Source organism: Bombina bombina, chromosome 2 (assembly GCF_027579735.1).
Source record: "Bombina bombina isolate aBomBom1 chromosome 2, aBomBom1.pri, whole genome shotgun sequence".
NCBI classification, from domain to species: domain Eukaryota; kingdom Metazoa; phylum Chordata; class Amphibia; order Anura; family Bombinatoridae; genus Bombina; species Bombina bombina.
This window is the reverse complement of record NC_069500.1, coordinates 516,571,576-516,643,664: the sequence shown is the minus strand read 5'-3', so window position 1 is coordinate 516,643,664 and position 72,089 is coordinate 516,571,576. Positions and strand designations below refer to the sequence as shown.

At 40.0% G+C, this 72,089-nt stretch overlaps 1 protein-coding gene across 3 annotated transcripts; it reads right to left on the bottom strand.

Annotated features, from left to right (window-relative positions):
* Positions 1–28,450: 28,450 nt before the first annotated feature.
* ABHD4 (abhydrolase domain containing 4, N-acyl phospholipase B) lies at positions 28,451–54,858 on the bottom strand. Of its 3 annotated transcripts, none has more exons than XM_053702287.1 (7): positions 54,763–54,858; positions 51,441–51,529; positions 50,760–51,132; positions 49,398–49,552; positions 37,627–37,738; positions 37,272–37,458; positions 28,451–29,720 (listed from the first exon to the last, which is right to left on the bottom strand). In XM_053702287.1, exons 2-7 carry the CDS (start codon positions 51,478–51,480, stop codon positions 29,631–29,633), a joined length of 957 nt encoding a protein of 318 aa, XP_053558262.1. In that variant the 5' UTR covers positions 51,481–51,529; positions 54,763–54,858; the 3' UTR covers positions 28,451–29,630. The 3 variants fall into 3 exon arrangements, with proteins under 3 accessions (XP_053558262.1, XP_053558261.1, XP_053558260.1); XM_053702286.1 differs by having other exon boundaries at positions 54,742–54,838; XM_053702285.1 differs by lacking the exon at positions 54,763–54,858 and adding an exon at positions 54,159–54,301.
* Positions 54,859–72,089: the final 17,231 nt, after the last annotated feature.

Sequence of the window (72,089 nt, the reverse complement as noted above, 5' to 3'; positions counted from 1 at the left end):
TAAAGCCCTTAAATAAGAGGATGACTCTCGTTGGCAGAGGATTGAAATCAGAGGTGTGGTTTAGGTGATAAACACACGTAGACGCCGGACCGCGTCACCTTTCGAAAAAGCCGCCACTCAGATGGCGAAACATGTCAAGGGAGGGTGTTGATCCTCTTTCAACCCCAAACTTTTTTTAAACGTTGCAATTTAGATTTTGACTTTTACAAGTTATTAACTTTAATGTATTAATTAACTTAAAATCAGGAGGTTCTAGATCACTATTTCAGATTAATATTGGGTAAATCCAAAGTCTGGTTAACCGCGCAGTCTACAGCTAGCTAGCACCGAATAGACACTTGCAGTCGATTGCACTACTAATATAATTAAAATACATCTGTTTATAAGTATTACTAATTCAAATATATTGATGTCTATATATATTACAATATGTAACACTATTCAAAAGTTATAGATCGACACAGGGCAAACTTACCCGCAGGGTAAAACGTATGAATGTGTAACTATTAGCTAATTAAGCCTTTTGTAGCACGTACGAGCTGTATTGAATAGACTCGGGTAGCAAAATAAAGTACAATTATAATCGAAATATGGTGGTTTACAAGATTCTGAATATTTAAAAACAAACATTTATAGTTACATAGCGCTGACTAGAATACTACCATATCACATCTATAAATTAACTACTGGTCAATTGTATAGTACACAGTGGGTATGATTAACCTATGAAATGCTGAAACAGCTAATACTGATATACATATACCAGTGTCCACAATAACCAGATGCCGAAATAAAGGCAGAGTGCACAGAAAAACAAATATATATAGGTGAACAAGTGGTTAAATGCTTACAGATACAAATCGTTCACTAGAATACCACTATATCACTTTTGTATAAAAGTCATATCAGTTATTGGTCTAGTGCATATTATATAGTGGGCAGTACCAGCCAGTTATGAAATACCGAGATAGTAAATATTGATATATGTCCACTAATGTCTACAAAAAGGCAGAACGCACAGAAAACAGAATTTATGCTGATAAATTACTTTCTCTTGTGGTGTATCCAGTCCACGGATTCATCCATTACTTGTGGGATATTCTCCTTACTAACAGGAAGTGGCAAAGAGAGCACACAGCAGAGCTGTCCATATAGCTCCCCCTCTAGCTCCACCCCCAGTCATTTGACCGAAGGTTAGGAAGAAAAAGGAGAAACCATAGGGTGCAGTGGTGACTGTAGTTTAAACAAAAAAATCTACCTGACTTAATAGCCAGGGCGGGCCGTGGACTGGATACACCACAAGAGAAAGTAATTTATCAGGTAAGCATAAATTCTGTTTTCTCTTGTAAGGTGTATCCAGTCCACAATATTCATCCATTACTTGTGGGATACCAATACCAAAGCTTTAGGACACGGATGAAGGGAGGGAACAAGACAGGTACCTTAAACGGAAGGCACCACTGCTTGTAAAACCTTTCTCCCAAAAATAGCCTCCGAAGAAGCAAAAGTATCGAATTTGTAAAATTTGGAAAAAGTATGCAGCGAAGACCAAGTCGCTGCCTTACAAATCTGTTCAACAGAAGCCTAATTTTTAAAAGCCCATGTGGAAGCCACTGCTCTGGTAGAATGAGCAGTAATTGTTTCAGGAGGCTGCTGGCCAGCAGTCTCATAGGCCAGACGGATGATGCTTTTCAGCCAAAAGGAAAGAGAGGAAGCAGTCGCCTTTTGACCTCTCTTCTTACCAGAATAGATAACAAACAATTAAGTTTGTTTGTCTGAAATCCTTAGTTGCTTGTAAATAGAACTTTAAAGCACGAACCGCATCAAGATTGTGTAAAAAACGTTCCTTCTTCGAAGAAGGATTAGGACACAGAGTGTCACAGCTTTGTAATCACTTTCTGTAAATCCCTATAGAAGAGGGAATATAAATATTCATGTCCTGAACCCCAACTGTGGGTAAATAACAAATATGACTATAGATAGGATTGTTGTAATACTGATAATTAAAAGGATGCAACCGTTGTTAGCATAGATTCTTAGCAAGCAACAATAAATACCAGCACTACAGTTTATGTAGGGTGTGCCTCATCAGGAGGCTCTGATGGTCTAACCGCAGAATAGCAAGTGTCAGAGATACTGAGAGATATACACCATAGATTTAAAGTACAATGAAGTAATCTTAAGTATACTTAGTCAAAATAACGTTATGGAAAGATAGGTAAGCTTACTGTAAAATATAGAAGTTTGGAATCTGTAGGAGAATTTGAAACAGCACTGACAGGTCTATCGCAAGGCGAGCGGTTGTGAGGAACAGTCCGTATTCGGCATGTGACGTCACCGCGGATGAATCTGAGAGATCCTGCAGAGGAGAGGAACTGCAGGCAAGAATAAGTCCGTCAAAGGAACAAGTGGATTCCGGAACAAGGCACAGTAGCTTGAGAAGGGGGAATACCAAGCAAAGAGTGTTATGCTTAGCTAGTTTTAAATAGCGGGAGCGCTGTATGGCTAACCGCCCCTTAAAGGTATACGCACACCTCACAGACCTACATGTGACAACAGAGAATGAACAACAATTTCCTGGTTAATATTCTTATTAGACACACCCTTAGGAAGAAAACCGGGTTGGTACGCAAAACTACCTTATATGCATGGAACACCAAGTAAGGTTAGTCCACACTGTAAAGCAGATAACTCTGAAACTCTTTGAGCAGAAGAGATAGCTACCAAAAACAAACTTTCCAAGATAAAAGCTTAATATCTATGGAATGTAAAGGGTTCAAATGGGAACCCCCCTTGCAGAACTGAAAGAACTAAATTCAAACTCCATGGCGGAGCCACAGGTCTATAAACAGGCTTGATTCTGACTAAAGCCTGAAGTAAAAGCTTGAATGTCTGGTACCTCCCGCCAGACATTTGTGTAAAAGAATAGACAAAGCAGATATCTGTCCCTTTAAGGAACTAGCTGACAATCCTTTCTCCAATCCTTCTTGGAGAAAAGACAATATCCTGGGAATCCTAATCTTACTCCATGAGTAACCCTTGGATTCGCACCAACAAAGATATTTTCGCCAAATCTTATGGTAGATTTTTCTGGCGACGGCTTTCTAGCCTGAATCAGGGTATCAATAAACGACTCAGAGAAACCACGCTTAGATAGAATTAGGCGTTCTCCAAGCAGTCAGACGCAGAGAAATTAGATTTGGATGTTTGAAAGGACCTTGAAGTAGAAGGTCCTGCCGCATTGGCAGAGTCCATGTGGAATGGATGACATGTCCACTAGGTCTGCATACCATGTCCTGCGTGCCACTATTAGAATCACCGACGCCCTCTCCTGCTTGATTCTGGCCACCAGACGAGGAAGGAGGGGGAAACGGTGGAAACACATAGGCCAGATTGAAGGACCAAGGCGCTGATAGAGCATCTATCAACACCGCCTGGGGATCCCAGGACCTGGACCCATAAAGAGGAAGTTTGGCATTCTGATGGGACACCATCAGATCCAATTCCGGAGTGCCCCATAGCTGAGTCAGCTGGGCAAATACCTCCGGGTGGAGTTCCCACTCCCCCGGATGAAAAGTCTGACGGCTTAAAAAATCCGCCTCCCAGTTGTCTACTCCTGGGATGTGAATTGCTGAGAGGTGACAAGAGTGATCCTCCGCCCACCTGATTATTTTGGTTACTTCCATCATTGCTAGGGGGGCTGCTTGTTCCCCCTTGATGGTTGATGTAAGCTACAGTCGTGATGTTGTCCGACTGAAATCTGATGGATTTGGCCGCAGCTAGCTGAGGCCATGCCTGAAGAGCATTGAATATCGCCCTCAGTTCCAGAATGTTTATCGGGAGAAGAGCTTCTTCCCGAGACCATAAGCCCTGAGCGTCGGTCCCCCCCCAATACGATGATCCACTCTGGTCTGCGGAAACACATTCCCTGAGACAGGTGATCCTGAGACAACCACCAGAGAAGAGAATCTCTGGCCTCCTGGTCCAACTGTATTTGAGGAGACAAATCTGCATAATCCCCATTCCACTGTTTGAGCATGCATAGTTGCAGTGTCTGAGGTGTATCCGTGCAAAAGGGACTATGTCCATTGCCCGCTACCAATAGTCCGATTGTCTCCATGCACTGAGCTACAGACGGCCGAGGAATGGAATGAAGAGCTCGGCAAGTAGTTAAGAGTTTTAAATTTCTGACCTCCTGAAATATTTTCATTTCTACCGAGTTTATTAGGGTTCCTAGGAGATGGAACTCTTGTGAGGGGGAAGAGAGAACTAATTTTGATGTTCACTTTCCACCCGTGAGACCTCAGAAGGCCAATACAATTTTCGTGTGAGACTTGGCTCTTTGGAAAGTCGACGCCTGAATTAAGATGTCGTCTAGGTAAGGTGCCACCGCTATGCCCCGCGGGTCTTAGCACCTTTGTGAAAAATTCTGGGAGCAGTGGCCAACCTGAAAGGAAGAGCCACAAACTGATAATGCTTGTCCAGAAAGGCGAACCTGAGAAACTGGTGATGATCTCTGTGGATAGGAATGTGCAGATACGCATCCTTTAGAGTCCATGGTAGTCATATATTGACCCCCCTGGATCAATGGTAAGATTGTCCGAATGGTCTCCATCTTGAATGATGGGACTCTGAGGAATTTGTTTAGAATTTTGAGATCCAGGATTGGTCTGAAAGTTCCTCTTTTTTGGGAACCACAAAACAGGTTTGAGTAAAAACCCAGCCCTTGTTCACAATTGGAACTGGGTGGATCACTCCCATTGGATGTAGGTCTTCTACACAGCGTAAGAACGCCTCTTCTTTGTCTGGTCTGTAGACAAACGAGAAATGTGGAACCTTCCCCTTGGAGGGGAGTCCTTGAATTCTAGAAGATATCCTTGGACACAATCTCTAAGGCCCAGGGATAGTGTACGTCTCTTGCCCAGGCCTGAGCAAAGAGAGAGAGTCTGCCCCCCACTAGATCCGGTCCCGGATCGGGGGCTACCCCTTCATGCTGTCTTGGAGGCAGCTGCAGGCTTCTTGGCCTGTTTACACTTGTTCCAGCCATGGTAAGATTTCCAGGCTGCCCCTGGGTTGTGAAGTGTTACCCTCTTGCTTTTGCAGCAGGGGAGGATGAAGCGAGATCGCTCCTGAAATTTCGAAAGGAACAAAAATTATTTTGTTTGTTCTTAGTCCTTAAAGGACTTGTCCTGAGGGAGAGCATGTCCTTTTCCCCAGTGATTTTCTGAGATAATCTCTTTCAATTCAGGCCCGAAAAAGGGTCTTTCCTTTGAAAGGGATGTTCAGTAGTTTGGATTTTGACGACACATCGGCCGACCAGGACTTTAGCCATAGCGCCCTGCGCGCCAGAATGGCGAAACCTGAATTCTTTGCCGCTAACTTAGCTAGTTGGAAAGCGGCATCTGTGATAAAAGAATTAGCCAGTTTAAGAGCCTTAATTCTGTCCATAATGTCTTCATATGAGGTCTCCGTCTGAAGCTCATATTCCAGCGCCTCGAACCAGAAAGCAGCTGCAGTAGTTACAGGAACAATGCACGCTATAGGTTTGGAGAAGAAAACCTTGATGAACAAAGATTTTCTTAAGTAGACCCTCTAATTTTTTATCATAGGGTCTTTAAAAGCACAACTGTCCTCAATAGGTATGGTTGTGCGTTTAGCCAGTGAAGAAACAGCCCCCTCCCACCTTAGGGACCGTCTGCCATGAGTCCCGCATGGGTGTCAGATATGGGGAACATTTTCTTAAAAACAGGAGGGGGACAAACGGAATACCTGTCTATCCACTTCCTTGTTACTATATTCGCCATCCTCTTAGGGACCGGGAACATATCAGTGTAAACAGGAACTTCTAGGTACTTGTCCATTTTACACAATTTCTCTGGAACCACCAAAGGGTCACAGTCATCCAGAGTAACTAATACCTCCCTGAGCAATAAACGGAGGTGTTCTAGTTTAAATTTAAAAGCTAACGTATCAGAGTCTGTCTGAGGAGCAACCTTTCCTGAATCGGAAATTTCTCCCTCAGACAGCACATTCCTCGCCCCCATTTCAGAGCGTTGTGAGTGTAGTATCGGATACGGCTACTAAAGCGTCAGAATGCTCATAATCTGTTCTTAAAACAGAGCTATCATGCTTTGCAGGTAACACGGGCAGCTTAGATAAAAATACTGAAAGGGTATTTTCCATAACTGCCGCCAAATCTTGTAAGGTAAAAGAGTTAGACGCGCTAGAGGTGCTAGGCGTCGCTTGAGCGGGCGTAACTGGTTGTGACACTTGGGGAGAGGTCAACGGGCTAAACCTCATTACCATCTGTCTGAGAATCATCTTGGGGCACATTTTTAAGTGCAACAATATGATCTTTAAAGTGTATAGACATATCAATACAAGTGGGACACATTTTGAGGAGGGGGTTCCACCATGGCTTCTAAACCATTAAACAAGGATTTTCCTTGGTGTCAGACATGTTTAACAGACTAGTAGTAAGACAAACAGGCTTAGAAATCACTTTAATGAAGTAAAAACACACTTTGCAAAAAACGTTACTGTGCCTTTAAGAGATAAAAAAAGGCACACAATTTTCCAAAACAGTGAAAAATGGCACCAAACTTTATGAAATTTTCACAGTATGTACCTAAAGCATTGGTAAGATTGCACAACTAGCAACCACATTCACTTTACCCTTCCGAGAGAGACCCTATTGCTTAGAGCCGGGCAAAGAGAATGACTGGGGGGTGGAGCTAGAGGGGGAGCTATATGGACAGCTCTGCTGTGTGCTCTCTTTGCCACTTCCTGTTTAGGAGGAGAAATATCCCCCAAGTAATGGATGAATCCGTGGACTGGATACACCTTACAAGAGAAATACAAATTTATATAAGTGGACACCACACTATCTATGGGACAGTATACCAACAAATATTTATAAACAACATAAAAAATAAACATTATATATTTAACTGAATACACAGGATAAAGTTAAAGTGATATTATCTGATACTCAATGTTACCTTATCAGGCACAACAATCCAACTGCATTATATAGAATCATCCTTTGTTTCATAACTAGAGATACATTTGCCATCCAGGCAATACTCCAAAATAATATCATTTCAAGTGAAGATTGCTTAGCAGTTGGGTAAAACAATATACCAACACATGAATGTAAACAAAGAATAAACAATACAACTTATCTTTTATATCCATAAAAATATTAATACCTGTTAAATTGATTATCTGCATTGAACATATACTGTATATATGTCCAGTACAAAATTACAATACCAAGAGTCGACACAAAGATTCAGTGTTCAATGCTAATTACCACATTTCAAGGAAACTGTATTCTTTCAGATTACCCACACTAGAACCTCAGACACAGTGACAATCTGTAATCCCATTAAGTCAATGATCTAATTGTATTTTTAAATATATATATTTTATTTGTGTTGTGTTGTTTTAACATTCTAATAAAAGTTAAATTTGAAACAAATTACTTTATCACACCCAAGATTATGATGTAACCAATTATAAATACATATGGAGTGAGAAGTGCTATTTAGATGCATCTTTTGGTCAAATTTCTCTTTTTGACAAATCCACACTAATTACCAATGGGATTCAATACCCAAGCTAGGAGTACACAGATGATACGGAAGGTACAAGACAGGGGAACCTAAATGGAAGGCACCACTGCTTGAAGAACCTTTCTCCCAAAAGCTGCCTCAGCCAAGGCAAAAGTGTCAAATTTGTAATAAAACATTGAAAAAAGTGTGAAGAGAGGACCAAGTTGCAGCCTTGCAAATCTGTTACACAGAAGCTTAATTTTTGAAAGCCCATGTGGAAGCCACAGCCCTCGTGGAATGAGCCATAATCCTCTATGGAGGCTGCTGTCCAGCAGTCTCATATGCAAAACGTATGATACTCTTCAGCCAAAAAGAAAGAGAAGTGGCCATAGCTTTCTGTCTCCCTTACGTTTTCCTGAGAAAACCACAAACAAAGCAGAAGACTGACAAAAGTCCTTAGTCCGCCTGCAGGTAAAACTTTAAAGTGCGGACCACGTCCAAATTGTGCAGAAGTCTTTCCTTCTGAAAACCACTTCTGAGAAGGATTAGGACACAAGGAAGGAACAACAATCTCCGGATTAATGTTCATATCAGAAACAACCTTAGGAAGAAATCCAATTTAGTACGTAGAACTACCTTATCTGAATGGAAAATAAGATAGGAGATTCATACTGTAATGCCGAGAGTTCTGACACCCTCCAAGAAGAAGAAATAGCAACAAGAAATAAACTTTCCAAGATAACAACTTAATATCTAAGGAATGCATAGGCTCAAATGGAGCCCCTTGAAGAACTTTGAGCACTAAATTAAGACTCCATGGAGGAGTAACTGGTTTGAACACAGGCCTGATCCTGACTAAGGCCTGACAGAACGATTGGACATCTGGAATAATCCGCCAGACGTTTATGCAACAAAATAAAGCTGAAATTTGCCCCATTAGAGAACTCGTCGATAAACCTTTCTCCAAACCCTCTTGGAGAAAAGACAAGACTAGGAATCCTTACTCTACTCCATGATTAGCCCTTGGATTCACACCAAAAGAGATATTTACGCCAAATCTTATGGTAGATCCTCCTGGTAACAAGCTTACAAGCCTGAATCATGGTCTCTATAACAGATTCAGAAAACCCACGCTTAGATAAAATTAAGCGTTTCAATCTCAATCAGTCAGCTTCAGAGAAACTAAATTTGGATGAAGGAAGGTCCTCTGAATTTCCTCAACGGAAGCTTCCAAGGTGGTAGAGATGTCATCTCCACCATATCTGTATACCAAATCCTGCGAGGCCAGGCCGGTGCTATGAGGATCATCGAGGCCCATTCCTGTTTGATTCGAGCAATTACTTGAGGAAGAAGAGCAAACGGAGGAAACAGGTATGCTAGATTTAAGGTCCAAGGGGCCGACAGAGCATCTATCAGTAACGCCTGAGGGTCCCTGGATCTCGACCCGTATCTCTGGAGCTTGGCATTCTGCTGTGATGCCATGAGGTCTAATTCCGGTTGACCCCACCTGAGAATCAGGTTGGAGAACACTTCCGGATGGAGTTCCCACTCCCCTGGATGAAAGGTCTGCCTGCTCAGAAAAATCCACCTCCCAGTTGTCCACCCCTGGGATGTGGATCGCCAACAGACAGCAAGCATCGGCCTCCATTATGATTGATGTAGGCCACTGACGTTATGTTGTCCGACTGAACTTGATAAACTGTACCGAGCTAACTGGGGCCAGGCCAAAAGATCGCTCTCAGTTCCAGAAGTTTTATGGGTAGAACAGACTCTGCCTGAGTCCATATTCTCTGAGCCTTTAGAGAGCCCCAGACTGCTCCCCTCCCTAGAAGGCTGGCATCTGTTGTCACAATCACCCAAGTTGGTCTGCGAAAACATGTTCCCTGGGAAAAATGATCCGGAGACAACCACCATTGTAGGGAGGTCTTGTCTCCTTCTCCAGAAGAAGTCGAGGAGACAAGTCCAAATAATCTCCGTTCCATTGCCTCAGCATGTTCAACTGCAGAGCTCTGAGATGGAAGTGAGCAAACGGGATATGTCCATTGTAGCCACCATCAGCCCGATCAACTCCATACACTGAGCCACTGATGGACGAGGAGTGTACTGAAGTATCGATAATCTTTAATTTCCTGACTTCTATCAGAAAAATCTTCATAGACAATCTATTATGGTCCCTAGGAAAGTTACCCTTGTGTTCGGAACTATGGAACTTTTTTCTAAATGTACCTTCCATCCGTGGGTTCTTAGGAAGGACAACACCAAGTCTGTGTGTGACCTTGCTAGCTGAAAGGATGGTGCCTGAACTAGAATGTCGTTCAGATAAGGCACCACTGCAATGCCCCTTGATCAAAGGCACCGCCAACAGAGATCCCAGAACCTTTGTGAAAACTCTGGGAGCTGCGGCAGGACCAAACGGAAAAGCCACAAAACTGGAAGTATTTGTCCAGAAAGGCAAACCTTAGGAACTTGTGATGATCCCTGTGAATGGGAACATGTAGATATGTGTCCTTTAAATCCACTGTTGTCATGAATTGACCCTCCTGGATCAATGGAAGAATGGAACGAATTGTTTCTATCTTGAAGACGGTACCTGAGAAACTTGTTTAGACTCTTGAGAATTTGCCTGAAGGTTCTCTCTTTTTTTGGGCACCACAAACAGATTGGAATAAAACCCCAGACCCTAGTTTCCCCAAGTTTGGGGCCTAATTCACTCAAAGGCTCTTACTATTACTTATTCTAAATATGTTACCAAGTTTGTAATTATTTCTGATTTTGTTGAACATGTGTTGTTAATGCAGGTAATTGTCTGCATTTAGCTAGTATTTACATCTCTATGATTTGAGGTAACTGATATGATATTACAATTGCTTTACTGAAGAAGAATATACCTCAAGCATATTGTTTTATTTGAACTTTAATGACAGGGACTGAATTTATTAATGGACAAATGGCAAATTCAGCAAATACTGAACTTTGAAAGACTGTTCTCTAACACTCATGCCAACTTTTGAAATGCATGTCTTGTCTCTGTCACCGAGTTTTTTTTTACATGATGTTGTAAACTTTGAAACTATTAATAAAAACTAAAATATAAAAAAAAAAAAAAACACAGACCCTGTTCCTGACTTGGAACGGGAACAATCCCAGAGCGGAGAGGCTCCTCACAGTGTAAGAACGCCTCTCTCTATGCTTGGTCTGCAGACAATCTTGAAAGAAGAAATTTGCCTCAGGGAGGAAAAACCTTGAACTCCAGTTTGTATCCCTGAGACACTATTTCTATTGCCCAGGGATCCTGGACATCCGGAACCCAAGCTTGAACGAAGAAGGAAAGTCTGCCCCCTATCAGATCCGGTCCCCGGATCGGGGGCCTGCCCTTCATGCTGACTTGGAATCACTAACCGGTTTCTTCGACTGTTTTCCTTTGTTCCAAGACTGGCTGGGTCTCCATGTTGACTTAGACTGTTCCTGCTTAGAGGAAGAAGAGGAAGAGTTTCCCTTGAAATTTTGAAAGGAACGAAAATTGCTCTGTTGTCCTTTCTGTTTATCTCTCTTATCTTGAGGGAGAAGATGCCCTTTACCCCCCATGATATCAGAAATAATCTCATTCAGCTCAGGTCCAAACAAGGTCTTCCCCTTGTATGGAATAGCTAAAAGTTTAGACTTAGATGACAATCCACAGACCAAGGTTTTAACCATAAGGCACTGTGGGCTAGAATAGAGAAACTCGAGATCTTAGCTCCCAGTTTGACAACTTGAAGGGAAGCATCTGAAATAAAGGCATTAGCTAGCTTAAGAGCCTTTATCCTATCTTGGATCTCCTCCAAAGAAGTTTCGGTCCTGAGGGCCTCAGCCAGTGCATTAAACCAATATGCCACCGCGCTAGTGATGGTGGCAATGCACACAAGCCGGTTGCCACTGCAGACCACCCTTGTGTACATAAATCTTCTTGAGTAACCTCTCTAACTTTTTATCCATAGGATCTTTGAAAGCACAACTATCCTCTATGGGAATAGTAGTTCTCTTAGCTAAGGTGGAAATGGCTCCTTCTACATTAGGAACAGTTTGCCAAACCTCTTTAACAGAATCGGCTATTGGAAACATTTTCTTAAAAATAGGAGATGGAGAAAAAGGAATGCCTGGTCTCTCCCACTCCTTAGTAATAATTTCAGTAACTCTTTTAGGCACTGGAAAAACAGCTGTGTAAGAAGGAACCTCAAAATATCTATCCAGCTTACTAGACTTCTGAGGGACAACCACCATTGTGGAGTCACTATCATCCAAGGTAACTAAAACCTCCCTGAGTAACAGACGAAGGTGATCAAGTTTAAATCTGAAAGAACCCACCTCTGAGTCTGTCAGAGGTAATAGACTCCCTGAATCTGAAATTTCTCCTTCAGATACTACTGTGGTACCCTCCTCTTCAGGACGTTGGGAGGAAACCTCCGAAATTGCAACAATTGCATCCGAAACTTCGCTTACTGAATGTCTGGCTTTCCTCTTACGTTTGCCTTGCAACATTGGAATGGCAGACAGAGCATTAGAAATAGTAGAAGACATGAGAGAAGCTATGTCTTGTAACGAAATCCCAGAAGGGACTATAGCTGAAGCGCAGGGCACTGCTTGTGAGGGCGGTATAATTTGGGATGCTTGGGGAGAAAGCTGCGGCATATAGTGGCCCTCATCATTAGATTCTTGGACAACATCTGCCTTAGAGGAAACTGGCTCAGAAAAATCTTTTCCCTATAACTCAAAGTCCTTTCAATACATGAAGGATAGAAAGGGATTGGTGGTTCCACATTGGCGTCAAAACAGAGCAGGTAACACTTTGCAAGTCCCCTTGATCCATGCTTGTTCACAATTTGTCAAATGGTAAACAGAAATAATCAAAAATATTTGCAATAGTTATAAAAAACCTTTACTGTCTCTTTAAATTTAAAACTGTTTTGTTTCCTTTTTATTGCAGATTGTCAGATTAACAAACGTTTCCCTTTTATACTGCAAAAAAAACTACCTCTGCATCTCAGCCTCTGCTGAAGTGCTCATACCTGACTGAAGATTGCTAGAGTTCCTCTTCTAACGATCCGTTTAGGTAATGTCTTGCTTTGACAACCACAACAATACTGAAAAAGAAAGGAAACACTGTGTCTGCACTAGTAACGCAGGCATTCACCATGTGACTCCAGACCAGACCGGCTAACTCCTTCCTGATGTCACATTAATCTAAACTGAAGCGCTACAGTGGCGCGCAAAAACCGGAAAGGACCGCCCATCATGGGCGTAAACCTATGCCGCGCTATCCAATGACGGAACCGATATAAAATAGTAAAACCACCAGAGCCATCTAATTGTACAGCTTAGCTCCAGCCCCAGTGCCTTTTAAGTGCGGATGATACATAAACACTGCCCAATTACTTTTCCCACAGAAAAGCCATTAACGTCCCAACATAAAGGGCTACATTCCCTACAGAGTCCCTTATGTTCAGCGTGTGCATATTTTTTCATTTTCCTGAAATTCTGAGTCTCCTTATTCTCCAGAAACGGAAGGCAGCACTTACATTGACTTCTGCCTGGCAGCAAGGCAGCTCTCAGGCTTGAGAGGTCCTCTCCCTCACATCAACCTGAGGAGAATAAAATGCTGAGTCAATTATTACCTCAGACTGAAGGGAGGTGTAGTGAGAATTATGTCCCACAAGTTCCCATTGCTCTAAAGCCACCAAGGCTCTACTAAAGACACTGATATGGATTACGGCTACACCCTAGAGCAAAGCAGCACAATCTTGCACTACTTTAAAAATAATAAACTCTTGATTAAAGAATTTATACTAACACCTCACTTTACCTCTTCCTATCTACTAACGTAGGCAAAGAGAATGACTGGGGTGGGAGGGAAGGAGCTATTTAACAGCTCTGCTGTGGTGCTTTTTGCCTCCTCCGGCTGACCAGGAGGTGAATATCCCATTAGTAATTAAGATGATCCGTGGACTCATTGTGTCTTAAAAAAGAAAGTGCCGAGGTCCTTAAGGGGTTAAAGACTTGCTCAATAATAAATGCCCTTCACTATTAGTATAAAACTGCTCTGAGTAAACAAAAACAATAGACTTTAGGACTGTCTTCTTCATAAATGCGAGCCATCCAAATGAGCCGGTTGCCTCAAACAGCCTGCATCGCTTCTCCATTCTGAGGTGGATAAGGAGGCAAGAAAAATGGCACATATACACAGTCTAAGTCTCCCTAATGATAAACATCTGACTCCTTTACCATTAAGAGCTCTGTCATTGTTCTCATCAATACCGCTCATGAAGCGTAACTCTTTTCTGCAGTAAAAGAAATTCTTAAAGGAAAGCACAAAATACTGAAAAGAAACTGTTCGTACGTTTCAAACAGATAAAACCTACTTAGAGACTTAGAGGTGCATATGAGGGCTAAGTAAGCAGGATAAACATACCTAAATAACGATAAGGTATCAACATACCTACATAGTATTCAGACAGGTTAACCTGTTCAGATCACATTCAATGTCTCTCTCACATACATATAAATCCCTGCTCTTAAAGATATCCTTTCTAAGGATATACTGTGTCCCAAAGATACTGCAGATAGCTGATAAAGTGACAAATCTCCACCCTAGAAGACAGAAAGGCACTTACCTGCATCTAGGTCGTCCGGCAGGAGGACAGCTTATCCAGCGTGAGAGGAAGCCACTCCTCACAGAAGCCTGTAGAAAAAAAAATAAAGAACCGAGTAAACCTACTCTGTGTCTTATTATACTAGGGCAGCAAAGTGTTAGGAAAACACAGCAAGGCCCACCTTACAAGTTCCTCACTGCTTTAAAGTCACCACTGCCCTACTGAAGAGACTGACGTGGAGCACAGCTAGACCCAAACTTGAGAAGAAAGACCAGAGCAAACCTATTCCATCTCTCATCTAGTTACAGCTTGCTTGAAGTAGAGAAATTCAATTTTCTTCAGACACCCAAAACTTCACCTCCTCCTTGCACCGAAGGCAAAGAGAATGACTGGGGTTTGTGAGAATGGAAGTGATACTTAAGTTTAACTGTGGTGCTCTTTGCCTCCCTCTGCTGGCCAGAAGTGATATTCCCAACAGTAATTGATGACATTGTGAACTCACCATATCTTAGGAAAGAAAAGAGCACTGTAATACATTTAGAAGTATCAAGTCTTTTAAATTTGAGCAGACCAGACTGGTTTACCTGCAACTATTGTCAGGGTTTTTTCCCTGTTGTGTTTGCCATGTGCTGCTGGCAGCCATTTTACTCACCTCTCTTCCTGACTTGGTGCATTGTGGGGGATGCTGCTCATTTACTGCACTTCCTTTTATGGCCAGACTGGTTTGCATCATCCATGTGAGACAGGATGCAGTCTCAGATTTGTGATGTCATCACTTATTATTTAAAGGGCCTCTGTTCAGTATGCTTTGCCTTTGCGGTGTCTCAGACCTGTTTGTGAGAGTTCCTGTGTATTACCTGGCTGCCTGACGTCCTTCCTGGTTCCTGATCCCTGGCTTGTTCCTGACTCTGCTGTTTTCCTTGTTCCTGATTCCGGCTCATCTGACTATTCGCTTTGGCTCCTGACTCGGCTCGTCTGACTACCAGCTCTGGTTTTGACTCCTGGCTTGTTATTTGACTTGTAGACTTTTTTATTTTTTGCTATTAATAAAGGTGTGATTATTTTTGCACTTCTCGTCTCAGTCTGATTCCTGGCATCCTGACATTACGCAAAGGCCATGAATCCTGATGCTGCTAATTATCCACCTTTACCTGCCATCATTTCCAGGATGGATGTACAGGATCACCGCTTGGATCAATTTCCACTAGCCCTGCAAACCCTGCTGACTCGCACTGCACATTTGGACCAAAGTGTCCCGCAAGTTATGGCTGCTCCTTTTTCCGCTGCTGCACCTATGCCTACCAGGAGCATGTCCGGTTCTGCACCCCTACCTCAGCGATATGGAGGCGATCCTATTCAGTGCAGAGGGTTTTTGAACCAGGTGGGCATTTACTTTGAGATGTTACATCAGGCGTTTCCCTCTGACAGAGCTAAGGTGGGATTTCTCATCTCGTTACTCTGACACAGCTCTTGCCTGGGCTAATCCCTTGTGGGAGACTAATAAACCTGTGATTTCAAATTACCCTGAATTTGTGGCCTCCTTTCGAAAGGGTATTTGATGTTCCGGCTCGCTCCTCCTCTGTTGCTAACGACTCATGTCCATTCAGCAAGGTACAAGAGCTGTTGCTCAGTATGCTATTGAGTTCCGTACGTTTGCCGCAGAGGTAGGTTGGAACAATGAAGCCCTTGTTGCCGCCTTCTTTCATGGGCTCTCTGATACGATTAAAGACAAAGTTGCTGCCAGAGATTTACCAGAGGATCTCGAGGCATTGGTGTCTTTTTTTATTCTAATTGACATCAGACTCAGAGAGAGGCCCTCGTTCAAGGAGCGCTTGCAGAAGCCTCCTGTTCCGTTGTCTCCTACGTGTTCATTCCCACCCATGCCTCCCTCTCCTCCCATGCCTCCTGGTCCCGAGTCACCAGGTACTGCCGAGCCGATGCAGTTGGGATTCACAAGTCTCTCCGTGGCGGAGAGGGCCTTTAGGAGGAGGGAGGGGCTCTGCCTCTATTGTGGGTTACAGGGCCACCTTTTGAAGTCTTGTCCTACACGGCCGGGAAACGCTCACACCTAAGGTCCTGTCAGGGGCAGACCTTGGGTCGTTTATCCTCGTCCCCGGAACCACTTAAGGAGAAACCTTTGGTCACAGTTGTCCTTTCCTGGGTGGACTCCTCCATAGTCACCCAGGCTCTTGTTGACTCCGGTGCTGCGGGCTAATTCATTGACAGTGCTTTTGTATCAAAGCACTCCATTCCTGTTTTGCCTCGGTCCGTTCCGCTTGCTATTGAGGCCATTGATGGCAGGCCCCTTCAGCTCGCACTCATTACTCACAAAACTGCTCCGTTGTCCATGGCTGTTGGGGCTCTCCATTTTGAAACCCTCCAGTTCCAGGTGATAAACTCTCCGCATTTTCCGGTTGTTCTGGGTTATACCTGGCTTCAAAAGCACAATCCCAGTCTCGACTGGCGCAGGTCCGAAATTTTGTCGTGGTCCCCGCAATGTATTTCCACTTGTCTTCGGAAACCAGTTAAAGTCTTGTGCACTTCTTCGGTATCTCAATTGCCAGAGGAGTACTGAGAGTTCCTAGACGTGTTTGACAAGGTGAGTGCTGGTACGTTGCCTCCTCACCAGTCTTACGATTGTGCCATAGACCTGACCCGGAGCCATTCCTCCTTGGGGCCAGGGTGTACCCTCTGTCTGTTGCAGAGAATTGTGCTATGGGGGAGTATGTTGCTGATGCTCTGTCACAGGGAATCATCAGCAAATCCTGCTCTCCTGCAGGGGCTGGCTTCTTCTTTGTGAAGAAAAAGGGTGGCGAGTTAAGACCATGTATCGATTATAGGGGTCTTAATCATCTTACCATTAAGAATGCTTACCCTATTCAGCTTATTACGGAACTCTTTGACCGCCTCAAGGGAGCTACGGTCTTTACTAAACTTGATTTGAGAGGAGCGTACAATCTCGTTAGGATTAAGGAAGGCCACGAATGGAAAACTGCATTTAACACCAGGAACGGGCATTATGAGTATCTTGTAATGCCCTTTGGCCTATGTAATGCTCCTGCTGTTTTCCAGGAATTTATTAATGATGTCCTACGAGATATGTTGCAACAGTGTGTTGTGGTGTACTTAGACGACATCCTCATACACTCACCCACACTTGAGGCTCATTGTTCTGTTACATGGGTTCTTCAGAGACTACGTGAGAACGGCCTGTTTTGTAAACTCGTGAAATGTGAGTTCCATCAGACTCAAGTAACCTTCCTAGGTTATGTTATCTCCGTTGCAGAGTTCTTCATGGATCCTGACAAGTTATCTGCAGTTCTGCAGTGGCCTCTCACAGTTGGTTTTCGGTCTATTCAACGTTTTTTGGGGTTCGCCAATTACTATAGAAAGTTTATTAAAAACTTTTCTTCCTTGGTCAAACCTATCACAGACATGCCCTGTAAAGAGAATGATCCACTCCATTGGTCACCTATTGCGATTAAGGCTTTTGATAGTCTTAAAACTGCCTATACTGGCGCTCCAGTTCTGGCTCATCCTAACCCTGTCCTGCCTTTCGTTCTTGAGGTCAATGCGTCTGAGACTGCAGTAGGTGCCCTCTTGTCTCAACACCCTACGCCTGACGGTTCCTTGCATCCGTGTGATTTCTTGTCTAAGAAATTGTCTCCAGCGGAGTGCAATTATGAAATTGGCGACAGGGAATTACTGGCCATAATTTTGGCACTCAAGGAATGGAGGCATCTTCTCGAGAGTACTAGCGTGCCAGTGCTCATTCTTACTGACCACAAGAATTTAACTTATCTATCTGAAGCAAAACGTTTGTCGCCCCGACAGGCCAGATGGGCGCAATTTTTGTCTCGGTTTAATTATGTGGTCTCCTACCTGCCTGGTAGTAAGAATGTTAGGGCTGATGCCCTCTCTCGACAATTTTTGCCTCTGTCCAAGGAGTCTGTACCTACTCCTGTTATACCTCCTGACTATATTTTGGCTACCATACGTACTAATTTGACTTCTCCCTTGGGGGAGGAGATCCTAGCTGCACAAACCAATGCACCTCCTGAGAAACCTAGTAGTAAGTGTTTTGTTCCTGAGAATCTTCGAACTAAACTTTTGCACACTTACCACTATCCTAAAGCTGCAGGTCACCTAGGCAAGAACCAAATCGTAGGCGTCTGCCCGCACCTTCCTACCAGGTTGGTGAGTTTGGCCGTTTCCCCAATAAGCCTTTTGTCCTCCCGCGGGGGAGGGGTCGTTGAGGAGAGGGTACTGTCAGGGTTTTTTCCCTGTTGTTTGCCATTTGCTGCTGGCAGCCGTTTTACTCGCCTCTCTTCTTGACTTGGTGCATTGTGGGGGATGCTGCTCATTTACTGCACTTCCTTTTATGGCCAGACTGGTGTGCATCATCTATGTGAGACTGGATGCAGTCTCAGAATTGTGATGTCATCACTTATTATTTAAAGGGCCTCTGTTCAGTATGCTTTGCCTCAGATCTGTTTTTGAGAGTTCCTGTGTATTACCTGGTTGCCTGACATCCTTCCTGGTTCCTGATCCCTGGCTTGTTCCTGACTCTGCTGTTTTCCTTGTTCCTGATTTCGTCTCGTCTGACTATTCACTTTGGCTCCTGACTCGGCTCGTCTGACTACCAGCTCTGGTTTTGACTCCTGGCTTGTTATTTGACTTGTGGACTTTTTTATTCTTTTTTGCTATTAATAAAGGTGTGATTATTTTTGCACTTCTCGTCTCAGTCTGATTCCTGACATCCTGACACCTATATTAAGTAATACTTAGCTCCTTAATTGTTAGCAGCTCACAAGGAACAGAAATAACTGCTCTATTTTTATTACATGCTTCACATTTGGCAGAAATTGTTAATAAATGTTTTTTGTTACATTTGCTCCATTTACTTTCATACAAACATCAAACCACTGATTGGAAAGAGGTTACAGGACAGATTTATTTAAATAAACACAATACAATTTTTTATTAAACTGTACAAAGAACTATTGAATTAAATAATAATAATAATAATAATAATAATATCTGGCATAAAATCATTAACATAACACAGAATTTCCCATAAACTTCTATAGTGGAAAATGTTTACTGTGGACAATGTCAAGTCATAATGAACACCTGCAGTGATCTCCTCTATAAGTAAAAGCATGGGGATAACCCTTCTACACCAGAACAGTGAAGTGTTTACCTGTAGATTGTAAGCCGTTTGCGGCAGGACCTCCTTGTACTATACAATGTACAACTAACCATGTACCCTGTGCTACTGAATTTGGCAGTACTTCACCAATAAATACAATTATTATTACTACCTTCTGAACTGGCAAACTTCAATGAGACATTCTAAAACAATAACTAAATCTGAAGTAGTTAGAGAGCAACAAATCACTAATGTCATGTTTAATCAGAACTGTATTGGTAAAGAGAACAGTCATTGAGCAACAAAAAGGTAAGTATTATCATCAAGAAAATGGTATTAATACAAGTTTATTAGCCCTTCCAGTATAACCCCAGACCAGACACAGAAAACTTTACCCCACAAGATGTTTTTAAAAACAGCCTTGTCCAGCCTAAGAACTTGGGGCCACAACATGGTTCTTCAGTGCATTATCTCGCCCTCTACTTGTCTTAGTTTAATACTGTATTTGCTTGACTGAATCATGGATGGGCAGGTTAGTGCTTCTTTGTTATAACTGAAATGTGCTATTTTTAAGCAGGGAACAAAAGGGGACATAGGAGATAAGCAGGTGAGATCTTGTATGGATCCATATAACTTTATGAATACATGATTCCACAATGTTGTCAGGCAGTAACTGCAACTTGCACAAGCCATAAAACGCTCAGTGGTATATGCCTTACTAAAACGGTTCACTTGAAGTATATTTATATATAAATAATGCATGTTTTTGTTATCATTAAATGCAATTGTAAAAAAAATGCTAAACCATTCATTAAAGGGACAGTCAACACCAGAATTTTTGTTGTTTTAAAGATAGATAATTCCTTAATTACCAATTCCCCAGTTTGCATAACCGACACAGTTATAATTATACATGTTTTACCTCTGTAATTACCTTGTATCTAAGCCTCAGCAGACTGCCCCCTTATTTCAGTTATTTTGACAGACTTGCATTTTAGCCAATCAGAGCTGTCTCCATGGTAAATTCACGAGCATGAGCTCAATGTTATCTATATGAAACACATGAACTAATGCCCTCTAGGGGTGAAAAACTTTAAAAATGCATTTAGATAAGAGGCGGCCTTCAAGATCTAAGAAATTAGCATATGAACCTCCTAGGTTTAGCTTTCAACTAAGAATACCAAGAGAACAAAGCAAAATTGGTGATAAAAGTAAATTGGAAAGTTGTTTAAAATTACATGCCCTATCTGAATCATGAAAGTTTTTTTTGGACTTGATTGTTCCTTTAAGTGAAAAAATTTAAACCAATGTGACCCCCCTCAGGTTTTTACAATGATGCCAGGTGTCTACAATGCATTTGTTTGATCCTCCCTCTAGGGAAGCACTGGGACATTTCTCAGAGAAATCAGCTATTGTGTTGGCATAGTGTTAAAGAGGAAAAAATTGCTGTACTTATTCTGTTCAATCTTAGTAAACCAATATGCACAGCAATAGTTTAGCCTCACAATATTTAGAGGTATTCAATCCCTTATTACTAATAAGGCAGAAAAAAGCACATTAGTAAATGTGCGTCCACATAACAGAATATCATATAGTTTGCAATTTTAATACATAAGAAATTATTTTCTTGATTCTACATAAAGCAAATAAACACATTCTGACTACATAAAAAACTGTTTAAATGTTGTTTTCTGACACTGGTGTGGTTAAAGAGCCATGATACCCAAATGTTGAAACACTTGAAAGTGATGCAGCATAGCTGTAAAAAGCTGACTAGAAAATATTACCTGAACAACTCTATGTAAAAAAGAAGACATAATTTATGCTTACCTGATAAATTTATTTATCTTGTGTTGTATCCAGTCCACGGATCATCCATTACTTGTGGGATATTCTCCTTCCAAACAGGAAGTTGCAAGAGGACACCCACAGCAGAGCTGTCCATATAGCTCCTCCCCTACCTGCCATATCCAGTCATTCGACCGAAGACAAGCAAGAGAAAGGAGAAACCATAGGGTGCAATGGTGACTGTAGTTTAAAGTTAAAAAATACCTGCCTTAAAATGACAGGGCGGGCTGTGGACTGGATACACCACAAGAGAAATAAATTTATCAGGTAAGCATAAATTATGTTTTCTCTTGTAAGGTGTATCCAGTCCACGGATCATCCATTACTTGTGGGATACCAATACCAAAGCTAAAGTACACGGATGAAGGGAGGGACAAGGCAGGTACTTAAACGGAAGGTACCACTGCCTGTAAAACCTTTCTCCCAAAAATAGCCTCCGAAGAAGCAAAAGTATCAAATTTATAGAATTCTGAAAAGGTATGAAGTGAAGACCAAGTCGCCGCCTTGCAAATCTGTTCAACAGAAGCCTCATTTTTAAAGGCCCATGTGGAAGCCACAGCTCTAGTAGAATGAGCTGTAATCCTTTCAGGAGGCTGCAGGCCAGCAGTCTCATAAGGTAAGCGTATTATACTCCTTAGCCAAAAGGAAAGAGAAGATGCCAAAGCCTTTTGGCCTCGCCTCTGTCCAGAGTAGACAACAAACAAAGCAGATGTTTGACGAAAATCTTTAGTAGCTTGTAAATAATACTTTAAAGCACGAACCACGTCAAGATTGTGTAACAGACGTTCCTTCTTCGAAAAAGGATTAGGACACAATGACGTAACCACAATCTCCTGATTGATATTCTTATTAGATACCACCTTAGGTAAAAACCCACGTTTGGTACGCAAGACTATCTTATCTGCATGGAAAATCAGATAAGGGGAATCACATTGTAAGGCAGATAACTCTGAAACTTTACGAGCCGAGGAAATAGCTACCAAAAATAGAACTTTCCAAGATAAAAGCTTGATGTCTATGGAATGAAGAGGCTCAAACGGAACCCCCTGAAGAACTTTAAGAACCAAATTTAAACTCTATGGCAGAGCAACAGGTTTAAACACAGGCTTGATTCTAACCAAAGCCTGACAAAATGCCTGAACGTCTGGACTATCCGCCAGATGCTTGTGCAAAAGAATAGACAGAGCAGAAATCTGTCCCCTTAAGGAACTAGCTGACAATCCTTTTTCCAATCCTTCTTGGAGAAAAGATAATATCCTGGGAATCTTGACTTCTCCATGAGTAACCCTTGGATTCACACCAAAAAAGATATTTACGCCATATTTTATGATAGATTTTCCTGGTGACAGGCTTTCGAGCCTGAATTAAGGTATCAATGACTGACTCGGAGAATCCACGCTTTGATAAAATCAAGCGTTCAATCTCCAGGCAGTCAGTCTCAGAGAAATTAGATTTGGATGGTTGAAAGGACCCTGAAGTAGAAGGTCCTGCCTCAGCGGCAGAGTCCATGGTGGAAAGGATGACATGTCCACCAGATCTGCATACCAAGTCCTGCATGGTCACGCAGGCGCTATCAAAATCACTGATGCTCTCTCCTGCTTGATTTTGGCAATCAGACGAGGGAGCAGAGGAAACGGTGGAAACACATAAGCCAGGTTGAAAGACCAAGGTGCTGCTAGAGCATCTATTAGCGTCGCCTTGGGATCCCTGGACCTGGATCCGTAACAAGGAAGCTTGGCGTTCTGGCGAGACGCCATGAGATCCAGTTCTGGTTTGCCCCAACGACGAATCAATTGTGCAAACACCTCAGGATGGAGTTCCGACTCCCCTGGATGAAAAGTCTGACGACCAGTTCTCCACACCTGGGATATGGATAGCTGATAGGTGGCAAGAGCAAATTATCTTTGAGACTTCTAACATCGCTAGGGAACTCCTTGTTCCCCCTTGATGGTTGATGTAAGCCACAGTTGTGATGTTGTCCGACTGAAATCTGATGAACCTCATTGTCGCTAGCTGAGGCCAAGCCTGAAGAGCATTGAATATCGCTCTTAGTTCCAGAATGTTTATTGGAAGGAGTGTCTCCTCCTGAGTCCACGATCCCTGAGCCTTCAGGGAGTTCCAGACTGCCCCCCAGCCTAGAAGGCTGGCATCTGTCGTTACAATTGTCCAATCTGGCCTGTGAAAGGTCATTCCTTTGGACAGATGGACCCGAGATAGCCACCAGAGAAGAGAATCCCTGGTCTCTTGATCCAGATTTAGTAGAGGGGACAAATCTGTGTAATCCCCATTCCACTGACTGAGCATGCATAGTTGCAGCGGTCTGAGATGTAGACAGGCAAACGGCACTATGTCCATTGCCGCTACCATTAAGCAGATTACTTCCATACACTGAGCCACCGAAGGGCAAGAATTGGAATAAAGAACCCGGCAGGAATTTAGAAGTTTTGATAACCTGGACTCTGTCAGGTAAATCCTCATTTCTACAGAATCTATTAGAGTTCCCAGAAAGGAAACTCTTGTGAGAGGGGATAGAGAACTCTTTTCTTCGTTCACCTTCCACCCATGCGACCTCAGAAATGCCAGAACTATGTCCGTATGAGACTTGGCAATTTGGAAATTTGACGCCTGTATCAGAATGTCGTCTAAATAAGGGGCCACTGCTATGCCCCGCGGTCTTAGGACCACCAGAAGTGACCCCAGAACCTTCGTAAAGATTCTTGGGGCTGTAGCTAACCCAAAGGGAACAGCCACAAACTGGTAATGCCTGTTCAGGAAGGCGAACCTGAGAAACCGATGATGATCTTTGTGTATCGGAATGTGAAGATAAGCATCCTTTAAATCCACTGTAGTCATGTATTGACTCTCCTGGATCAAAGGTAGGATGGGACAAATAGTCTCCATCTTGAATGATAGAACTTTGAGGAATTTGTTTAAGATCTTGAGATCTAAAATTGGTCTGAAGGTTCCCTCTTTTTTGGGAACCACAAACAGATTTGAGTAAAAACCCTGTCCTTGTTCCTCCTTTGGAGCTGGATGGATCACTCCCATAACTAGGAGGTCTTGAACACAGTGTGCCTCTCTCTTTATCTGGTTTGCAGATAATTGTGAAAGGTGAAATCTCCCTTTTGGAGGGGAAGCTCTGAAGTCCAGAAGATATCCCTGGGATACAATTTCCAACGCCCAGGGATCCTGGACATCTCTTGCCCAAGCCTGGGCGAAGAGCGAAAGTCTGCCTCTACTAGATCCATTTCCGGATAGGGGGCTGATCCTTCATGCTGTCTTAGAGGCAACAGCAGGCTTTTTGGCCTGCTTACCTTTGTTCCAGGTCTGGTTAGGTCTCCAGCAAAAGTTGGGCAAAAGTTCCCTCTTGTTTTGCATTAGAGGAAGTTGATGCCGCATTCGCCTTGAAGTTTTGAAAGGCACGAAAATTAGTCTGTTTGGCCCTTGATTTGGACCTATCCTGAGGAAGGGCATGACCTTTTCCTCCAGTGATATCAGAAATGATCTCCTTCAAACCAGGCCCGAGTAGGGTTTGCCCCTTGAAGGGGATGTTAAGCAGCTTAGACTTTGAAGTAACGTCAGATGACCATGATTTAAGCCATAGCGCCCTGCGCGCTTGAATAGCAAAACCAGAATTCTTAGCCGTATGTTTAGTCAAATGAACAACGGCATCAGAAACAAATGCATTGGCTAGCTTCAGTGCTCTAAGCTTGTCAAGTATGTCATCCAATGGGGTCTCTACCTGTAAAGCCTCTTCCAGAGACTCAAACCAGAAGGCCGCAGCAGCAGTGACTGGGGCAATGCATGCAAGGGGCTGAAGAATAAAACCTTGTTGAATAAACATTTTCTTAAGGTAACCCTCTAATTTTTTATCCATTGGATCTGAGAAAGCACAACTGTCCTCGACAGGGATAGTAGTACGCTTAGCTAGGGTAGAAACTGCTCCCTCCACCTTAGGGACTGTCTGCCATAAGTCCCACATGGTGGCATCTATCAGAAACATTTTCTTAAAAATAGGAGGGGGACAGAACGGCACATCTGATCTATCCCGTTCCTTGGAAATAATTTCTGTAAATCTTTTAGGTATTGGAAACACATCAGTGCACACCGGCACTGCATAGTATTTGTCCAATCTACACAATTTTTCTGGTACTGCAATTGTATCACAGTCATTCAGAGCAGCTAAAACCTCCCTGAACAATACGCGGAGGTGTTCAAGCTTAAATTTAAATGTTGACATATCAGAATCAGGTTGAATCCTCTTCCCCGAGTCAGAAACATCACCCACAGAAAGAAGCTCTCCTTCCTCAGCTTCTGCATATTGTGAGGGAGTATCAGACATAGCTACAAAAGCGTCAGTATGCTCTGTATTTCTTCTAACTCCAGAGCTATCTCGCTTTCCTCGAAACCCAAGTAGTCTGGATAATACCGCTGACAGTGTATTATCCATGACTGCCGCCATGTCTTGTAAAGTAAACGCCATGGGCGCCCTAGATGTACTTGGCGCCACTTGAGCGTGAGTCCCTTGAGCGGGAGTCAAAGGGTCTGACACGTGGGGCGAGTTAGTCGGCATAACTTCCCCCTCGTCAGATTCCTCTGGTGATAAATTTTTTAAAGACAGAATATGATCTTTATTACTTAGAGTGAAATAAGTACATTTGATACACATTCTAAGAGGGGGTTCCACCATGGCTTCTAAACATAATGAACAAGGAGTTTCCTCTATGTTAGACATGTTTAAACAGACTAGCAATGAGACCAGCAAGCTTGGAAAACACTTTAAATCAAGTTAACAAGCAAAAAATAAAAACGGTACTGTGCCTTTAAGAAAAATAAAAAAGGTCAGAATTTGAAAAACAGTGAAAAAAAGCAGTGTGTATAATAGGCTAACAGAGCATTTCACCAACTTGCAAATGGATGATTAACCCCTTAGTTCAAAAAACGGATCAAAAAAACGATGTAGACGTTTTTTTAAGTCACAACAAACTGCCACAGCTCAGCTGTGGCCCTACCTTCTCCAACAAACGACTTTGGAAAGCCTAAGAGCCCTTTAGAGATGTCCCATAGCATTCAGGGGACTCCTGGAGGAAAGCTGGATGTCTCAATATTCAAAAGTTACTGCGCAATAAAGCGCTAAATTAGGCCCCTCCCACTCATGTCTAAACAGTGGAAAGCCTAAGGAAAACTGTTTCTAGGCAAATTTAAGCCAGCCATGTGGAAAAAAACTAGGCCCCAATAAAGTTTTATCACCAAAGCATATATAAAAACGTTTAAACATGCCAGCAAACGTTTTATATTGAAAATCTATAAGAGTATTACCTCTGCAAGTAAGCATGATACCAGTCGCTATTAAATCACTGTATTCAGGCTTACCTTACATAAATCTGGTATCAGCAGCATTTTCTAGCATTTACATCTCTAGAAAAATGTTTAACTGCACATACCTCATAGCAGGATAACCTGCACGCCATTCCCCCGCTGAAGTTACCTCTCTCTTCAGTTATGTGTGAGAACAGCAATGGATCTTAGTTACAACCTGCTAAGATCATAGAGATCACAGGCAGATTCTTCTTCTATTTCTGCCTGGGACAAAAATAGTACAACTCCGGTACCATTTAAAATAACAAACTTTTGATTGAAGTAAAAAAACAACTATGTTACACCACTTCTCTCTAACTACTTCCATGCTTGTCGAGAGTTGCAAGAGAATGACTGGATATGGCAGTTAGGGGAGGAGCTATATGACAGCTCTGCTGTGGGTGTCCTCTTGCAACTTCCTGTTGGGAAGGAAAATTTCCCACAAGTAATGGATGATCCGTGGACTGGATACACCTTACAAGAGAAAGATATTTTACCTCACAATGTTTTAAGTATTTACACCCCATTGTAAAGGACTTTAGGCAGCAAATCAGTAAGCCTGTCCCGGGACAGGCAAGAGAGTGAGCCTGTCATGTTCATTTCCTTTTAGGAAGTTTACTATGAAATCTCATGAGAGCTAAGTGAAATCTCATGAGATCACAGTAAAATAGTTCATGACCTCAGCACTGTTGCTGCCGATTAGCTGCAATTGATTTATTTATTTATTTTTTATTATTTTTTTTTACCTGCAGCAGGACCTCCGGAGATTGTGAGGTAAAATATCTTCCTTTTTTACATAGAGATGCTCAGGTGATATTTTCCTGTCAGCTTTTTACAGTTATACTGCATAAGTTTCAAGTAATTTAGCATATGAGCAGTATGTCACTTTAAGTGAATATGAGGACTTCATATTTTAAAATGTGTGTACATCAGCTTTGTCTCTTATTATGAAAAGGGAGAAGTGAATCTATAACAAATTCCTCTGCATAAGCTACGTTCATTTCCAAAATTAAGGTAGAATGCACAGAGTAAAATTCCTCTAATCTGATGGAGGCACTTGGAGAAAACACAACACCCTGAGAAATTGAGGTTTGTGGAGTCAAAGTATCAGTGCAATTGGAATCTTTAAGATAGAAATTTGTTAGCGATTTAAAACTCAGCGTATTTTAACAAATGATTATTGCCTAGATTACAAGTGAAGCACATCGGGCCTGCACGCAGAATAGCACACAATTTGGTAAAACAGAATAACTGTAGAATGTTTAGCACAGACAACGTTCCTTTAGCACCCCCTACACTTTCAATGGACAGCACGGCAGAGCAAAACATCACTCAAAACATCACTCAAATTACAAGTTGTGAGTTACGCAACACATAATAGCGCTAAAATATTTAGCTTGACTGGAGACCTGAAGTAAAGTGTTGTCTGAGACATTTGCTCGAGCGATAACTTTTTACTTTCAACTTGTAATATGCAAGCAAGAATGAGAACGCTACTTATTTAACTTGAGCAGCGTTAGCGCGGAGCAGAACTAAAATATTTGCGCTTCACTTATAATCTAGGCCTTAGTTGTAAACAAAACACAAAAAAACACATACATAACTTGCTGTTACTTGGGTTGAAACCACAAAGATACCAGGAATAACGCAGTTGCACTAACATAAAACATACCAATATTTTTTATTACTTACATTATTTTTTTTCCGGGGCATGAAACTAAAAATAAATTATATCAAGAGCAATATTTAAAGAAGTTAAAAATAAATTTACACACATATATATATATATATATATATATATATATATATATATATATATATATATATATATATATATACACATATACATATACGTATATATATATATATATACACACACACACACACATACACATTTTTATGAACAGATGTTAGTTTCAAAATTTATTTTAACAGTTTTTACTAAATAGGAAGTGCTTGTTAGTGTAAAACAGGATAGTTGGTGGTAAAAAAAAAAAAAAAAAACACGTTATAATTTTCCTTAAGATAAAATAGAAAAAAAAAATAATTTAATATATAGATTTTTTTCTTTTTACACTTGCACAATAATTATGAAGTGCATCTTCCTGTCATATGGTAGTAAATGTTTATTTGTGACTACTATGTATACTCACAAGGAAATGCATATTAACAAGAATCACAAAGGATCTTGATTATATTAAGTACTTCTCTTATTGTGGTTTTTCAAAACATTCCAAAAAAAAGTTTAAAAAAAACCCCCACAAAAACATAGTATCCCAAAGATAGTGGACACCATGTAAGTCATCCGTGCTGCACTTTTTTGAAGTTGGCAATAAAATGATAAATTTATACTCGAGTCTCAAATAGAAATTCAGATAAAAACGGCACAAACTCAGATTTTAGTTCAATAATGAATAAGCAAATACCATGTGTTTTAGCAGAGGTAGTTCTTGCAACATTCAAAAGAACTGACAGTTAATGCTACCGCATTATATATTTGCCTCAAACCTGGACATTTGGCAGCAGGTGTGATGTCCCATAATCTTCTAGGGTGCATGTTCAGACAAGCTTTGTGCTTTTATTATGGGTACAGAGTAACTTTATCTCAGACATTCAGGAGTTTTAAAGCAGTACACTGCCAGCTTATTTACAATAAGCACAAATATTAATATTGGGAATACACTTTCAAAGTATTTATCCACCAATCAAAACAGATTAAAGTTTTGCTTAGTTTTAAGTTTGATACAAAATATACAAAAAGCACCACATAACGTTAACATTTCTTGTATGAAAATTAAATGGGTCGTCTTTACTTCCCTTTAGAGCAATCTAAATGAAGTATTTCATCATCTGGAGGATACTTGATCCCAATCATATCCACACTACACATTTCAACCTTGGTTCTTAAAAGTAACCAATGTGTGCAGTTATTGTCTAAGATACCCCAGTTTGGCTGAAGAATAATCAAAGGCTTCAGCCGCTTAGTTCTTTTTTGGCAATAGCAGATCTTGAGTTTTAAATTTTGGAACTTGCTATTCTTAAGCACCAAAAAGATCCCCCGGTACTCCTATATCATTTTTGAACGGTTTCTCAATCCACAGCATCACAGATCTCTTCCACCATTTCATTAAAAATGCTTGGCTGATCAGCATAGACATGATGAGACGCTCCTTTAACTGCCTAGAAGAAGAAGCAAATAGGGGTTTTATGCATTAATAGACATACATTTTAAACATAATTTCAATGCATTTATTTTGGCTAAGATTTTTAATACTAAAAGGTCATTATCAAAGGCAGTGCAAAGTCAGTTAGCCAATGAGATTACAATGTTTGTGTCCAAGTTGGTCAAACTCAGTTTAAAATATTGGGTAAAATTGGCTCTATTTTGAAACTCAGCAACTTTTTGAGAATAAATAAACTTCAACCCAAGGTCAGTCACGTTTGAGCAACTTCAGACAACTGTTTTCAGCTATTTCAAAGACCATTTAAATCAAATGTACTTTTGCACTTTTTCACTGGGTTTTTAACCCCTACAAGGAAGTTAAACACATTTTAAAAAGGTAATTAAAAGGGTAATTAGTGATAAAAACATAATTTATGCTTACCTCATAAATTCCTTTCTCCTGTAGTGTAGTCAGTCCACGGGTCATCATTACTTCTGGGATATTAACTCCTCCCCAACAGGAAGTGCAAGAGGATCACCCAAGCAGAGCTGCTATATAGCTCCTCCCCTCTACGTCACACCCAGTCATTCGACCGAGAACCAAACAAGAAAGGAGAAACTATAGGGTGCAGTGGTGACTGGAGTATAATTTAAAATTTAGACCTGCCATAAAAAACAGGGCGGGCCGTGGACTGACTACACTACAGGAGAAAGGAATTTATCAGGTAAGCATAAATTATGTTTTCTCCTGTTAAGTGTAGTCAGTCCACGGGTCATCATTACTTCTGGGATACCAATACCAAAGCTAAAGTACACGGATGACGGGAGGGACAGGCAGGATCTTTATACGGAAGGGACCACTGCCTGAAGAACCTTTCTCCCAAAAACAGCCTCCGAAGAAGCAAAAGTGTCAAATTTGTAAAATTTGGAAAAAGTATGAAGAGAAGACAAAGTTGCAGCCTTGCAAATCTGTTCAACAGATGCCTCATTCTTAAAGGCCCAAGTGGAAGCCACAGCTCTAGTAGAATGAGCTGTAATTCTTTCAGGAGGCTGCTGTCCAGCAGTCTCATAGGCTAAACGTATTATGCTACGAAGCCAAAAAGAGAGAGAGGTAGCAGAAGCTTTTTGACCTCTCCTCTGTCCAGAATAAACGACAAACAGGGAAGAAGTTTGGCGAAAATCTTTAGTTGCCTGTAAATAAAATTTCAGGGCACGAACTACATCCAGATTGTGCAGAAGTCGTTCCTTCTTTGAAGAAGGGTTAGGACACAATGATGGAACAACAATCTCTTGATTGATATTCCTATTAGTGACTACCTTAGGTAAGAACCCAGGTTTAGTACGCAGAACTACCTTGTCTGAATGAAAAATCAGATAAGGAGAATCACAATGTAAGGCCGATAACTCAGAGACTCTTCGAGCCGAGGAAATAGCCATTAAAAACAGAACTTTCCAAGATAACAATTTGATATCAGTGGAATGAAGGGGTTCAAACGGAACACCCTGTAAAACGTTAAGAACTAAATTTAAGCTCCATGGTGGAGCAACAGTTTTAAACACAGGCTTAATCCTGGCCAAAGCCTGACAAAAAGCCTGAACGTCTGGAACTTCTGACAGACGCTTGTGTAAAAGAATGGACAGAGCTGAGATCTGTCCCTTTAAGGAACTAGCAGATAAACCCTTTTCTAAACCTTCTTGTAGAAAAGACAATATCCTAGGAATCCTAACCTTACTCCATGAGTAACTCTTGGATTCGCACCAATGTAAGTATTTACGCCATATTTTATGGTAAATCTTTCTGGTAACAGGTTTCCTAGCCTGTATTAAGGTATCAATTACTGACTCCGAAAATCGACGCTTTGATAAAATCAAGCGTTCAATTTCCAAGCAGTCAGCTTCAGAGAAATTAGATTTTGATGTTTGAAAGGACCCTGAATTAGAAGGTCCTGTCTCAGAGGCAGAGACCAAGGTGGACAGGATGACATGTCCACTAGATCTGCATACCAGGTCCTGCGTGGCCACACAGGCGCTATTAGAATCACCGATGCTCTCTCCTGTTTGATCCTGGCAATCAATCGCGGAAGCATCGGAAAGGGTGGAAACACATAGGCCATCCCGAAGGTCCAAGGTGCTGTCAAAGCATCTACCAGGACCGCTCCCGGGTCCCTGGACCCGTAACAAGGAAGCCTGGCGTTCTGGCGAGACGCCATGAGATCTATCTCTGGTTTGCCCCAACGTCGAAGTATTTGGGCAAAGACCTCCGGATGAAGTTCCCACTCCCCCGGATGAAAAGTCTGACGACTTAGGAAATCCGCCTCCCAGTTCTCCACTCCTGGAATGTGGATCGCTGACAGGTGGCAAGAGTGAGACTCTGCCCAGCGAATTATCTTTGATACTTCCATCATCGCTAGGGAGCTTCTTGTCCCTCCTTGATGGTTGATGTAGGCTACAGTCGTGATGTTGTCCGACTGAAACCTGATGAACCCCCGAGTTGTTAACTGAGGCCAAGCCAGAAGGGCATTGAGAACTGCTCTCAATTCCAGAATGTTTATTGGAAGGAGACTCTCCTCCTGAGTCCATGATCCCTGAGCCTTCAGGGAATTCCAGACAGCGCCCCAACCTAGTAGGCTGGCGTCTGTTGTTACAATTGTCCAATCTGGCCTGCTGAATGGCATCCCCCTGGACAGATGTGGCCGAGAAAGCCACCATAGAAGAGAATTTCTGGTCTCTTGATCCAGATTCAGAGTAGGGGACAAATCTGAGTAATCCCCATTCCACTGACTTAGCATGCACAATTGCAGCGGTCTGAGATGTAGGCGTGCAAAGGGTACTATGTCCATTGCCGCTACCATTAAGCTGATTACCTCCATGCATTGAGCCACTGACGGGTGTTGAATGGAATGAAGGACACGGCAAGCATTTTGAAGCTTTGTTAACCTGTCTTCTGTCAGGTAGATCTTCATTTCTACAGAATCTATAAGAGTCCCCAAGAAGGGAACTCTTGTGAGTGGAAAGAGAGAAGTCTTCTCTTCGTTCACCTTCCACCCATGCGACCTTAGAAAAGCCAGTACTAACTCTGTATGAGACTTGGCAGTTTGAAAGCTTGACGCTTGTATCAGAATGTCGTCTAGGTACGGAGCCATCGAAATTCCTCGCGGTCTTAGTACCGCCAGAAGAGCGCCCAGAACCTTTGTGAAGATTCTTGGGGCCGTAGCCAATCCGAATGGAAGAGCTACAAACTGGTAATGCCTGTCTAGGAAGGCAAACCTTAGATACCGGTAGTGATCTTTGTGAATCGGTATGTGAAGGTAAGCGTCCTTTAAATCCACTGTGGTCATGTACTGACCCTTTTGGATCATGGGTAAGATTGTCCGAATAGTTTCCATTTTGAACGATGGAACTCTTAGGAATTTGTTTAGGATCTTTAAATCCAAGATTGGTCTGAAGGTTCCTTCTTTCTTGGGAACCACAAACAGATTTGAGTAAAACCCCTGTCCGTGCTCCGACCGCGGAACCGGGTGGATCACTCCCATTAGTAAAAGATCTTGTACACAGCGTAGAAACGCCTCTTTCTTTATTTGGTTTGTTGACAACCTTGAAAGATGAAATCTCCCTTTTGGGGGAGAGATTTTGAAGTCCAGAAGATATCCCTGAGATATGATCTCTAACGCCCAGGGATCCTGGACATCTCTTGCCCAAGCCTGGGCGAAGAGAGAAAGTCTGCCCCCCACTAGATCCGTTCCCGGATCGGGGGCCCTCAATTCATGCTGTCTTAGGGGCAGCAGCAGGTTTTCTGGCCTGCTTGCCCTTGTTCCAGGACTGGTTAGGTTTCCAGCCTTGTCTGTAGCGAGCAACAGCTCCTTCCTGTTTTGGAGCAGAGGAAGTTGATGCTGCTTCTGCCTTGAAGTTACGAAAGGCACGAAAATTAGACTGTCTAGCCCTAGGTTTGGCTCTGTCTTGAGGCAGGGCATGGCCTTTACCTCCTGTAATGTCAGCGATAATTTCTTTCAACCCAGGCCCGAATAAGGTCTGCCCTTTGAAAGGTATGTTAAGTAATTTAGATTTAGAAGTAACATCAGCTGACCAGGATTTTAGCCACAGTGCTCTACGTGCCTGAATGGCGAATCCGGAATTCTTAGCCGTAAGTTTGGTTAAATGTACTACGGCATCTGAAATAAATGAATTAGCTAGCTTAAGGGTTTTAAGCTTATTTGAAATCTCATCTATAGTTATTGAGTCAAGAGTCTCTTCCAGAGACTCGGACCAAAATGTGGCCGCAGCCGTGACAGACGCAATACATGCAAGGGGTTGCAATATAAAACCTTGTTGAACAAACATTTTCTTAAGGTAACCCTCTAATTTTTTATCCATTGGATCTGAAAAGGCACAGCTATCCTCCACCGGGATAGTGGTACGCTTAGCCAGAGTAGAAACCGCTCCCTCCACCTTAGGGACCATCTGCCATAAGTCCCGTGTGGTGGCGTCTATTGGAAACATTTTTCTAAATACAGGAGGGGGGGAAAAGGGTACACCACTCCTTAGTAATTATCTCTGTAAGCCTCTTAGGTATAGGAAATACGTCAGTACTCGCTGGTACCGCATAGTATCTATCCAGCCTACATAATTTAACTGGGATTGCAACGGTGTTACAATCATTCAGAGCCGCTAATACCTCCCCTAGCAGTACACGGAGGTTTTCTAGCTTAAACTTAAAATTTGAAATGTCTGAATCCACTCTATTTGGATCAGATCCGTCACCTGCAGATTGAAGCTCTCCGTCCTCATGTTCTGCAAATTGTGACGCAGTATCTGACATGGCCCTATTATTATCAGCGTACTCTGTTCTCACCCCAGAGTGATCTCGCTTACCTCTAAGTTCTGGTAATTTAGACAAAACTTCAGTCATAACATTAGCCATGTCCTGTAGTGTGATTTGTAATGTCCGCCCTGAAGTACTCGGCGACACAATATCACGCACCTCCCGAGCGGGAGATGCAGGTACTGACACGTGAGGCAAGTTAGTCGGCATAACTTCCCCCTCGTTGTTTGGTGAATGATGTTCAATTTGTACAGATTGACTTTTATTTAAAGTAGCATCAATGCAATTAGTACATAAATTTCTATTGGGCTCCACCTTGGCTTTTGCACATATAGCACAGAGATATTCCTCTGAGTCAGACATGTTTAACACACTAGCAATTAAACTAGCAAGCTTGGAAATACTTTTCAACACAATTTACAAGTAATATGAAAAACGTACTGTGCCTTTAAGAAGCACAGAAAAAAACTATGACAGTTGAATAACAATGAACCGGAGAAATTATAACAACCAAATTTTTCCCGGTAAAGGCATAAATTTAGCAAAGGATTGCCCCCATTAGCAATGGATAACTAACCCTTAATAGCAGAAAAAAATGTACAAAATATAAACGTTTTTTATCACAGTCAAAGCACAATCTCACAGGTCTGCTGTGAGTGATTACCTCCCTCAAAATAATTTTTGAAGACCCTTGAGCTCTGTAGAGACGATCCGGATCATGCAGGGAGAGAAACAGACTTGTGACTGAATTTCTGATGCGTAGCAAAAGCGCCAAAATAGGCCCCTCCCCCTCACACACAACAGTGAGGGAAGTTCAGTGAACTGTCTTAAATTAAAATAAACGACAGCCAAGTGGAAAAACAGTGCCCAAAACAATTTTTCACCCAGTACCTCAGATAATTAAACGATATAACAAGCCAGCAAAACGTTTAAAATCAAATAATATGAAATGTTATTAAAAAGCCTGCTGCTAGTCGTTCCCACTGCAAGTAGGCTAAAAGTTATATGCATATAGTATTATCCCAGTGAAGTGCCATTCCCCAGAATACTGAAGTGTAAACATATATATACATAACAGCCTGATACCAGTTGCTACTACTGCATTTAAGGCTGAACTTACATTATATCGGTATTGGCAGTATTTTCTCAGTCAATTCCATTCCTCAGAAAATAATACTGCAACATACCTCTTTGCAGGTGAACCTGCCCGCTGTCCCCTGATCTGAAGTTTACCTCACTCCTCAGAATGGCCGAGAACAGCAAAATGAATCTTAGCTACGCCGGCTAAGATCATACAAAAACTCAGGTAGATTCTTCTTCAAATTCTACCCGAGAAGGAACAACACACTCCGGTGCTGTTTTAAAATAACAAACTTTTGATTGAAGATATAAAAACTAAGTATAATCACCACAGTCCTCTCACACATCCTATCTATTAGTTGGGTGCAAGAGAATGACTGGGTGTGACGTAGAGGGGAGGAGCTATATAGCAGCTCTGCTTGGGTGATCCTCTTGCACTTCCTGTTGGGGAGGAGTTAATATCCCAGAAGTAATTATGACCCGTGGACTGACTACACTTAACAGGAGAAACAACATGCTCTAATCTGTTCCAATTAGCAGCCTTAATTGCATCAGCATCACCTTTGCAGGGGTTAAACACATAGGATTGCAGCATCACTAGTGATTAAGTTACAGTCTTTATAAAATAAGAGCATGCCATTGTATCACTATAAATGGCATTTTAAACACTTTGAAACTGTAATATACAATGTTAATATTGTGTAGTAAAAACTTTTGCAGCATACATTCATTATTTCTTGTCTCCTAATCTGTCATTTATTTCTGAAAGTTCTGGGTTTTCCAGTTTCTGTTAATAATGGGAGTGCAGATTTCTGACTTGGCGCTGCTATATATCACATAACCATTGTTTGCGCACTCCACATGGATCATGTATAGCTGTCCCTAAATGGCCTTAACAGGGAAGATTAGATAAAGCAAACCTAGGTTGCAACACAGCCATGCCCACTGGTTTATGGAAACTAAGATATTACACATATTTCTGCATATAATTATCAGGCTAATCTTTGCTTTGAATACACAGATCTTTCTATCCTTTAGTGTTTATTGTCCCTTTAAAGTCATGCCCCTGATGTCCTGTGCTGTTTCTGAGGAGGACGCAGTCAGTATGTCACCCCTGACTCGCTTAAAGGCCCCATCCTTCTTAGGAGTGGCTATGCACTGTGTCAGGGGGTGCATTTGTTTAAGCTGCAATTGTGAGATGGTGACCATACCTTCGAGGGATGTAACAGATACTGACCACAAACTGCTTTGGTTAAAATGAGGTCCCTATTAACTATAACACTGCAAGCAGCTCAGTCTACAAATAAAACTCAAATTCTGCTTTTGCACTTTGATTACAATTAGGGTGAACAAAAAAAAACACATTACATTTAAAAGAAAAATGAATTTGTTATGTCCAATAAGGTTCTTGGAAGACATTAAAGAGGCACATTGAAAAGGCTAAGATAATGAGTTGTGAATAATTCTTCAAAGGCAAAAGACACCTCACATCATAGTACAAATAAAAATTTGATTAAAAACTAACTAAATAAATATGTGTGGTTTGAATATAAATAAATCTCTAGATTAAATAATTTCCTGACTAAAGAATTGTTGTAGCCAGCTCCTCTGTATTCTGGATGGCTCCTCTGTGTCAAATAAATAGGTCAGCACGTGACTTAGCACATACCAGTGTTTGGACATAGGAGTTGGGTCTCTCCTCTTTAGCCTTCTCCCCAGAACTGCTGTCAATCCAGGTCTCTGCTCCATAAATAAAAGTGATAGGGAGATCTTTTGGTATCAGCTGGATACGGGACAACATTGGCCTTTTAGCCCAGCCAAACCTTTGCATCATCGTTTTAAAGGCTGTCTCTCCACTGAAGGTAAATGAAAACAAACATTAAAAAATGAGATTAAAAGCAATGCTGGAGAAAAAGAAAGCACAAACAAAACACAAAAAGTAAAAACGACTGAAGTAAAAAGTAACATTTTGTGAAGACGTTGATAAAATGGTGCATCACTCACATCTAAGTCCCTGTCCTCACCTGGGCGTCTGAGCATTGCAGTGGTAGATGTATTCCAGGATTGTATCATCACTGAAGAACTCCTCAAATTTTCTCTTCAGGTCTGGTCGAAATCTCTGCACAAGGCTGGGACCTTCAATAGAAAGCATGTTTTTATTATAAGCAATTAAAGTGATTTATACATTTTTGGAGGCATTTTCTATTTTTGGAAGAAAAACATGAAGCTGCTAAGATCTAAAGTTATATACAGAAGAGATAAGCTTTAATATTTCTATTAGATATGTAGATAAATCTTAAATGATATATTTATAAGAAATATAGAAAGTGAAATATATCACAAAATAATTAATTGAGTAAAAAAAAGATATATATTTTTAGTGCAAATTTGTATTAACAAATGGTAATTATGTTTTCTGTTTGATAATTAAAAGGACATGGTATTGTAATAATGAAAATGTTTTAATTATTTTCAACATTTTGTTATTGCACACAGTCCTCTGGATCCAGCACTGTCTCCACTCTATATGGCTGTAGTGTGGGTAAAATAGGAATCTCAATCCTCTGTAATATACAAATTTCATATAACCAACAAAATTTGCTCAAAACAATAAAAAAAGAAAAAAAAAATATTTAAGCTTAGTGTAAAAAAATTGCAACATTATGATATGAGCTTTTCAGCCCTTACTCCTGTTGTTATTTATTATATACACTGCTACATCTTATAAAATATTTCTAAGCACTAAACAATTAAAGGGACAATAAACTGCTAGGAACATTAACAACAGCATGGGTACTACTCGTCATGCTATTGCTTTCCTCTTTATAGTTATTCTCTTATTGTAATTCCCACCATCTTGGAGCCTAAATATTCTTGTACCCTATGACAGATGCAGCACACATTCACAGATCAGTGACGTTGTTGTCTTTTTGACAAGATGCAGTAATGGCCCCAAAAAATGTTGGCAGCTGGGTGACATTATGAAGTAGTTGAGAGGGGGCATATCATGTATAATACATAAATTGAATTATTAAAATAAACATGCAGAAGAAAATGGGCAATCAAGGGGTTAAATCACTTTTGCATAACACACACCAGGGATTTCATTCCTTGCTTGACCTTAAATCACATGCAGCAGCCTCCATGATTGTCTGTCCCCAGTAAGCAGGGTAGATATATATATATATTTATTTTTTTAAATAAATATCAGATTTAATTTAAATCAGATTTTTTTTTATTATTATTTAAATAGAATTCGTTTTATTTATTTTTTAATAAAATTTTATTGATGAAAAATCTAAATATAGTTTCTATTTAAGGTACATTATAATCCCAAGGTTATTCATCCTGAAATAAGGATTCGTTTTTAAATTACAGGTGAAACTCGAAAAATTAAAATATGATGCAAAAGTTCATTTATTTCACTAATGCAACTTAAAAGGTGAAACTAATATATGAGATAGACTCATTACATGCAAAGCAAGATAGTTCAAGCCGTGATTTGTCATAATTGTGATGATTATGGCTTACAGCTCATGAAACCCCCAAATCCACAATCTCAGAAAATTAGAATATTACATGCAATCAATAAAACAAGGATTGTACATAGAACAATATTAGACCTCTGAAAAGTATAAGCATGCATACTGTATGTACTCAGTACTTGGTTTGGGCCCCTTTTGCAGCAATTACTGCCTCAATGCAGCGTGGCATGGAAGCTATCAGCCTGTGGCACTGCTGAAGTGTTATGGAAGATCAGGATGCTTCAATAGTGGCCTTCAGCTCTTCTGCATTGTTCGGTCTCATGTCTCTCATCTTTCTCTTGGCAATGCCCCATAGATTCTCTATGGGGTTCAGGTCAGGCGAGTTTGCTGGCCAATCAAGCACAGTAATCACACGGTCAATGAACCAGGTTTTGGTGCTTTTGGCAGTGTGGGCAGGTGCCAAGTCCTCCTGGAAAATGAAGTCAGCATCTCCATAGAGCTCATCTGCGGAAGGAAGCATGAAGTGCTCCAAAATCTCCTGGTAGATGGCTGCGTTGACCCTGGACTTAATGAAGCACAGTGGACCAACACCAGCAGATGACATGGCTCCCCAAATCAACACAGACTGTGGAAACTTCACACTGGACTTCAAGCATCTTGCAGTGTGTGCCTCTCCATTCTTCCTCCATACTCTGGGTCCTTGATTTCCAAATGAGATGCAAAATTTGCTCTCATCAGAAAAGAGGACTTTGGACCACTAAGCAACAGACCAGGTCTGTTTTTCTTTAGCCCAGCTAAGACGCTTCTGACGTTGTTTGTTGTTCAGGAGTGGCTTGACAAGAGGAATGCAACATTTGAAGCCCATGTCCAGGATCCGTCTGTGTATGGTGGCTCTTGTGAAAGTCGCCAACACTTTTGAATGGCCTTTTCCTGACAATCCTCTCCAGGCTGCGGTCATCCCTGCTGCTTGTGCACCTTTTTCTTCCACACTTTTCCCTTCCACATAACTTTCTATTAATGTGCTTTGATACAGCACTTTGGGAACATCCAACTTCTTTTACAATTACCTTTTGAGGCTTTCCCTCCTTATGGAGGGTGTCAATGATGGTTTTCTGCACAACTGTCAGGTTAGCAGTCCTTACCATGATTGTGATTCATACTAAACCAGACTGAGAGACCATTTAAAGGCTCAGGAACCCTTTGCAGGTGTTATGGCTTAATTAGCTGATTAGAGTGGGACACTTTGAGCCTAGAATATTGCACCTTTTCACAATATTCTAATTTTCTGAGATTGTGCATTTGGAGTTTTCATGAGCTGTAAGCCATAATCATCACAATTATGACAAATCACGGCTTGAACTATCTTGCTTTGCATGTAATGAGTCTATCTCATATATTAGTTTCACCTTTTAAGTTGCATTAGTGAAATAAATGAACTTTTGCACGATATTCTAATTTTTCGAGTTTCACCTGTATGTAGCATGAGGCTGTATATTTATGGCTGTAATGTTAAATCTGTAAAATTATTTTTGTAATTTTTCTGTCTAGAAGATATTATCACATATTCTTGGTTTTGTAGTTCTCAAAAACTGTAGTTTGTGTCTGCAAACATATCATGCCTCAAAGCAAATAAGATAAGAGAACTAAATTGTACAATTGTTTAACATTGCATGTTCAATCTGAATCATTAAAGTTTAATTTAAGCTTCAAAAAACTCAATAGAAGATTGTTTGGAGTGGAATAGAACTGCACAAGGACCAAAATGTGAGGAGGGAGGGGCAAGCAGTAAAAATGAAATATTATGTTATTGTTTTAGTTAAAGGAACACTGAACCCAAATTTTTTCTTTCATGATTCAGATAGAGCATGCAATTTTAATTCTAATTTATTTATATTATCAATTTTTCTTCGTTCTCTTGCTATCTTTATTTTAAAAAGAAGACATCTAAGCTTTTTTTTAATTCAGAACTCTGGACAGCACTTTTTTATTGGTGGATGAGTTTATCCACCAATCAGCAAGAACAACCCAGGTTGATCACCAAAAATGGGCCAGCATCTAAACTTAATTTTTTGCATTTCAAATAAAGATACCAAGAGAATGAAAAAAATTTGATAATAGGAGTAAATTAGAAAGTTGCTTAAAATGCCATGCTCTATCTGAATCACGAAAGAAAAAATTTGGGTACAGTGTCCCTTTAAATAAAGCTATTTCAATTATTATTATGATAACCATTATTTTTCTCCTTCCAATAAAGTACAGCTGAACAGTTGATCAAATATGAACCTAGTAAACTGGAGATAATTCACCTCCTAAACATTTAATTAATTTCAGTGATCTATCTATGTATTTCTAATGGTATATAACTACATTTTCTGATAATACTAGAACAATAAATCGGAAAAGTTATTTTTCTAAAAAAATGAGAAAACCATGATTTAGATTGATTCATAATGCTAGTGAATTAAATTGTGATTTAAATCAATTTGATTTAAATCAAATCCACCCTGCTAGGAAGTGCTGGTGGGTGCTGATCAGTACCTCCACTGATTGTTCAAGGCTGGGCTCTCTCATGGGGATGCTCTGCAGCTGTAAAGTTATTGCCTGCAGCAGGGATCCCATAGCTCATAACTCATAATACTATATAGGTACAAATAAAACTAACAGCATTCAATAAACAGCAGACCATTCTTTATAAACAAAGGTATTATGATAACCCAATTTTATCTGCCACTGTTTATTCCCTTGCATCAGCTCACAATAGAAGAATATAGGTAAAAACCTTCAGTTTAACTCCATTTTGGTTCTGTTTGTTTTAGTCGTTGACCAAGGCTTATTTTACAAATGTGTTTAAAATCTAGGAGCCAGGTTAAAAAAATAAATAATAATAATAATAATAATAATAATAATAATAATAAGAAATAGACATTTACAGCACCATGTACGAAGGAGCGAGTGGACAAGCTTCTCAACTCGAGAAGTTGTCCGCTCGCCTTCGCTACATACAGGCAGCGAACGAACAGGATCCGCTGCACGTATCCTTACACGCTCAAGTGAGTGTGTAATGCCCGCCCCTACTGAGTCTCTTGCGCAACAAATTGCATGAGAAAATGGATTATCAATCACGAGAGCGAGTTCCCTTCGCCACTTCAGAGGTGGCATAGAGTGTAAGAAGCAGCGGTCTAATGACGAAACCTGCTCCGCAAGGGATCCGGAGCAACTTTTGCTGCTTAGTACATGGAGCTCTTACAGTTTTGACTGTGTGTATATTTTATTTCTTTGTTTACACACAGACAAATCTGGAAGAAGCCTTCCAATATGCTTCCTATGCAGGGGTTAAAAGAAAAAGAATGCAACCCAAGAAAAAAAAAAAAATCAGGGGAACTGATTTATAGCATGTCCCTGCCATTCAAAAAAATTCCTCTGTAAATACAAAAATATGCATCATAAAGAGAGCAACAAAGCCACCGATTTTCTAAAATGTTATAAGCACGTGTATCTAATCTTTCATTGTTGCACAGTTTGTGCCCTAAAAATCTGTTTATCCCTGCCTAGTCTCACATGATCTCCTTTTCTTTCCCCACATAGAACAGACTTAAAGTGTTAGTAGCCAGGGATTCAAATACAACACCACACTGCCTGTTACTTTACCTAACCAGCGTGGGCTTGGATTTCATAATAATACAGAGAGAGAGGGAGAGAGGTATAAGCCTGGTAATTGCACACATTCTCTGGTTTGAATTCTCAGTATTCTAAAGTCCCCCATTCCCACCCGTTCCTGTCAGGCACTTAATGACCTGATGTGATTTGCTGTTCTCTAAAAGTAAGGCTGAAGTGGGATAAGTGAGGCTGGGACCCTTGCATCCACATACTGGATGGTCAGCAAAATCCACTGGGTGGTGCACCCAGGGATTTGACTGTGGGGAGAACGCAGAGATGTAGCATGCATTTCAGCTTAGTGTGCACAATATAGAGCTGGAAAATTTCGTAGTGGCTGCATTGTTCTATATATTTGTAGTGTTAATTTTAAACTATGTAAAATAATTATTTTAAAAAACAGCTGAAACACCTTATTAACACCACATCACAAATACTGCCATATGTTGCAACAGAAACAAAACTCTAAATTTATTTGACAAACAAATTCTTTCAACCACAGGGTGGCAGCACTAAAAGCTGCATTCTCTAGTTCAGTGTAATGGCGAACCTTGGCACTCCAGATATTTCTGAACTATAATTTCCATGATGCTCGACTGGACTGCAGCGTGCCTAAGCATTATGGGAAATGTAGTTTTGAAACATCTGGAGTGCCAAGGTTCGCCATCACTGCTCAAGTCTTTCTAGTTAAAGAGACAGTAAAGCCAAAATTAAACTTTCATGATTCATATAATAACAATTTTCAAATGTACTTATACTATCAAAGTTGTGTCATTCTCTTGGTATCCTTTGTTAAAGAGTAGAATCAGGAGCATTAGTGCATTTCTGTGGACTAGATGAAAATATCTTGTCAATCAATGGCAGGAGGCAGGAGTGCTGCCACTAATTATCAGCTAGCTCCTGAGCCTACATAACATGCCTTTCAACAAAAGATATCCAGAGAATAAAGCAAATTTGATAACAGAAATAAAAAATGAAAAGTTGTTTAAAATGGCATGCTCTGTATGAATTGTGTCCTTTTAAAAGGACATTAAACACAAACTGCAAGCTGCATGATAACCTGCATATCTTGGAAGTATTTCGCAATTAATAATGCAGCTTTATTTTGTCAAATGAGTATATTATTTCATGTTTTTTCTTTTTACTGATTTTCTTGTCCCCAGAACAAAAGGACCCTTGCTAGCTAATCACAAACTAATAGAAATATATAGGATGTAAGCATAAATCATATTTTTCAGATGTGCAGAAAGCAATTGGGGAAGCCCTGCCCTTTTCTCTTCCCTTAAAGGGACAGTCTAGTCCAAAATAAACGTTCATGATTCAGATAGGGCATGTAATTTTAAAAATTTTTCCAATTTACTTTTATCACCAATTTTGCTTTGTTCTCTTGGTATTCTTAGTTGAAAGCTTAACCTAGGAGGTTCATATGCTACTTTCTTAGACCTTGAAGGCCGCCTCTTAAGAATGCCTTTTAACAGGTTTTTCCCCACTAGAGGGTGTTAGTTCATGTAGATAACACTGTGCTCATGCACGTGAAGTTACCTGGGAGCTATCACTGATTGCTTCCAATGTGGCAATTGCGTTTTCTGTAAATTTGTTGTAAAAACTAAACAGTTTAGTACAGGTGAGAAAACATATGAAATCAGACTAATGTAATATATCTCCTGTATTGTCCATGTCCTCTTTTTTATACAGACAAAACTAAGAGGGTACTAAAGGATAGAATAACAGAACATTGTAACAATATCTCTAATGCAAAAGAGGGTCCCATAAATAGTAATATAGCTTTACATTTCAAATTATGCCATAACTGTTCTACAGATGATTTAAAAGCAATAGGGATTGAGAGATGCTCCCTGTATGGCAGAGGTGGCGATATCGATAATTTGAAACTTAGAAAAGAGGTAGCCTGGATTTATAGGTTAAAAACCTTATCGCCAAGGGGACTAAATGAAAAATTAGATTTTGCCCCTTTTTTGTGATATTAATATATTGTTGATACTATATATAGTCGTCTCAGGCTGTTTGTATTATCATTGCAAACGAGTCTTTACTCTCCTCTTTCTGTCTCTTGGTGCTCATTCTTGTGCCCACTGGCTCTATGATGAATTAATAATGTTGTGCTAAATAAATTTACTTTATCGTTTGAAAAACAAAAGTGGTTAAATGTGCAAGCATTATGATGTTAACCTATACAATTGTTGCAACGTTTAAGGTACAAGTAAAGAATGGATACAATGTTTGGTCACTAAACAAGTTTTTCTATGGATAGTTACCAGAATCACATCAGTAATATTTCACCAATCCGATACAAGGGCAGTGGTTATAAGGACCGTACACAGAGCTCTGAGGTATACGCCCTGAGGAAGCCCCTATGACGCTTGGTCACGTGGGGGGTGAAACGGCCGTTGGCATGTGACGTCTTTATTCTTCACAGCTGAGACCCGGCTTCTTGGGAGTGCTCGATGCACGCTGTAAACATACTTTAACAGCCACGAAGGAAAGCTACAATCCGTTTTCCGGACTAAATTGTTCCTAAGGACTTTAAAGGAGGAGGATTTCTACAGAAAAATTAACAACCCTCTGTAATGTATAACGGACTTACAAGTTCATACATCCTACAATGAAAATTAGGATACAAATAGTCAAGAACACTATATAACGCAGTTTGATTAGTACTGGAGTTTAACCAATACGGCAAAAAACTGCATAAACAATCTATCTGGAATGACCTGCTTATTTATTTGTCATGACAACATATGTTCTTATATAAATGGCTGTTATTATGCACTCATTATAAATTGAACATAGAACCCTATAAGTTTCTATGGTAGCGTATACCTTTAAAAAATGGTGATACCCTCTGGTTGGGGTGTTGTTCATTATAATTTAGTGCAAGCTTATATTACACTTATATCATGCTTTGATATTCATTGTTATGTAGTATTTGGCATAGATCCTCAGGTGAATTTTTTACTCATGATAACAGATTTCCAATTTTTATTGGGTTATCCTCTGAGAGAGGTGTTGCCATCTATACTTAAAACTGTTTATGCTTTATCTTGCATGGATCCCCAATATTATCTATGGTAGCAGATTCCCGTGGGTCACAGGGCTACCCTCTGGTAGGGGTGTTGCAAGTTAGCATATTAAACAATATATATTATCACTACGTGTATCGAGCTAACTTTAAGTAAGCTGGCCAGCTTTTTTATTCATGCTATATAATTAAGATGTACTAATTATTTGCACAGAATAAATGTATTTGTATTTTGATGTGTGTGTGGTTTCGTTTAGGGGACCCAGCTGTTGTATACTTTATACCGGAGCAGGAATCGCAGCTAAATAAATACTTATACCCTCTATTTGTTCTTTCTGTTTTTGGAGGTTTAAATATATATATATATATATATATATATATATATATATATATATATATATATATATATATATATATATATATATATATATATATATATATATATATATATATATATGAGAATGGTGTGAATGGAAACTTGCTATTATAGTGTTGCTAGAAGTGCTCTAATAGCAGAACACAAAATGCCCACTTATTTTAAAAATCTATATAAGTGGAATCATGACAACTGGTGCAGACCCATTTAATGTTATGTTATATCAATTGAAAAGAAAGAAAAAAGGTTTATGATATAACCTCTTGAAAGACTGGGAATTCAGCACTCTTTTTTTATAGAAAATGACTAGAGCAACACAATGTGCAATTTAAAAAGATTGTTTTTAATTCACGCACCTCGCCGGGTGCCGATTAGGCAAATAAATCAACAGATAGAAATACACAAACTTTAGTTTTTAACATAAATCTGCACGCCACACATTTCTTACATGGGAAATTTACAACTCATTTTTGTCTGGATAGCCAATTTTGTTTGTGGAGTGACAAACTTGCTTTGTACAAGTTTATCTCTTAGATTAGGGGCTCTTTTTGCCGTGAGTGATGGAAAGTGCCCAATTTCTTTGGCCACATTTTCATCATTCAACAGAATTTTCCAATTGTTATCAATAATACGTTTTATTCCATTCCAGTGACAGTTATACCTAGTCACTAGTCTAATGGAACCTGTATTATCTTTCTCCTTCGGGAGGTGTAGTTGACAGAGGGACCCGGATGTCCATGCCCGGCATTCTCCTACATCTCTGATAAGTGCCCTTGTTTCACATTTTTATGTTGTAAGATCATGAAGTTATGAGTTCAAGTGGTTGCAGTTGACAGAGGGATTTGTTTATTGATTTGAAAGTCCTCCTGCATATCCGCTTGATTGTTCAACTGCTACATTTCTTCTTAAGCTCCTGCTTGCTGCATTGCATGTCTCACTGTGTGCCGCTTGACTTTTGCTCATAATCATTAGCCTTGGCTCGCTTAGTGACTCTATCGCTTTACTCTCTACAGTTTAATTTCCATAGCTCTATCTGAACTAACAACTTGGTCAGTATATGCACGTTATTGGAACTGTTTAATCAGCAACATTGGGACTATGTATATCATCGTGACAGTGGCTACCTATTGTAGCTATCATTGTAGCAATATTTTTGATACTAAACTCATTGATTGTTGAATTGCATTATACTGTGTACATAAATCCTATATTGCATATATGAGAATACCCAGCTAACACAGTTTACTAAAACTTTTGTCTGTGTTATATATTGCTGGTTTTTCATATATTCCATATATCATTAGTGTGGATTATTTGCATATGCTATATGTACGAATTGTGTTAGTTCCTTCATCACTAGCGTTATTCAGTCACTTGGACCGGTCCAATTTTTAGTGAAGTACATGTATGCACTTTTTTTTAACTATTTAGATACAGGATGCTTGTGTATTTCTTTCTATCTGTTGATTTATTTGCCTAATCGGCACCCGGCGAGGTGCGTGAATTAAAAACAATCTTTTTAAATTGCACATTGTGTTGCTCTAGTCATTTTCTATAAAAAAAGAGTGCTGAATTCCCAGTCTTCCAAGAGGTTATATCATAAACCTTTTTTCTTTCTTTTCAATTGATATAACATATATATATATACATATATATAAATATATATATATATATATAAGATTTTTGCGCTCGTATTATGAGTTGAAAGTAAACTTATTGCTCTTGCGCTAAACTGACTAACCCAAAAAAATCTGAAGTTAGCATATTTCGTGCACATTCATGTATTTCCCCATAGAAGTCATTGGAGAGAAAAAAATGTGGGTTTGCACGAGAGTGGGGTGTAAAGTTTTCCCTTTCAACCTATAATATGAGCACAACCAAATAGCGCAAAAATCTTACTTCTAGCGCAATTAATGCTCAAGCAGGAGCATTAATTTGCGCTCCACTCATTGTGGGATACTGTATATTCCCTGGTATCAAATTGGTCTGCATGGCTGTCGACCCAGAAGAAAGCCTCTTCTAAAGATGATGCAGCAGAAAGCCTGCAAACAGGTTGCTGAAGACTAAGGACATCGATTACTGGAACCATGTCCTGTGGTCCGATGAGACCAAGATAAACTTATTTGGTTCAGATGGTGTCAATCGTGTGTGGCGGCAACCAGGTGAGGAGTACAAAGACAAGTGTGTCTTGTCTACAGTCAAGCATGGTGGTGGGAGTATCATGGTCTGGGCCTGCATGAGTGCTGCCGACACTGGGGAGCTACAGCTCATTGAGGCAACCATGAATGCCAACATGTACTGTGACATACTGAAGCAGAGCATGATTCCCTCACTTCAGAGACTGGGCCGCAGGGCAGTATTCCAACATGATAACGACCCCAAATACAACTCCAAGACAACCACTGCCTTGCTAAAGAAGCTGAGGGTAAAGGTGATGGACTGGCCAAGCATGTCTCCAGACCTAAACCCTATTGAGCATCTGTGGGGCATCCTTAAAATGAAGGTTGGGGAGCACAAGGTCTCTAACATCCACCAGCTCTGTGATGTGATAGAGAGTGGAAGAGGAATCCAGTGGCAATCTGTGAAGCTTTGGTGAACTCCATGCCCAAGGCATGTTAAGGCAGTGCTGGAAAATAATGGTGGCCAAACAAAATATTGACACTTTGGACCCAATTTGGACATTTCCACTAAGGGGTGTACTCACCTTTGTTGCCAACGGTTTAGACATTAATGGCTGTTTGTTGAGTTATTTTGAGGAGACAGTAAATTTACACTGTTATACAGGCTGTACACTCTCTACTTTACATTGTAGCAAAGTGTCATTTCTTCAGTGTTGTCACATGAAAAGATATAATAAAATATTTACAAAAATGTGAGGGGTGTACTTTTGTGGGATACTGTATATCACTTAGTATATCAGATGTATGTAATATGTGGCAGCCAGTATGCACTATAGAAGATTTTAGATTTTTTTTTTGCAAGTGTTATTAATAAAGAAGTAATTTTTGTATATAAAATAATATTTTTATGTAACCGTTTTATAAATAATTAGGATTTACATACACAATGTATTTGTACTGCATAACCTCTCTGCCAGACATTTTTCTGGAATATTTTGTATATATTAAAATCTATGAACAATTATTAAAACAAAAAAAAAAATAACCTCAGATCTATACATTGGCAAATGAATTAAGTAAAAAACTGGTATGTCAGTGAGACAAAATAGAAGACACTCACCCCATGGTCCTGCCGCTCTTACAACTGCTAATGGATTTGATCGACTAAGCACTGCAGCCAATGCCTTCACCCAGGTTGGTGGGGAACGCACTTCACTAGGATCCGTTGGAAGAACTGGAAACCCCCAAGGGTCAACCAAAATTAGATGTTTTACTCTGAAAGAAAAAATGGGTTTTTCTTATAACTAGGTCCTCTCTTTATACTCCAATAATGGTCGATGTAGTATGTATAAGTGTATAGTGTTAATGTGCTAGCACAGGAGGATGAAAAAGTGGCTCTGTTAAAGGGACAGTCAAGTCAAAATTAAACTTTCACGATTCACATAGGGCATGCAATTTTTAACAATTTTTCAATGTACTTTTATCATTAAATTTACTTTGTTTTCTTGGTGTTCTTAGTTGAAAGCTCAACTTAGATAGGCTCACATGCTAATTTCTAAGCCCTTGAATGCCGCCTCTTATCTCTGTGCATTTTGACAATTTTTCACAGCTAGACAGCGCTAGTTCATGAGTGCCATATAGATAAACATTATGCTCACTCCCGTGGAGTTATTTATGGGTCAGCACTGATTAGCTAAAATGCAAATCTGTCAAACGAATTGAAATAAGGGGGCAGTCTGCAGAGGCTTAGATACAAGGTAATCACAGAGATAAAAAATATATTTATATAACTGTGTTGTTATGCAAAACTGGAAAATGGGTAGTAAAGGGATTATCTTTCTTTTTAAACAATAAACATTTTCAAGTAGACTGTCCCTTTAAAAAAAAAAAAACAACTTGATGTAAATTACGCCAGCAAAGGGTGTGTCACAATTATTATTATACTATCAGCATTTATAACAGCTTTCTTTAATTTGACTTTTATGTAAGATATAAATTTGATCCGATATATCAATAAGGTTAAGGGGACATGACAAATTTGTCTTTCATGATTCAGATAGAGCATGACATTTTAATTTACTACTATTATCAAATGTTCCTTGTTCTCTTGGTATCTTTTGTTTGAAAAGCAGGGAATAAGCTCTGGAACTTGCACATGTCTGAAGCACTATATGGCAGCAGTTTTGCGAAAAAGTTGTCCAGTTGCAAGAGCACTAGATGGCAGCACTATTTCCTGCCCTGCAGTGCTCCAGACACCTACGTAGATAAAGTATATCTTCAACAAAGAATACCATGGGTACTAAGCAAATTTGCTAAAGTAATCAAATTGGAAACTTTTTTTTTTTTTAATGTTATGCCCTGTCTGAATCACCAAAGAAAATGGAAGGGTTTCATATCCCTTTAAATATATATATTTATGTCACCATCAGAGCTATTTATTAGTTTCAGTTATAACTGGTACTGTCTATATGGGTCACCTTACCTTTGTGGAAATTTGATGGTATATGATGCAGCTAGAAAGCCTCCCAAACTGTGTCCCAGCAAAATCATGTTGCTGATGCCCATCTCCTCTCTCCATTGTTCAATGGATGATACAAACTGCTCCTCTGCTCCTTCAGGATCACCAGGAAAGGTTGGACGGGAGCTACGACCAAACCCTAGTAAGTCAAAGGCATGAAGTGTACGGCTGGAACTCAAGCAATCTAGGTTTTGTATCCAGAGGCCTACTCCTCCTCCAAATCCATGCACCATAACTAATGGGGTCTTGTTTCGAATTTCAGGGTTCACTGTCAAAGTCCATATCTTGTTTTGGTCAGGAAGAGAAACATAACGAGAAAAAAATTTGTTCTGGATGCCTAAAGAGTAATAAATAATATTTATTATTATGAACGCAATAAAAGCAAAACTAGTTAATGCAAAAAAAAAAAAAAAATGTTTAAAATCTATTACATAATGTTTCATAGAATCAGCAACCACAAAATGTTTACCCACTTAAAATAAACTATATACAAAAGTATAATGTTGGTTGTTTGTATGATAATATGTAGCTGTTTTTTTATATTAATAATCAATTTCAATAGATCAAAATATGTCATCTTGGAGTCTTCAGTTTAATCCTAGAGATCCATGACTATTGAAACCATAGGGTTTATAAGGTTCTTACATTGAAGGATCCTTGATTCAATAGATTTTAGTTTAGACATGGAAGTTGGGCACCAAGAGGGTATCCAGCCAGTTAACCAACTCTGAGGCCTTTAGAAAGGAGAGACGGAAAAAAAAACAAATATATGAGTCAAACATAAATAAAATAAAACAATTTTTATTTTTTCTCTAAAATAAAAATAGATTCACATTTGACAATTAGCTATTGTGCTTGTGTGAGATCATTTCACAATCCACTCCATTAGAATCATAGCTGCCTGAATCGAAGATTGTTTTTATTCCATGTAGGTCTAAGAAAATCTTTGCAAAAAGTTTAAAGGGACATGAAACCCAAAATATTTATTTCATGGTTCAGATAGAGCATGTAATTTTAAACAACTTTCTAATGTACTTCTATTTTCAATTGTTCTTCCTTCGCTTGGTATCTTTTGTTGAAAAGCAGGGACGTATGCTTAGGTGCCTGCCCATTTCCGGAGCACTATATGGCGGCGGTTTTGCAAGAATGTTATCCATTTGCAAGAGCACTACATGGCAGGACTATATCCTGACATGTAGTGCTTCAGATGCCTGGATTGGTACCTGTGGCGGTTTTGGAACTTGAATGCCCCTTGGTGTGGAACAATTATCGAATTGAAGCTGTAGGAGTGTGACCTAAGGTACTTTAAGACTGCGTCAATGACTTTACCAGCTCTTGTGGTTTGGATGGGTCTCTCCTAACATTCTCCTATGGAGGTTCTAAAAATATGTATAATGCGATTATTGCAATTATATTCGCAAGTATGTGCTTTATGTACTGCAGCATTATAAATACATTACAATTTAAAAAAATATTTACAGCAGGTACAAGCAAGATGAAATTACAGTAATTCTTTCCAAGGTCTCCCAATAAGTAATTTCGCTATGAAGATTTACAAACATGCAGAACTAACAGGGAGAGACAGCAGAGGCATATTTTGGTATAGTCCAACCATTCTGTGCCTAGGGAGCAGGATTAGAAGGACAATCTAGTCAAAATTAAACTTTCATGATTCAGATACGAAATGTAATTTTAAACAACTTTCTTATTTACTTTTATCATCAGACTTGCTTTGTTGTCTTGGTATTCTTAGTTAAAAGCTAAACCTAGGTAGGCTCACTCATATGCTATTTTCTAAGCCCTTGAAGGCCGCCTCTAATCTGAATGCATTTGACAGTGTTTCACAGCTAGATGGCATTAGTTCATATGTGACATATAGATAACATTGTGCTCACGCCCGTGGAGTTACCTAGGAGTCAGCACTGATTGGCTAAAATGCAAGTCTGTCAAAAGAACTGAAATTAGGGGCAGTCTGCAGAGGTTTAGATACAAAGTAATTACAGAAGTAAAATGTATATTAAAGGGACATGAAACCCAAAATGTTTTTTTTTATTATTCAGATAGAGAATACAACTTTAAACAACATTCCAATTTACTTATATTATCTAATTTGCTTCATTCTTTAAATATCCTTTGTTGAAGAAATAGCAATGCACATGGGTGAGCCAATCACACGAGGCATCTTTGTCCAGCAACCAATCAGCAGCTACTGAGTCTATTTAGATATGCTTTTCAACAAATGATATAAAGAGATTTAAGCAAATTAGATAATAGAAGTAAATTGGAAAGTTATTTAAAATTGCATACTCTTTCTAAATCACGGGGAAAATTTGGGTTTTATATCCCTTTAATATAACTGTATTGGTTATGCAAAACTGGGGAATGAGTAATAAAGGGATTATCTATCTTTTTAAACAACAAAAATTCTGGAGTAGACTGTGCCTTTAAGGGGAGGGCAGCAAAACATTCAGTTACTCTATAGCACAATGCCTCCCAAAACTCATTTGCTCTCCAAATGATTTTATTATAAAGGAATAATCCCTAGTTGTCTAGCGGGATGCCTGACCTCATCATTGGCCTCAATGTTGTGAGAAATATGTGATGACGATGTGACCTAAAACTGCAGAAAGGGATTTGAGGGCAGCTGATATACCAGTGTATATGGCAACACAAAAACAAAATGTACCAGTGGGTGAGAGAGAATCTGGAGTTAATTCTAATTAAAAAAAAAATAGTCAAACACAAACTCTTTGAAGACATATTCAAGGGGCAAACAAGGGGGCTTAATAGCTACATAATACTGTCTTCTAAACTTACAATATTGACCCTTCAGTCACTTTAATAGTATCATTTACTTGTACCTATCCGAGTTAAATGCACTGATAAACTCGAAAAATTGTGTGAAATGCCATGTGGACTATATATATATATATATATATTCTAATAGCTTAGAGATTCAAAATAATAGAATTTGAGGGGGACCATAATGAAGAGATTAATAACTGTATCCGTCACTGTATGTTGTATCGCGTGAGCTACACATAAATTCATTATACAAGTGCGGGAGGGGGAGCATCGTGCACGCGCCCAATACCACTTGTAACATCTAAACAAGTAACATACTTAGCTACAGTACCTGCATTTATAAGTAACCAGCCCGTGAAGAAAAACGTTACAAAACACGGTAGCTACTGAAGGGCTGACTACCACTCATACGCTTATATGCTAAACCCAACACCCCTGTCTTAGAGCTTTAGCTGACAGGTTACGTCACTCTGATATTGTGTTGTGTAACAAAAACGGCTTTTAATCGAACAAAAATGAATCTGCTCACGAATTAAAGGGTATGAGGTGGGCACTTACTGTTCTTCCAACTCTTCTGTCATTACAGAATCCCCTTCTCTCAATATAGGCATAACACGACAAGGAAAGCAGCAGCTGACCAGCTAAAGGGTAGCAGACAGATTCACACCAGGGGCGGGTACAGATTCAGAATGATGAGAGAGAGGGCGGCATAGAACCCTGACAATAATAGGAAGGGCTAGAATTCACAATAGGGAGGTTCTGGTGATGGAGAACAAGGAAGTAAAAATCGTTTACTTACTGTGCCTATGAATGGAACTAGGGAGGGACTCGGATTGCTGCTGTCTGTTTAAAGTGGGAGGGGAAGTGTGTTGCATAAACCTACGTGGGCGTGCAACTTTGATTTCAACTATTTACATTAGTAGTATTTGACAACAGAATATGCTGTGTCACTGTGAGGTAGAATTGAGAAAGTAGTGATGAATAATTATCTCAATATAGGTCACTAAGTAAATACTAAATAAATAGAGCACATCCGCAAACGTAATGGGACATACTAAAATCACTTGAAAGTAATGCAACCTAACTGTAAAAAGCTGAAATTTCACCTGAACATTTCTGTGTAAAAGGGAAGATATTTTACCTTACAATTTCTTCAGCTCACCAGAGTGTTTTGTGAATAGTTATACTTCAGCTTCTGTTCAGCTTAGGGTTGCCACCTCAGCCATGTTTTCCTGAACTGTAAACACTTATGAGTTACACATGCTGCAGGGAGGAATATGAAAATACATGTTCATTCCTGCACACCCTGCTGAGGTGGTACTGGTAACCCTAATCCAGCTGCAAATTGAAAAGAAAAGAAAAAAAACAATGGCCAATAAGCAGTGCTGATGTCATGCATTGCTTTGCTGTGATCTCATGAGATTTCATAGTAAATTTCCTTAAAGTGATGGTAAATTCACCTCACTTACTTTTAAAATATTGAAACCTCTAGTAATGTTAAGCATATCAATGTGCCTATTTTATTTCCACTCTAATTCAACTTCGATAAAACACAGGTTTTGTGAGGCTCCGTTGACAGCTTCAAATCAGCCTCTGTCACAGATTTTCTTATTCTGTGATTTGACTAACAACTTTTTCAGCCAATCGGAGCCTCACCATGCGCCCTATGTAATTTACTGAGAGCACGCTCCCGTAACTTGTAACTACAATCAGACTGAGCATTGAAGTGCAACTGCGCAGCTAAAAACTGTTTTCAGCTGCGCAAATAGCGTAGTGAGCTGCTCGTGTGCAGTTGCACTTCAAGGCTCAGTCTTATTGTAGTTACAAGCACAGGAGCGTGCTCTCAGTAAATTACATAGGGCGCATGGTGAGGCTCCGATTGGCTGAAAGAGTTGTTAGTCAAATCACAGAATAAGAAAATCTGTGACAGAGGCTGAATTGAAGCAGTCAACGGAGCCTCACAAAACCTGTGTTTTATTGAAGTTGAATTAGAGTGGAAATAAAATAAGCACATTGATATGCTTAACATTACTAGAGGTTTCAATATTTTAGAAGTTAGTGAGTTGAATTTACCATCACTTTAAATTGAATATGAAAATAATATGACTGCATGCACTTTGCACATGCCAGATGCACACTGTTTTGCAGGTCCTGGGACTAGCATCCTGATTGGCTCCTTAAATGCTCTTTATAGTGGAGTGTGAATACTTAGGAAATGTAAAATATCGTGTCAGCTTTTTACTGCTATGCTGCATCACTTTCAGGTGCTTCAACATTTGGGCATCATGCCCCTTTAAAATACCGTACATTCTATTAGATTATTAAATCTACAAAATGGTCCTAGCAAGTAACTGCCTCTAACAAGGCAAATACAATTCTGTGTGCATATACATAGTAATATAGCAAGACCATTTGTTTGTTTGTTTTTGTTGTGTGTTTTTTTGTTTTATTTTCAAATAGCTTAGAGATTCAAAATAATTGAAATTGAGGGGACCATAGCTTTAAGAAAACTAAATAGTCTCTCAATGTATCCATATAATTGAAAATAACATGTATAAAATATTATCTATATGTCTGTCCATCTAATCACCTTTAATATTTAAAGGGACATGATACCCAAATGTTGAGACACTTGAAAGTGATGCAGCATAGCTGTATAAAGCTGTCTAGAAAGGATCACCTGAACATATCTATGTAAAAAAAAGAAAGATATTTTACCTCAAAATGTCCTAATTATTCACACTCCATTGTGAAGGACTTTAAAGGGGCATTCCAGCCAAAATTGGAATCAACATGGAAGCATTTCAGTTTTGAATAGAAGCATTTGTGTAATATACATTTATTAGCAAAAATGGTTCTAATAAAAGCTATAGCTGTTTCAAAAGTGTATTTAAGTATGCACCATGCTGATTGGCTGCTGTTCATTGCTTCCTTTTTTACCTGCAGCTGGACAGTAACTGACATACAACTTTTTTTTACACAGCACTTACTCTGGTGAGCTGAGGAAATTGTGAGATAAAATATCTTCCTGTTTTACAAAGAGATGTTCAGGTGATATTTACCTGTCAGTTTTTTTTTACAGTTATGCTGCATCACTTTCAAGTGATTTAACATATGGGTATTATATCCCTTTAAGTGGACATAGAGAGGCACATACTTGTAAAGTCAGTCACATATGCTAGTTCATGGTAAGAAGCAGTGACAATTTTAGTAACGTCACAGGATGGGAATATGGAAGCAGTTCTGTTGCTGTTGTGAATAAGAGCAAGGATACAGTAGGATGCCTGATGCCAATAATGGCTGAAGGGAATAAAGAGTGTTCTGTGTTTGTGATCTTTATCACTGATAGTGCAGTTGGTGTGTGATCCCTAGTGCTTGATGCCTTTTTTCAGGGCTCAGTGCCTTTTTTTTCTTGAAAGACTGACTACAGAGACAGACTTTCTTTGAAAATGTTTTTTTCAGTACCTCTATGTGACATAAACAGTACTGATTGAAAAATGTAAGCCTTAGACAATACCAATATTGTTGAAGTATTATTTGTTGCTATGAACACTAATGAGACAGAATGAATGGTAGCAACATTGAGGCCCATTTATCAAGCTCCGAATGGAGCTTGAGAGCCTGTGTTTCTGGCAAGTCTTCAGACTCACAAGAAACAGCAGTTATGAAGCAGCGGTCTAAAGACAGTTGCTCCATAACCCTGTCCGCCTGCTCTAAGGAAGCGGACAGGAAGCGCAGGAATTCAACCCGATTGAGTACGATCGGGTTGATTGACACCTCCCTGCTGGCCGCGAGTCTGCAGGGGGCGGCGTTGCACCAGCAGCTCTCGTGAGCTGCTGGTGCAATGCTGAATACAGAGAGCGTATTGCTCTCCGCATTCAGCGATGTCTGTCGAACCTGATCCGCACTGTCGGATCAGGTCCGACAGACATTTGATAATTCTGCCTCATGGTCTCAACAGGACAACTTTGTGTGTCTCTTCTTTATAGGCAACCTTCTAACAGCCAACATCTTCATTAGCTTTTCATCTCAATAAAGAAAGAACAGACTAAAATATAATGAAGCAACTAACAAAGAAATAATGACACATAATACAAAGGTACTTTGTGTAGCCCAATTTCAGTAATTTTTGTTTCACTATAAGGATTGAAAGGAACATTCCACACACATCAAAACAGATATCCTTGTCTGGAGCCCTAGACATTCCTAAAGATGGTCCACCAGCTACTGAGACCCATATTCTAAGCTGAGCAGCATGTCTTCTAGTGACATGTTCCTCTCTAGTGAATATTTTATATATTGAGGGCCTCAATGCTATAGTTATCACTGCAGCTTACCTAAGGGTTTCTAACCCAACAGAGATTTATTCACACAGACTCTCCCTACTCAGTATATTCTGCATTATTTGCCAAACTGTATCTTCCCTCACTGCTTATAAACCTGTTCTTGCATCTCAAGTATCAATAAATCAAGCTTGCTATGGAGAATGTAGCCCAATATCAAGCATGCTGGAGGTTGCCTAGTAGACGGGGTTGTTGTAGTCTTATTTTGATTGAAGAACTGCAAAATATGTTTCAGTGGTTACTTACCCACAGCTACTATGCTGGAAAAAAAAAAAAAATTTTAGTACCTTTACAAACCTCCCTGCTTTTCATGTTCATGTCTGGATGAGATCAAAGCCGCTGGAAGCCCCAAAGTTACAAATAGTGAGTGTCAACAATAATAAGAAACACTGGCCATCCATATGTCAAAAACAATAGCAATATGGATTCTCTCTCATGGGCTTAGAGGCCGATGGTTGCACTTGCCCTCTCAACTGGAGTCATGGCATTTGGCAACAGCAATTAGAGATATTCCATTTATCCATCCTGATTAGGCCACCACATGGATGACCTTCATGTAAAAACTCGAGAACATTTTTAGTAATGCTGATGGAATTACAGCTCCATCACCCCAGGGGTGACATGTCTCTCTCACTTGCAGCTTCACAGCCATAAACTGATATGGTCAGATATGTGGAATAGGCTCAACATGCCACCCATATTGCACCTGTGCCATTGACAGCTAATTCTACATTTATGGCTGACTTTGTAGTGTGTGATGTGACTCTGAATTAATTGAATGACTGGAATGGCTATTTCCTTTATACCTTTGTCAGCTTTAAGTGGGATATAATAAAAAAAAATGCATGCATTAGGATGTTGAGAATGTGGATAGTATTTGATTTGGTATTAGTACAGTCCCTACAGCAAAGCATATCGCTGTAGCCAGGCAGTCCTAGTAATTAAGATGCCTTTTTGACATTAAAATAGTTTTCAGTGACTTGTGGTCTGTGAGTCAGTTGAAATATCATACAGGTGGAACTTTTTTAAGATCCCATACAATATCCAGTGATCTGTTTGACCAAGAAATTGAGAAGCAAAAGCTATTAGCGTCTCTGCCATCTGCCATAGTGTAGAACAAATAACAAAGCAGTCCTGCCAAGGGACTATGTCTAAAATTACCTTTATTTGTCCATAGGGGTTCTAAACAATAAAACAACATTTCAAGCTACTACCTGACCCTTAGTCATGTCTCAGGTAGTATCTTGAAATGTGGTCTTATTGTTTAGGGCCTCTATTGAATAAAAGTCATTTTAAGATATATTCCTTGGCTGGACTGATTTGCTCTTTGATACCATGGAGTGGGTAGCATCCTCTGTCCCCACCTTGGAGAAGAGATTGAGGTTTGGTGCTGTTTTAAATTATTTTGCTTCATTAATAGTGTGGAACAAGATAGCTTCCAACTCACAGATGATAAACAAAGGTTTGTTTCATAATGCACAAGGACATGGGAGCTCTAGACCAGTTATTTATTTATTTTTGTTTTAAATAGTCTTTATTAAAGATTTTGCATATATATTCATAAAAACAGCTTGTGTGAAATAGTAAGTTACATTACAACAAGTAGTAAATAAAAAACAAACAAACAACAAATACTGTGTTGGGTTCTCACATAAGATATCCATATATGTAGGTGGGTGGGTGGCGTCTGGCTAGCAAACCTATTATCTATATATCACTGATGGATTCCAGTTGTTCAGTACCATGAGAAAAATGGGGGAGGAAAAGTACAGATTCCTAGAATAAGAGGCTATTGTTTTGGGTTCTGCCTGTTAGAACATTATCCAAGGTTCCCAAATTGTTAGGATTCTACCAGCTTATCAAGTATTAATGAGGGGGTACTTATCAAGTCGTAATAATTGCACTTTACGTTCAATGTGTAGGAAATTCGGGATAGAAGATTTCCAGTATTTTGCTATACAAGTTCAGGAAATTGTACATATTGTTTGCACTAATTTAAGATATGGATGAGGGATCTGAGGAGTGAATAATATCTTTAATTAGTAAGTGAGCCAAATTTTCCAAAGTATCTTTAACCCCTTAACAGCCAAAGACGTACCAGGCATGTCCTACAAAAAATGGTCGTTAACGACCAAGAACGTGCCTAGTACGTCTTCAGGGGTTTCAAGCGGTGGAAGCGATCGTGATATTGAGGTATCGTGCAATACTCTTTGCTAAGCAACCGATGCAGAGAGAGACACTCTGTGGCCCTCTCTGCATCGGTCAGCGATAGTGCCGATCGTTGGTGGCGTGGGAGGGCTTGGAGGGAGGCAGGTGGATGGCCTATCGCTGGAGGAGGCGGGAGGAGGACAAGAAGAGGGCGGGTCCACTACTCCACGCTACATCAATCACGACAGTGAGAAGGAGGGAGGAGGGGAAAGGAAGAGAGGGGGATCTTATGTTGGATCCATATTTGTAAAGGGATGTGGGAGGGGGTTTACTAAATGAGGGAGGGCAGCTAAACTACGGAAAAAATATTTTTTACAAAAAAAAACCCCAATAATTTATAGCAAACTGGGTACTGGCTGCCAGCTGCCAGTGCATAAGATGGTGGCAAATAGGTAGAGGGGAGAGGGTTAGAGAGCTCTTTGGGGGGGCTCAGGAAGGTTGGGTGGTAAGGGGGGATCCTATACTGCAGAAATTATATAATAAAAAAACTTAAAAAAAAAAAAAACTTTTATTTTAGTATTGGCAGACTTTCTGCCATTACATAAGATGGCGGTGACAATTGTGAGGTGGGGGAGGGAAGAGACCTGTTTGAGAGGGGTCAGGGAGGGATCAGGGGGTGGGATGTGTCAGTTGGGAGGCTAATCTCTACACTAAAGCTAAAATTAACCCTACAAGTTACCTAATTAAGTGTGGGGCGCAGCGGCACTTAGCGACTTTCTAATTACCAAAAAGCAATGCCAAAGTCATATATGTCTGCTATTTCTGAACAAAGGGGATCACAGAGAAACATCTACAACCATTTGTGCCATAACTGCACAAGCTGTTAGTAAATAATTTCAGTGAGAAACCTAAAGTTAGTGAAAACATTTTTTTTATTTGATCTCATTTGGCAGTGAAATGGCGGCATGAAATATACCAAAATGGGCCTAGATCAATACTTTGGGTTGTCTACTAAAAAAAAATATTTACATATGAAGGGTTTTTCAGGGATTCCTGATATACAGGGAGTGCAGAATTATTAGGCAAATGAGTATTTTGACCACATCATCCTCTTTATGCATGTTGTCTTACTCCAAGCTGTATAGGCTCGAAAGCCTACTACCAATTAAGCATATTAGGTGATGTGCATCTCTGTAATGAGAAGGGGTGTGGTCTAATGACATCAACACCCTATATCAGGTGTGCATAATTATTAGGCAACTTCCTTTCCTTTGGCAAAATGGGTCAAAAGAAGGACTTGACAGGCTCAGAAAAGTCAAAAATAGTGAGATATCTTGCAGAGGGATGCAGCACTCTTAAAATTGCAAAGCTTCTGAAGCGTGATCATCGAACAATCAAGCGTTTCATTCAAAATAGTCAACAGGGTCGCAAGAAGCGTGTGGAAAAACCAAGGCGCAAAATAACTGCCCATGAACTGAGAAAAGTCAAGCGTGCAGCTGCCAAGATGCCACTTGCCACCAGTTTGGCCATATTTCAGAGCTGCAACATCACTGGAGTGCCCAAAAGCACAAGGTGTGCAATACTCAGAGACATGGCCAAGGTAAGAAAGGCTGAAAGACGACCACCACTGAACAAGACACACAAGCTGAAACGTCAAGACTGGGCCAAGAAATATCTCAAGACTGATTTTTCTAAGGTTTTATGGACTGATGAAATGAGAGTGAGTCTTGATGGGCCAGATGGATGGGCCCGTGGCTGGATTGGTAAAGGGCAGAGAGCTCCAGTCCGACTCAGACGCCAGCAAGGTGGAGGTGGAGTATTGGTTTGGGCTGGTATCATCAAAGATGAGCTTGTGGGGCCTTTTCGGGTTGAGGATGGAGTCAAGCTCAACTCCCAGTCCTACTGCCAGTTTCTGGAAGACACCTTCTTCAAGCAGTGGTACAGGAAGAAGTCTGCATCCTTCAAGAAAAACATGATTTTCATGCAGGACAATGCTCCATCACACGCGTCCAAGTACTCCACAGCGTGGCTGGCAAGAAAGGGTATAAAAGAAGAAAATCTAATGACATGGCCTCCTTGTTCACCTGATCTGAACCCCATTGAGAACCTGTGGTCCATCATCAAATGTGAGATTTACAAGGAGGGAAAACAGTACACCTCTATGAACAGTGTCTGGGAGGCTGTGGTTGCTGCTGCACGCAATGTTGATGGTGAACAGATCAAAACACTGACAGAATCCATGGATGGCAGGCTTTTGAGTGTCCTTGCAAAGAAAGGTGGCTATATTGGTCACTGGTTTGTTTTTGTTTTGTTTTTGAATGTCAGAAATGTATATTTGTGAATGTTGAGATGTTATTTTGGTTTCACTGGTAAAAATAAATAATTGAAATGGGTATATATTTGTTTTTTGTTAAGTTGCCTAATAATTATGCACAGTAATAGTCACCTGCGCACACAGATATCCCCCTAAAATAGCTAAAACTAAAAACAAACTAAAAACTACTTCCAAAACTATTCAGCTTTGATATTAATGAGTTTTTTGGGTTCATTGAGAACATGGTTGTTGTTCAATAATAAAATTAATCCTCAAAAATACAACTTGCCTAATAATTCTGCACTCCCTGTATATTAGTGTTGCAATGTAAGTATCGCTAATTAAAAAAAAAAAAAAAAAAAGAGTGGTTTGGAAATAGCAAAGTGCTACTTGTACTTATTGACCTATAACTTGCAAAAAAAGCAAAGAACATGTAAACATTGGGTATTTCTAAACTCAGGACAAAACTTAGAAACTATTTAGCATGGGTGTTTTTTTGGTGGTTGTAGATGTGTAACAGATTTTGGGGGTCAAAGTTAGAAAAAGTGTGTTTTTTTTCCATTTTTTTTCATCATATTTTATAATTTTTTTATAGTAAATTATAAGATATGATGAAAATAATGGTATCTTTAGAAAGTGAATTTAGTGGCGAGAAGCACGTTATATAATATGTGTAGGTACAGTAAATGAGTAAGAGGAAGATTACAGCTAAACACAAACACAGCAGAAATGTAAAAATAGCCCTGGTGCTTACAGTAAGAAAATTGAAAAATTGTCTGGTCACTAAGGGGTTAATAAAAGGGCAATTCCACCACATATGGAGGTAGGTGCCACACTCATCACAACCCTTAAGGCAGTTGTATGTATTTAATTTCGTAATCTCAGTCTGTCAGGGGTCATGTAACATCTAAATGTCACTTTAACCACATTTTCTTGCAAGTTATCACCCACAGAAAAGGAAATCCCTTTTTTTAACCAAATCAGGCCATTTTTTAGCTGAGTGCTCTAAATATAAGTCTAAATCCCATCTATCCATATATTTTAATTTGGAGCACCCATTGGGTGAATTCAGTTGGGGGTATAGACCAGCAATAGTGCCTTTGGCACTTGATTTCGCTAAATGAAGATAATCCAGAAAGGATAAATTGTAATATTATCTTTGTTACCAATAACCTTTTTAACCCTTGAGCGCAGTTGAAAGCATTGGAACCATTTTGAGGAGTCTGAGTGGCCTAATTCACAATATTGGGCATAAGTTAGGAGCCCCTGATCCTTGAATGCTTCTGCAATACAATATAGTCCCTTGTTTGTCCATATATTTTGAGTCGCTAATTCTAATGAAACATCAAAAGTAGTTAAGAGGGTCGATTTAAAGAATCTCTTCTTGAGATTGAATTAATTTTAGTTAACAAATCCCAGATAAATATCAAGTTCTGAATAGAGATAAATGGTTTATAATTTGAAGGTCTATTAGAATTTTGGGACCAACAAATATAATATAATATATAATAATATTGAGTGAAAATTTAAAAGGGCTTCTTCCAATTTCACCTATCTAATATCTAAAGGGTTATTATGCCAAATCATGGTTTGTGCTAAGCGGCAGCATACCCCCCCCAACTGTCCCGATTTTCACGGGACAGTCGCGATTTTAGAGGTCTGTCCCCCTGTCCAGGGTTGCTAGCCATCTGTCCTGATTTGCCCCAGGCATTAAATTTTTTTTTTTTTTTTTAAATTCTGTTGGGCCCATACTCAGAAGCAGCTGGCTTTGCTCTGACAGGGCTAGATACCTGTTAGATTTCCTGTGGAAAAGGAATGGTGTGTGGGTTAAGCAGGAGTTAAGAGGGCTGTATACACTCTGACCATGGGAAATGGTGACCTCTCTAACCTACCTCTGGTAGTGATGATGTCTAACCACTGGTGATAATACTAGCATGCCTTCAGTTTTATACAATGAGCAGTGCTAATACCAGGGTACAGGGTCGGCTCTGGAATGCTGTGCCCCCCAGGGCAAAAGAAGTGATTTTTTAAAAAAATGTTTTGTTTTTTTTTACATTTTAAAAGTGACCGAACATCCAGGGTCCCAAATATCGCATCAACCATTTGCAGCCACTGGATCCTGGAGATCCGCCACTGGAGGGCCCAGCTAATCTCTTTACTCTCCTCTATTTACAACCAGATAACAAATAAAGTTGCATTCCCCTGCTGGTGCTCTCACAGTTAACCTAGGGCTTGCAATGCCCCTCCTCCTGCTAGCCCACTTACTAAAGAGCTGAAGTGAGATGATGACATAATCAGACCTCTGCAGGAAGTGCTGGGAGAAGCTAACAGTCAGTGAGAGGGAAGGCAGAAGTAATTTTGTGAAAACACAGCCGTATAACCAATGTGTGTGTGAGAGTAGTATCCCTTCCCTATTGTGCTTTATATCCTGGCATTCTTACATTGCGTAGGAGACTTATTAAAAATGGGAGTGATAAACCCAGTTCCAACAGCGGAACAAGGTCTGGGTTTTTACTCAAACCTGTTTGTAGTTCCCAAAAAAGAGGGAACTTTCAGGCCAATTCTGGATCTAAAAATTCTAAACAAATTCCTCAGAGTTCCATCGTTCAAAATGGAAACCATTCGGACAATTTTACCAACAATCCAGGAGGGTCAATATATGACTACCGTGGACTTAAAGGATGCGTACCTGCATATTCCTATCCACAAAGATCATCATCAGTTCCTGAGGTTCGCCTTCATGGACAAACATTACCAGTTCGTGGCTCTTCCATTCGGTTTAGCCACTGCTCCCAGAATATTCACAAAGGTGCTAGGGTCCCTTCTAGCGGCTCTACGACCGAGGGGCATTGCTGTAGCACCTTACCTAGACGACATTCTAATCCAAGCGTCGTCTCTTTCCAAAGCAAAGGCTCATACAGACATTGTTCTAGCCTTTCTCAGATCTCACGGGTGGAAGGTGAACGTAGAAAAGAGTTCCCTGTCTCCGTCAACAAGAGTTCCCTTTTTGGGAACAATAATAGATTCTTTAGAAATGAAGATCTTCCTGACAGAGGTGAGAAAGTCAAAGCTTCTAAACGCTTGTCAAGTTCTTCACTCTATTCTTCAGACTTCCATAGCTCAGTGCATGGAAGTAGTAGGATTGATGGTTGCAGCAATGGACATAGTTCCTTTTGCTCGAATTCATCTAAGACCATTACAACTGTGCATGCTCAATCAGTGGAATGGGGACTATGCAGACTTGTCCCCCCAGATTCAAGTAGACCAGGTAACCAGGGATTCTCTCCGCTGGTGGTTGTCTCACAATCACCTGTCTCAGGGAATGAGTTTCCGCAGACCAGAATGGGTCCTTGTCACGACCGACGCCAGTCTCTTAGGCTGGGGTGCGGTCTGGGACTCTCTGAAAGCTCAAGGTCTATGGTCTCGAGAAGAGTCTCTTCTTCCGATAAACATTTTAGAACTGAGAGCGATATTCAATGCGCTCCTGGCGTGGCCTCACCTAGCAAAGGCCAAATTCATAAGGTTCCAGTCGGACAACATGACGAATGTAGCGTACATCAATCATCAGGGGGGAACAAAGAGTTCCTTAGCGATGAGAGAGGTATCCAAGATCATCAAATGGGTGGAGGATCACTCCTGCCACCTATCTGCAATTCACATCCCAGGAGTGGACAACTGGGAGGCGGATTATTTGAGTCGTCAGACTTTTCATCCGGGGGAGTGGGAACTCCACCCGGAGGTTTTTGCCCAGTTAACTCAACTATGGGGCATTCCAGATATGGATCTGATGGCGTCTCGCCAGAATGCAAAGGTTCTTCGATACGGGTCCAGATGCAGGGATCCCAAGGCGACACTGGTGGATGCATTAGTGGCGCCTTGGTCGTTCAACCTAGCTTATGTATTTCCACCGTTCCCTCTCCTTCCCAGGCTTGTAGCCAGGATCAAACAGGAGCAGGCCTCAGTGATTCTAATAGCCCCTGCGTGGCCACGCAGGACTTGGTATGCAGACCTGGTGAATATGTCATCGGCTCCACCATGGAAGCTACCTTTGAGGCAGGATCTTCTAGTACAAGATCCGTTCGAACATCCAAATCTAGTCTCTCTCCAACTGACTACTTGGAAATTGAACGCTTGATTCTATCTAAGCGTGGGTTTTCAGATACAGTCATAGATACTCTGGTTCAAGCCAGAAAACCTGTAACTAGGAAGATTTACCATAAGATATGGCAAAAATATATCCGTTGGTGTGAATCCAAGGGATTCCCTTGGAGTAAAATTAAAATTCCTAGGATACTTTCCTTTCTCCAAGAAGGTCTGGATAAAGGTTTGTCAGCTAGTTCCTTAAAAGGACAGATATCTGCTCTGTCTGTTTTGTTACACAAACGTCTGGCAGCAGTGCCAGATGTACAGGTGTTTGTACAGGCGTTAGTTAGAATCAAGCCTGTTTACAGACCCATGACTCCCCCTTGGAGTCTAAATTTAGTTCTTTCAGTTCTTCAGGGGGTTCCGTTTGAACCCATGCATTCCATAGATATTAAGTTACTATCTTGAAAAGTTCTGTTTTTGGTTGCTATTTCTTCTGCTAGAAGAGTTTCTGAGTTATCTGTTTTGCAGTGTACTTCTCCCTATCTGGTATTCCATACAGATAAGGTAGTTTTATAGTTTTACGTACCAAGCCTGGTTTTCTTCCAAAGGTCGTTTCCAACAGGAATATTAACCAGGAAATTGTTGTTCCTTCTCTGTGTCCGAATCCAGTTTCAAAGATGGAACGCTTGTTACACAATCTAGATGTGGTCCGTGCTTTAAAGTTCTATTTAGAAGCAACAAAGGATTTCAGACGGACATCATCTTTGTTTGTTGTGTATTCTGGTAAAAGGAGAGGGCAGAAAGCTACTGCTACCTCTCTTTCTTTTTGGCTGAAAAGCATCATCCGATTGGCTTATGAGACTGCCGGACGGCAGCCTCCTGAACGAATTACAGCTCATTCTACTAGAGCTGTGGCTTCCACATGGGCTTTCAAGAACGAGGCTTCTGTTGATCAGATCTGTAAGGCAGCGACTTGGTCTTCTCTGCATACTTTTGCCAAATTTTACAAATTCGATACTTATGCTTCTTCGGAGGCTATTTTTGGGAGAAAGGTTTTGCAAGCCGTGGTGCCTTCCGTTTAGGTAACCTGGTTTGCTCCCTCCCTTCATCCGTGTCCTAAAGCTTTGGTATTGGTTCCCACAAGTAAGGATGAAGCCGTGGACCGGACACACCAATGTTGGAGAAAACAGAATTTATGTTTACCTGATAAATTTCTTTCTCCAACGGTGTGTCCGGTCCACGGCCCGCCCTGGTTTTTAATCAGGTTTGAAAAATTTCGTTCTTTATACACTACAGTCACCACGGCACCCTATAGTTTCTCCTTTTTCTCCTAACCGTCGGTCGAATGACTGGGGGGCGGAGCCAGAGGGGGAGCTATATGGACAGCTCTTGCTGGGTGCTCTCTTTGCCATTTCCTGTAGGGGAAGAGAATATCCCACAAGTAAGGATGAAGCCGTGGACCGGACACACCGTTGGAGAAAGAAATTTATCAGGTAAACATAAATTCTGTTTTCTACATCCAAATCTAGATTCTCTAAAGCTGACTGCATGGAAAATAAATGCCTAGTCTTGTCTAGACAAGGTTTTTCTGAAGAGGTTATTGACACCTTGATCCAGGCTCGTAATCCGGGTACTCGTAAAATGTATCATAAGGTTTGGCGCACATACTTTTACTGGTGCAAATCTCTGGGTTTTCCTTGGCATGTTGTCTTTTCTTCAGAAAGGTCTGAAGAAGGGTTTGTCAGTCAGTTTTCTGAAAGGTCAAATTTCTGCCCTTTCTGTTCTGTTACGTAAACGTTTGGCCGACTTACCAGATGTTCAGTCCTTTGTTCAGTCCCTGGTTAGAATCAGGCCTGTGTTCAAACCTGTTGCTTCTCCTCTGAGCCTTAATATTGTTCTTTGGGTTCTGCAGCAGGCTCCGTTTGAGCCTATGCATTCTGTTGATATTAAATTGTTGGCTTGGAAAGTATTGATTTACTAGCTATTTCTTCTGCTCATAGAGTCTCAGAACATTAGTCTCTACAGTGTGACCCCCTTATCTTATTTTCCATGCGGATAAGGTGGTCCTTCATACCAATTTGGGATTCCTCCCTAAGGTGGTTTCGGACCGCAATATCAATCAGGAAATTGTTGTTCCTTCTTTGTGTCCCAATCCTTCTTCTAAGAAGGAACGTCTGTTACACAACCTGAATGTGGTTCGTGCTCTAAAATTCTATCTCCAGGCTACTAAAGAATTTCGTCAATCTTCTGCCCTTTTTGTAGAATTTACTGGCAAACGTAAGGGCCAGAAGGTTGAGGAATGTCATTCAGTTGGCTTATTAAACAGCTGGAGAATCACCTCCTGAAAGGATAACAGCTCATTTAACTAGGGCTGTTTCTTCTTCCTGGGCCTTTAAAAACGAGGCTTCTGTGGAGCAAATTTGCAAGGTGGCCACTTGGTCCTCTTTACATACATTTTCTAAATTTTACAAATTCAATGTTTTTGCCTTAGCTGAGGCTTCCCTTGGGAAAAAGGTTCTTCAAGCGGTGGTGCCTTCTGTTTAGGCCCCCCTGTCTTGTTTCTCCCTTTCCATTCTGTGTCTGGTTCCCACTAGAAATTAGAAAGGATTTATGGACTCTCCATACCATTGGAAAGAAAACAAAATTCATCCTGATAAATTACTTTCTTTCCTGGTATGGAGAGTCCACGACCCGCCTTTATCTAAATTCAAGATGGCTTATTATTTTTGTTTTTTCTAACCTTCAGGCACCTCTATACCCTTTGTGTCCTCTTCTCTTTCCGTATTTCCTCGGCTGAATGACTTGGGGTTATGGGAAGTGGGAGGGATACTTAAAGCTTTGATGGGGTGTTCTTTGTCTCCTCCTGGTGGCTAGGAGTTGAATTCCCACTAGTAATTAGAATGGATTTGTGGACTCTCCATACCAGAAAAGGAAATAATTTATCAGGTAAGTATAAATTTTGTTTTTACATGTTTTCATCTACTTAACAGCAAAGGGCTCCAATGCATTTATATATATTTATTTATAGGTTCACTCACTGTTACAGCCACATCCGCCGGGATGCTGCGTAGAAGATGTACAGCAATAGCAGTCAATCCCACTGAGGGGAATACATTTTTTCTACCCCTCAGTGGGATTGACTGCTATTGCTATATATATATACATATATATATATATATATATATATATATATATATATATATATATATATATATATATTTGTCTATATGTATGTATTTATGTGTTTATATGCCTGTAAATACATATATACACATATAAATACATATGTACGCACATATAGACATATATAAACATATATATATATATATATATATATATATATATATATATATATATATATATATATACATATTTAGAGATGTATATGTATGCACTTCTATGTTAAAGCCCTTTGCCTGCCTTTTTTTCTTACAATATCTTTTAGCCCTTATAACTTTTGTGTGCAATATTTTTTTTAATAATTTTTATTAGATGGTGTTATTATGAGTGTAACTATACTTTGTAATGCATTTTGATGTGTTTTGTCAGTTAACCAGAGCTCTGAAGTCGCTGTAATCATTCTAGCGTAAATCACGATTGCGATCAAGTGTTCACGTTTATTTCAACTCATAATACGAACGGTAAGCCCGACGAGTGCAAACCCTCGCGATAAACCCCTTATCGCTTGGGTGAAAATGTTTGCGCTTCATTTGTAATTTAATCCTATGTGTTTACACCCTGCAAAGGTACCTAATCAGCAGCTGATTAGGTGATCAGTAGTTTTCACTCTGAACCAGCAGTGCTGGTGAGGCTACTTTGCAGTATTTTAACCATATGTTTAACCCCTTTTTCAGGGGGATGACACACATAGAGTTGGGGTTGTCAGCAGTGTTAAAATTATATGTTGTAACAAATTAGAGAATGTAATTTGTTCATTGTTATCGCTCATTAATCAACTTTCCAATATATTCCTGTTATCAAATTTGCTTTCTCTTGGTATCCTTTATTAAAGAGAATTACAATCTCATAGACCTAGATTACAAGTTGTGCAGTACGGCTATCCCGCTAAAAAATTGGCCTTTGCGAGCAGAATATTTATTTCACCTGTATTACATGTTGCGGCGGTACGGCTATACCGCTAGCAATTTAGCTTGTACTGCAACGATCCATTCCGCACTCAAAAAATGGCTTTTGAGTGTTGAATTTTCAGGTCACCCATATTACAGGTTGTGCGGTCAGGCTATTACATTAGCGTTATAGCTTATACCGCCACGATCCATTCCGTTATCAAAGACCAGTAGTTATTGATTTTGGGAAACAAAAATGTTTCACGAAACTTATAATCAAAACGTTACAAAGTACACTAACACCCATAAACTACCTATTAACCCCTAAACCGCCACCCTCCCGCATTACAAATACTAAAATAAACATATTAACCCCTAATCCGCTGGCTACCCACATCACCAACACTAAATTAAAGTATTAACACCTAATCCGCCACCCACCCACATCGCCAACACTAAATAAACCTATTAACCCCTAAACCGCCGACCCCCCACATCGCTAACACCTAAATAAAACTATTAACCCTTAATCCGCCGTCCCCTGCATCGCAAATAATAAACTAAACCTATTAACCCCTAAACCGCCAAACACCCACATCAGAAATACTAAACTAAACCTATTAACCCCTAAACAACCAAACACCCACATCACGACTACCTAAATTAAACAATTAACCCCTAAACCTAACACCCACCCTAACTTTAAATTAAACTTACAATATAACTACCTTCAAATAAATAAAAACTTACCTGTGAAATAAAAAATAATAAGTTTAAACTCTAAATAAACCTAACATTACTATCTTAACAAAATAAAATATACCTAAAATAAAAAACCTATATGACAAAATTAAAAAATCCTAACACTATGAAAAAAAACAGTCTAAAATTCCAAAAAATAAAAAAAAAAGATTACAAGAAATAATTTACAAAATTATGAAGAAAACAAAATTAAACCTAATCTAAGACCCCTATAAAAACAAAAAAGCCACCCCAAAATAAAAAAAAAACTAATCTAACACTAAACTACCAATAGCCCTTAAAAGGGCCTTTTTGTAGGGCAATGACCTAAAGAAATCAGCTCTTTTTTGAGAAAAAATAACAAAGTCCCCTTAACAACCCCAAACCCCCAAAAAAAAAAAAAAAAACCTTACTACTCATTGCCCCTAAAGGGACATTTGTATGGACATTGTCCTTAAAAGAGCAATCAGCTCTTTTGCTGCCCATTAAAAAATAAAAACCCTAATCTAAGAAAAAAAAAAACTAACACTAACTCCGACAAAGGTAATCACCATTCCTGAAGTCCGGCAGTGAAGGTCTTCTTCCAGGCGGGTCTATCTTCATCCCCGTGTCGCAGAGCCATCTTCCATCTTCATCCAAGGGTCGTGGAGTTGAGGCGGCACGGAGCAGGATCGGCGACCGCGATGACATCCGACGTGGAGCCTCCTCTTCATGCGATCGTCCACTGCACACTTAAGATTGAATGCATGGTACCCGTTTTATATTGGGGTACCTTGCATTCCTATTGGCT

Coding starts and splice junctions, on each gene's coding strand:
- ABHD4 (XM_053702285.1), bottom strand. CDS start 54,211: ATGCCTATATTGAGAGAAGGGGATTCTGTAATGACAGAAGAGTTGGAA. Junction 49,553..50,759: donor ACCATCAAATTTCCACAAAG/GTAAGGTGACCC, acceptor TTTTTCTTTCAG/AGTAAAACATCTAATTTTGG. Junction 29,721..37,271: donor ACTCCTATGTCCAAACACTG/GTATGTGCTAAG, acceptor TTCTTCTTCTAG/GCAGTTAAAGGAGCGTCTCA.